This window comes from Sinohyriopsis cumingii, chromosome 5 (assembly GCF_028554795.1).
Source record: "Sinohyriopsis cumingii isolate HCF-2022 chromosome 5, ASM2855479v2, whole genome shotgun sequence".
Taxonomy (NCBI): Eukaryota; Metazoa; Mollusca; class Bivalvia; order Unionida; family Unionidae; genus Sinohyriopsis; species Sinohyriopsis cumingii.
The window spans coordinates 2,617,715-2,689,803 of NC_142965.1; the positions used below are offsets into that span (position 1 = coordinate 2,617,715).

Consider the following 72,089-nt stretch of genomic DNA (forward strand, 5'->3'; position numbering starts at 1 on the left):
CTTTCAGAGTGGGTAGAGCTGTTTCGTCTAAACCTTTCTGGTGAAAGAGTTGCAGTCGTTGCAAGAGTTGACCGTACTTTTGCGATTTTTCTGTTTCGGACAAATCTTGGCGATCCATCAAGGAACTGCAATTCGTGTTGTAACTGGGACATCTCGCTCAAATGGGGATTGGGAGGTAAATGCGGGATGCGTTGTTCTTGCCAACGATGGTATTCCATCCATCGTTTGTAAGGCAGTAAAGCTAGTTTTCGTCCTTCCATGGGGTTGTCAGGGGTCGATTCTGAGATCTTGGGACTTCCGAGGGCCTTTTTATCTTGCTCCCACCAGTCCTCCCAACATGGTTCCCAAGACTCCTTTCAGTAAGGGACCTAACAAGAGGGGTAAAATGCCTCCACGTTGGACCAACATCTTCTTCTATTGACGAATGAGAATTTTCTTTTGAACCATTTGGCGAAGAACGTGACGATGTTTACCTAAGCATTGTTTCTGGTGTTTGGAGAAAGGGATCGTGCCTTTCAAGACGTTCAAACAGCATTCGCACACGGTATCGATGACCTCTTTGGAGGCCGATTGAATGAGTTTTTTTCGTAGGGGTGGAGAAGCTTTGGACAGGACAGATAACATGTCCCCATGTTTAACTAAACGAGGAGGCAGACCTTTTCTTTTCTTTCCTTGGGGCTGTTTAGAAGAGGGATGTTTTCTGGAGGGTGACATCTTTGAGTCTTCAGCATCAAAAACACTGATACCCCTACTTGGTCACATACCTTTTTTATACTGGAACGCGTCGCCACTGATTGTCTTTACGTCGAGGACAGGCATGACACGTCGTGCAGGGGTACGTAACGGACTAAATCGAGCCAGTTCTTGCTTAGACAAATCCAGTAAACTTTGTAACATGCCCGATCTTTCTTGGACTTTGATTTTGGGAGAAGGTACTTTGTGAGCAGCAGCCACTGCCACTAAATTGGAGGGTCCTGCCACTGGGGAAGTTCTTTTTGGGGTCATCAACGGAGATGTTCTTGGTGTGATCAACGTCTCCAAGTACTCTTCAGTTCTTGGTGTCGTCAACGGAGAAGTGGATGAACGTGAGGCTGCCGGAGACGCAGTCACCGCCGTAGCAGGTCGTGGTTTGCGAGTGTAAAGTTGCGTCCTGGCCGAAGAAGTGCCTCTCTTGCGACTAGTTTTCTTCTGTGGACTTTTCTTTTTCTGGGGGCTTCTTTTCTTTTTCCGGGGTGGTGGTGTTTGGTAAGAGGAGGGTCCCGCCACTGGAGAAGTTCTCCTTGGGGACCGTGGTCTTTTTCGTCGTCTTGGAGCTTCGTTTGACTTTTTTCTTGGGGAGAAGTTTGGGGGCATTAGGATCCCATCTTAAGAGAGAGCGAATGATGACCCCTCCTAGAGTACCGCTTCCTCCAGGTTTCAAAATGATTTGTTTTTTGGTTTGAGTGTCGATGCGGGGATCGGCCAGTTGGGTCAAAGCGACTTTGTTTCGATCAAAAAAGCGTTTGGTTTGATGAGGAATCTGAATGATCCCTTGGAGTAATTGACGTGTCGTCACCGTGAACCATCGTAAGACTTCTTTGAGACTAGCTTCTAAGACACGAGCTCGTATTTGTGGATTTTTTTCTCGACTGATGCCATACAAGGCACGAATCAATTTGACGGTAAGATGCGACTAAAGGGACGTCATGTTCAAAATGTGTGTGAGACAGAGGAAAAGGGTCTGAGGTTTTTATAGATTTTTTTTGTGGAGTGAAATTAAGTCGAGGACGGAGACGTGTACAGGACAGGCCCTCCGTCTTGGCCCCAGTGGTGAAACAAGTGGGTACGAAATCGAAAATCCTCGGGGATCGTAGGTTTCAAATCGACGAGTAAATAGGCGTGTGGAGTTTGAGTGGCATTGTCGTACGCCTGAGTCAGCCAAGGCGTACCTAACTGTTTGGCTAAGACTTGCACTTGCGATTTATCTCGAGGGCTTTTAAACAAGACCACGTAATGCGCATTGAGACTGATGGTGCGATGGGCTTTACTTTGTTGAAACAAATTTTGGGTGGTGTAAACGACACTGGCATTACGGTGATGCCCTTTGCGCGTGAACCACAGTTTAATTTCTTCTTGGTCTTCTCCTAACATGTCGTCAAAAATGACCAAATGGGTTTGACGGGAGTCAGAGACGATGCCGTCGTCTTCTTTAGGAATACCTTCCACAAACACGATGGAATCGCCTTGACTTTCTCGCAAGAGGCTGTACGCCTATTGCCACTCTTTGTAACACCACACGATCCGCTGAGGAGGTCGATCGATCAGATGATGTTTATGTTCGATCAAACGTTTGACGAATTCGGTTTTGCCTGAACCGCTAGGTCCAGCAATGAGCATGTTAAAGGGATGGCGAAGATACAAAGCCTCCCAACTGGCACGATCTAAGTGTTCGTCGATGACTTTGACAGTAGAGGAAGAGGGAGCAGAGACAGCAGAGGTAGCCATAGTGTCTGGAATGTCACTTGTGACACGAAAACAAACAAGACGAGAGTTTATATACTTTTTTCATAACACGTTTATTGAATGTTTCAAACATGAATACGAAAGACAAAAAAAATTCATAAAAGCCAAAGGCTTCAGTACAAGGATAAAAGGCACATGATAACCATTAACGTGGAATAAACACAAGTGTCTGTACAACATGTTTTGGGTAATGTTCTGACCAGTTCTATAGTAGGGGGTAAGGTCACACAAGTGTCCTCCCGAAAGAGTCTTTCAGGCCTGTCCACGACAGTCCTGTCCTGGGTGACGGGTTCTTCTGGCACCGTCACTAACACAGGTTGAAAAGTCGCAAGGCTCACAGTCGCATTCCACTTCAGAAGCCCCACACTTGAACTGTGCCGGTCTAAACTTGTTCTGTGTTTCTCTGAAAGTATTCATCTTGTTCGCTCGGTCTTGGTAGTCACAATGAACTATCGATCTTGCCTAGGGTTCCTTTTTATATGCAGACCAATACTGACGTGTCCATACGGTAAGGTGAAATGATTGGGAAGTCGCACTCGCTTCTGGTACACGATTTGATAGACTTTTTCCAACGGTCGACTGACGATGTGGTGAGTGGGTAAACGTACGATTTTGTTCGGTTGATAGGTGGTCACTTTAAAGTTTGCATCCTCTCCCGATTGCAAGGCTTCTTTCAATACCCCAAAGTTCACCACACGACTGGTACGATAATTCAGAGTCAATCCTTTCACTTTACACGTCGTGTGCAATTCTCCTTGTGGGTCCCGGTATTAGTAGCCGTAATTTTTGGGACCACCACTGACGAAACTTAGAATCTTGTCGTCGGGATGTTCGTCTGTCCAGGCTCCTAAACGGTCTCCTTCGATGTTAGGGTGCTGTTGACTCGGGTGATGGATGTAAATGCAACTGTCCATGTCAAAGTACAGGACACGTTCCCCTAACAGTTCTAAAGCTTCGTACAATTTTAAGCAAGCATGAGCTGTCACGTAAGCCGCAATGATGACATTTCCAAAGGGGTCGTCTTGTACAAAGTCCAGATCTTCTTCGTAATTGACCAAGATCAAATCCTCGCGAACGACGTCCACGTGTTTCATGTATTTGGTTTTGTCGTGAATCATCTGAAAGTAGCGGGAAGGTTCTGTCAAATATTCCGTCTTGGGTAAACACGGACGTTGTGCCATTTTACACCACAAGCAATTTAACATCACTTTGGCAAACGATCGCCTGCCTTCGTTTTTCTCGATGTGATCTAAAGTAATGCCTTCTTGTGCCCAGTATTTTTCTTTGAATGTCTTTTGGTCTTCGGGAGTGTGACACCAGGAAGGATAGCCGCTGGCTTCTTGTTTCAGTTTCAAAAAGGCATCCACGTAGTCGGCGAAAATGCCTTTCTGACTGGGGTCACCCTTGTGGTATTGTTGTGTCTTGGGAAAGTGGCAAATTTCGTACACTTCTAACAGATGGTATCCCATGTCCGGAGCTTTGAACAATTCTACGCTGACCCAGGTTCCCGTCAAGGCCCGTTCTTCCTGGGTGTGCTGACAAGGTTGGTCTTGGTTGCACGTTTCGGCACAAGTACGGCACAATGGAAACATCAGTTTGCCTTGGCAATGGTGAGGTAAGACGGGATGGTATAGGTTCGTGGGAGGCAAAACTTTACACTTGATCAAGCCTTCGTATTGTCGAATGTTTTTCAGGTCGATGTCTTCCGTGAACAATTGTGGGTGCCCTGCAGGAAAGGGACAATATTTGCACACGTAATGATACAGCGAACACACGTCTAAGTATTTAATTTCTTCTCCTTTCTCTTCGTCGGCTTGGTACAGCAAACAGGTTGCATTGGTCCTTCCTCCGTACAAACTATCCCTCGGGTTTAGGGGGTCCATCAGCTTGTAACTTTCCATGGCACGTTTAAACTCGGGATCGGTTTTCATACGGTGATCGTACTCGTGTTCCCACATTTCCACCACTTGGTATCCTTGCTGTTCTAACTTTAGACGTCGCTGACAAGTGTCCTGGTACAAGTCTTCCATGGTTCGTTGTAAAAATTGATTTTTAGTGCTACGATCAGGGTAACAGACGGGACATCCGTGAAATAAGCAACCGTTAAACTCGTACACGATCTTGGGGTTTTCTAAGTCCCAGCCATCGACCGAATACGTTCCGATGGTCTTTTCGCCTCCTCCGTTGCGAGCATGCTGAATTCATTTGTCTTCCTTGTCGCACAAGTAATGTAACGAGCGTAGGGCTTTGACCGAGTATTGACGTTTGACATAGTGGGTCGTTTGAGGACTGATGACAGCCATGGTGTTTTCAGGCATGAATCATTGTCGATACACTAAGGAACACGCTTTGGCAATGGTGCAAGCTTCTTTCAAAGGATCGACCCCTCCGTGTTCCATGAACAGTTCTTGAAATTTTCCACAGCAACGTCGTAAAATGTCCACGTCAGAACGACAATACTTTAATATTTCTTCCTGAAAGTCGAAAGGGTCGGAGGCGTGAATCTGGTACCAAGCGTAGAAAGCTTCTCGTTGTTCGGTACGCATGTTGTCGGGGTCGTAATAGTGAGCCTCAGGCAAATGGGGTAGAACGGCGTGTTGATTGGCTTCCGTATTGAAAAAGTGTAGAAAGTGCCCTTTAGCCATTTCTGTCATTCCAAACGTTTTAGGCATTCGACTCAAAGGCATGGCCAAATAGCTCATCGAATCTTTAAACTGCACTTGTCCCACTTGCATGAAAATGATTTTGGCTCGGTTCAAAGTGACTTTAGGACGTTCGGTGCCTTGTTCCGTATAGTATCTGAGAAGAAACTGTCCATCGTATCCGGAGAAATTGTGAGCCATCAGTGTGGCATGACGATGACAATCTCCGTAACGTTCGATGTCCTTTTGGCTCCACGTCTTGTCGATGGGTCTAAGACCCATTGGGCAAAATCGGCTAACGTGTTCGGTCCTCGAAAGATTTTTTCACGCCCTCCGGGAATCTTGCTGCAGTGAGGGCAATGACTGAAGATAGGTTCTTGAATGCACTTCTCGCACGCTCGATGAGCCACGCAGAAATTAGGAATGTGAATGCCAGTCTCTTGCATGCATTCGAAATCGAAAAAGATGAAATTGCCTTTCTTCTTGTGACCGTCCTCTTTCTCTGGTGGGGGTTGGTATTTTTGCACGTAGCATTCGTGTTGCAGGTCCACGATGTGGTGACAAATGTGACATTTTTTTTCCTGAACATACGTGTGTCTTGGTACTGTTGGTACGTAGGCCTTGTCGACACGGAGGGCACAATCTCAGCTGTTGACAAGCACATTTCTGCTGTGAACCTTGCGTCTTCAGATGTTGTTGGTAACAGGCAGGGCTGACAAACGTGCGCAGACAAGCAGGACAATGTACTCTTTCTTGTCCTTCGCTCAGACAGGGTAGAGAGGCCAAACATCCTGGGCATTTCCATCCGCAATGTTTGTGTTGCTCTCGATTGTTATAGCCATAGTCACATTTCTCACAGTAATAACTGTATCCCAGGAATCCAGTTATAGTGTTAATGGTATCAAAATGGTCATCGTGATAATAGACATGAATGTATTTTCCGTCCTTAAAGTCTTCCCTCGAAACAACAGAGGTCCGCGCATTTCTTGAGGGTGCACTTTCAAGGTGTAGAGTGGAGCTAGGACATCTTGCAATTTCTGCATCTCAGGAATGCCACAGGGTGTGTCTTTGGACAGTCCGGCTTGTTGTAACAGGAATTCTGCTTCGTTTCGTTGTTTGGCTCGGTCGGATCGTTGAATACTTTTCCAGGCTCTTTTCCATTCTACCGTGTCGTTCTTGTTGGCATAGGTTCGTCCCACAACGATGGCTCGGGCTAAACACATCTGGTCTTGAGAATTGTGAATTTGGACGAGACTCTTTTTGGTGTTGCGAAGGTCGTTCACCAATAACACCTTATTGCGTTGTCCGGTCTCTTGAGGAGGAGAGACGTGGGCCATTTTCAGTGTGGCTTTTCCATCGGTGATGTCAAACTGGTCATTAGATTGTTGTACGTGTTGAATCTTGTCCATGACTTTGGAAGGGGTTAGTTCTGCGGGTCTGCTAAACTCGATCCAAACAGGGGATTTCAAGCTGTCGTGATCTATGGATAGTGCCAAGCGATCGTCTTCTTTGGGTTGACATTGTCGCTTGAGTGCGGTGAGCAAAGAATCCCACATCTCGGTGATAAACCATTCTGCTTTCTCCAATGGTACGTCGGACTTGAAATCTTTAAACTTCACTGTGTAGGTGTAAGCCGTGGTTCTAAATTTTCTAGAGGAGCGCTTTTCCATCTCTCGAATGGAATAGTACTTTTCAGGGTTGACTAAGGGTGGTGAACTTTGTTTAGAGGGTTCGGATTCTGGTTCACTCATGTCCTCTTCAAAATCACTGGCATGAATTTGTGCCAAGACATCAGCTCTGGTACGAGGCGATAGATCACGTTTCTGCCTCTTACTTTCTTCTTCTTTCTTCTCGAATGAATAGGATCGTTTCATCTTGAGTGCAAAACGTCAAATGACTCAAGTTTAAACACCATAGAGTAATTTATAGTCATGGCAAACCAGCGTATATAAAAAGGGTGTGTGTCTTGTTCTTTCACTATTCATTTCACTTTCAAACAAAGCACAACGATGGAAGAGACTACCCAGATGGAACTTTTCATCAGAACTTTGCGAGGGGTCATTAGAAGATTCTCTTCAGACCAGCCGACGGACTACTCTCCTTCCTTTCGAGATAAAAGTCAAGATACTTGCTATATCTGTCAGAAGAAAGGGCATTGGTCTTCAGAGTGTCCAGACCGTCAAAAAAGAAAAAAAACAGGGGCTAGAAAAGACAAAAGTCAAGATACCTGTTATTATTGTCAAGAAAAAGGACATTGGTCTCCAGATTGCCCAAAAAGGAAACAAGAGGAGTCGGAAGAAAAGACGGATTCTTCAGAAGAAGAGAGAGATTCTTCAGAGGAAGAAAGCAGGCAGGTGAAGAAAAAGAAACAGGAGAAGATAAGAAGAAGGGAAGAAAGTGAGGAGGAAGAGGAGGAAAAGACAGTGACGGTGAAGAAATTGAAAAAAAAGAGAGAGTAAAAAAGAATCAGAAGAAGTGAATGTAATTTATAAAGTGTTCTGTTGTGAATTGTGAATTGGATTGTAACTATGGAGAAAAGAGTACATTAATTATATAAGGTATGTGTCTTTGAGTTTTTATTTTAAATAAGAAGCTACACTCACGCACTCATACACAGACATGTACTATAAGGGTAAAATGTTTTTTTTTGTTGATTTTTGAGTTATTGGCAAATTGAAAGGCTATCTCTTTTCGAGAGAAGTGGGTGGCCCTGAAGAGGGCCTTTTTTGGTGTAGGGGTGAGTTTAAGCAATCAACTTTAACTGCCTTAAGCCTTTGCCACGCCCGAGGCCTACTTCTGATGATGATGATTGGGTTGAAATCACTAAGGGTGGTACGATAGGCTTAGTCACAGGGTTGGCGTGTTTAGCTCGGGAAGGTCGTATTCTCTTCGGTCGTGATAAAGAAGTCTGATACATTTGTTTCAGACTTCTTAACTCCGCTAAAATGCCCAACAGTACCGTGGCCGTTTTATTTTCACCCTCTTGTTTCTTTGCTGCTACTTCTTCTTGTTGTTGTTTTTTTCTTACCTCTTCTTGTTGCTGTTGCTGTTGCTGTAGGAGAAAAGCTTGTTCCGCTTCCTTTTGTTGTTGCATAAATTTCTCCAATTCTTCTTTCTGTCTCTGTCTAAAATTCTCCACTTGCGGTAATGAAGAATGAGACGAAGGTTCCGGAACAAATTCTTGCGAGGTAAGAAAATCCACAAAATCCCAATGTACCTCTTCTGAAAGTAAGTCCGGGTTCCCTTGGGCGGTCTCCACTGCTGGTGCACCCCAATGGATCGTTTTCTGAGTTTCCGTCATGTTGAATCACTGTCGCATAGATTGACAGCACACAGGCGCTAGCGAATCTATATAGACCACATGACGTCACAGACTGCTCTCTTCGGATTGGATGCGGGCTGACTGAATTTTGTAACGCGTGTTCGGATTGGTGAATGAACTCAATCCGTTTCAATCCTTCCTCTACCTATAAATAAGCGCAGTTCACTGCATTGATTCACCTGTTCTCGTCGCCTCACGATGTGGACCACAGTTGAATTATCCACCCTTGTGTCTTCAATGATGTTTAGGACGGACATGCTCATGTATGTCCGGTCCAAGTGGACTGTTGTTGATAGGACAGATACTAGTCTATGGATGAGAAGAGTTTACATAGAAAGACAAGGATGCCTCAAGAGGGTACTTGTGTATGGACCTGCAGTTAGAAGGAGTTTAAGAAGAAGAAGATGTGACAGATGCCGTCTATGTTAATATTAATATTAAGATAAACCCAAAAGCCCTTTTCAGGGCCACCCACATTTCTCGAAAAGAGATAGCCTTTCGATTGCCTACCCCTTTTTTAATTTTTTTTTAAAAAAGAATCCCATGTTCAATTCCCCTTGTCCCTAAAGTAGTTTTTTTTCTAACATGTTCAATTCCCCTTTGTCCCTAGACAAACTCAAACTCTATTCCCATGTTCAATTCCCCTTGTCCCTAGACAGACCCAAACTCTATTCCCCATGTTCAATTGCCTTTGTCCCTAGAATCGATTTTTTTTTTCCATTGTTCGAATGCCTTTGTCGCTAAAATGGATATTTCCTTTTGTTTCCTTTCTCCAATGTTAAATTCCATTGTCGCTAATCTTACCCAGGTTTTTGCCCATGTTAAATTTCCATTGTCGCTAATCTTACCCAGGGTGGTTAATGTTAAATTTCCATTGTCGCTAATCTTACCCAGGGGGTGTTTTTAATGCTAATTACCATTGTCGCTAATCTCACCCCATTCACTACTAATGTCAGTCCCTTTGAAATGCGTTCAAACAGAAATTATTGTCCACCCTCCTTCCCCTACCATATGAATCAAACATTACTATCATCTTTAAATGAATAATTATATGTACGTTCAGTTGAAAAAAGTCAAATCTTTATTCAAAATTGTTTAAGAACTATGCAAATACAATGTTTCCAGCACAGCTAATACTGATATATGGAGGCTTTCAAGGAGATTTTGACAATATCATACGCCGTTATAAATTGCATGAAAAGGAGTATTTTGACAATATCATACGCTGTTGTCAGTTACAAGTCATCGAGTATACTGACAATATCATACGTCGTTGACCGCTCCGGTAGCCTAGTGGTTAGAGCGTCCGCCTCAGATGCGGGAGGTCGTGGGTTCGATCTACGGCCGAGTCATACCAAAAACTTACAAAAATGGTACTAACAGCTACATCACTTAGCGCTCAGCATTAAGCGGTTAGGGTTAGGACTGGTCGGCCTGGTGTCAAAATAATGTGACTGGGTGGGACATCATGTTACATGTCTGCGACATGATGCTCCAGTGCTAGGCATCACTATAAACTGCTACACTGCATACATCGTAGCGATATGACTGCACAATTGTTAAAGCTACGTTAAAAATCTAAATCTCATTCACGCCGTTGTCAGTTACAAGTCAAAGAGTATATGAACAACAACATACGCCATTACCATGACAAGTCAATGAGAGCATTCACAAAATACGCCTGTGTCAGATAAAAGTTCTTTATTAGGACAACATATGGAGTTTAAGAAAATGAGTGTGCTGAAAATATTAAATTAACAACTCGTCAGAAGAAAAAGACTATCACCTCGGATGTATTGAAAGGGAGTTAAAGTACAGAATATGAAAAAGCTCTCTGATTCAGATATTCAAGCGTTGGCCTTCGTAGGACATCACATAATGGTTTTAATTAGTTGACCGCATCACTGGGTGTACAGTGGTAGGTATTCTGAAAATAAAAATAGACATCATTAGCATCAAAATCTTTTGATTCTCCTGTTTTTTTATATTTATTTATTTATTTTGTGGATCTGTGAATATGAAAAATTTACATAATAAGCCCAAGAAAGCCTAAAATCCAACTGCGCATGTGTGTTTCATTAAAATATTTATTCATTTATTTATCTCGCTCTAATAGTACAGTTGTAATGCTTTACAGGAAGTTGAGCATTGAGGAATAAAAGAAAACATTTAGTGAGTGTGTCCAAAATACTTCGAACGTGTAGAAGTATACAGCCTTCACAGCATTGATTTATAAGGTAATGCTTTTGACACAACATAAACAGTTAAAAAAATAATGAATGGCGTTTAACATGATTTATTTAAACGTCATACACTGAGTGAATACACTTTTTTGAGTTCCTTAGCACAATATAAATTTGTTTAAAAATATATATTTTCATCAATAAGGACTTGTTGTCATTACAAAACCGCTGTAATAAGCTTATACATGTACGTCAAGTGATCTTCATCAATTGTGTTCTTTAACGTATATGTCTTATCCATTTCGAACAGTTTTAGGTAGGAAGGCACACGTTTAGCGATCACTTCCTTTCTATCTTGGATTAAATTCACAACTGATGTTAGTCAATATTTTGGCGCTGTTTGGTTAGAAATGACTATGACATTTATTTATCACATCGCTACCTTCCCACGAGAGTCGACTATCGCCATTTTGATCTGCACTCATATAATATCCCATAGCCGTTTGTTCTGCTTCCTGTCGGGGCATGCCCACGTTCATGGCGATTTTGATTAGTTCGTCCTTGCTGACAAAACCATCATTGTTCAAGTCCTCAAGCTGGAACCATTCCATGGCCGTGGCAGTGTCATAGTCTGGAGCACTGATCTCTAGCAGGTAGTCCGGGATGAAATCGACTGAGCCATCGCCTGAAATGGATCGTGAAGTCTTTGTATGCAGTATTCACAGTCTTCGTCATCAGGTAATATTAAAATAAACCCCCAATATAGAAGACCTGCAATTCGCATTCCTAGGTTGAATACGAACTTTTCGTGCACACTGAAGCAGCTTAATAGGTCTGTGTGTTGTATGAATGAATGCACATGCATTGTAAAATCGTGCATGATGCAAGGTTAGGATATATGCTAGCTGAACACCCTCTATCTATGCCAGTTCATATTTTGTGCACATAAAGATTTACCTTTGACCTGAACCAGGATGTGCCATCAAATGTGTATATACATGCGTAGTCCCTTACATTTGTATTCTAAGAATCGATCTCGTGGTACCAGTTTCAGGTTCTAAGTGCAGGCTAATACATGGTCAAAATTTGTATCGGTGTAAATTAAATTCTACAAGACCTTCAGTACGAAACAGACATCATGTCCCCCGCCCCCACTATCCTGCCCTCATTCAATTAAATAACCTTCCTAGAGTTTAACCCCTGCTTCGTATGGAAAGACAAGAGTAACTGTGTGGGAGGAATGCCAGATAAAGGTAATTCGAGTCTCCCCATACAGAGTGCAGCGTAGCAATCAAATTCAGCCAGTAAGCATTATCGCAGTTTTACTCCTTTTTAAATTGCAAATGGGCCCTACTGTATAAATTTTCAAAAAATATATACTTTGCTTTCATTTGTTTCCTGTTTTATTTAAAATGTAAAAAAAAAATGAATTTAAACTGTTGTTCAATATAATAAGGCAGAATATCGCATTTAAAGACTGCCAAACATTTTCGAACTTAAGGCCTTCCTCGTCTAAAAATAGATTTTGTTTACCCTAATACGATCGCATGACAAATTCAAAATGGAAATCTAAGGTCTCTTCTGAGAGTGGATGATTTCATGTTGATTTCTGTGATAATAAAATACTACGAGCTGCTGTTACCGATGGAATGAAATAGGTTTAATACATAGTAATGTAATTTTGAAGTAAAGCAGTTTTTCCAGGCAGTCTTAGAGCAGTGCATACACTATAATGGAATCATGGAATCATCAAAAAGAGTAACTGATTGCAACTTTATGTTAGCATCTCTCTCTTTCTCTCTCTCTCTCTTTCTCTCAGAATAATGCTTATTAATACACACGCTCATCGCAAGTTCATCCACTATGCAGGTTCAGTGTTATCAAGTGAAGCTGTAGAGAAGTTTATTTTAGAATGTAAAGAGAAATGTCTCCACAGACATGGTCAAAGTAAATCACATTTCCCTCCAACTTAAGGGGATGGTATTATAAACGGAAATATTTTGAACAAGTCGTAACTCTTGACTTGTTTCCCCAAAAATGAAGAATTATCAAGTGGTAAGCACAGCATACTTTAAAAGAACCCAATTATGGCGAACTAGGCAAAGTTGAAAATAACAGAAACAAAACAAAAATTTGAAATCTGCATTTTAAACGTTGTTCAGAGATTTGTTATCTCCTGAATGCATTAAGTTCAAATCTTGTCCCTTTAGTTTTTTGTAGTGGTGGTGGATGGGTGCTGGAATATTTAATCCCAAAACTACAAATTTCCAACCTTGAGCCTTTAAAAATATCACGTTATTTGGAGAAAAGAATATATTATATCCAATTTTTTAATTGAAAAAAATTATCAATCTTGATGTAATAGAGAAAAAAAAATATTTGTCGTGTGAAACTAAATCCATGTGTCACCCTAATCTACTGCCAAGATATTTTATATATTTTATTTATACTTTTCATTAATTTAAAATTTTTCATTTAATTTTCATGACTGTAGAGGAAAGGGTTGTGAGGTACATACAAGTAGCGGATGCGGAAAGGCAAACCACAAATAACAACCTACGCAAATATATTATTATTATTATTATTATTATTATTATTATTATTATTATTATTCCAGTTTTATAATAAAAAACATTTTTAAAGTTTGATGTGTTTGGGCGAAATTCTGTAGGTAATTTAATGGTATTTGTGATACACGAGTTCCACGGATTGTGAGATATTTAAAGTCGACAGTCGTTGACAAACAGGAAAATTGTATTTCTTCCCTTCCGGTGATAATTTTATCATACTTAAATTATTATTTATTTTATGACAGTGGGCAGGAACGCTGTTTTACATGCAAATACGCATGCAAAACATCACTTTCCTTTCTCCAAGAACACAAATTTAAATGTATTTTGCAAACAGAATCTCATTTTCGAAAGCAAAGTACGTAAATATAGACCTGATCAGGGTAAAAATATATATGGACTCCTTTAAAGTAACAGTTAACTTATGTCAGTGTAAGCTAAGTTCACAATGAGTTTAAAAGGACAAAGTGGTTTGGGATTCTAATATATGAGAATCGCTGACAGGTCTCTGCAAAGCTAACTTAAATAATTCTGTTAGACAGTGGTTTTAAAGGTTCTTTATGTGATGTGATACCTGAAAAAACGATGATAAGGAATATAAATAAAAACAAATTCCTGAAGAATGAAATCCTGCTGAACGCATGTACTCTCCATATAATGCGAAACAAAAGAAATGTTGGGTGACAGTGCTCTGAATAACATAATATTAATGACATCAGAAACAGTTTTTTTTGTTGTTTTAAGGCATGAACTCATGTAAAGGTCAACATGATAAAAGTATACTTTTATGCCTTCACTCTCCACGTTAATTTTAAATAAGGTTAACTTTATCCGTTATATTGAATGTACGTCATTTCCTCCAGTATTAATATAAAACACCATTGTGATTTAAATTTGTTGCAAGCATCGACTGAAAATTATGGTACCAGTTACATCAAACTAATCCCGTCTGCAGAGGCGAATTTTCCACAAAACATATTTCTACTTCGGAGGGATGCTACTTCGCTGATTTTATGTTTACCTGGAATCATAAGCTTCTACGGTAACAGCCGCAGTTCGAATATGTATACAATGTGCAAAAGGGGGTACCATTTTGGTTTTGTATGTAGCTATACGAATTAATCCATTTCTCATCCGGAGATGTGACACCGGAAAATCTTGTTATCAATAATGTCTGGTATATGCATGTTTTTATTCCAGGCTACTTTCCTATAACTGCTTCTTTAATTTATATTTCCTAATTTTTGCACACTTTAGTTGCTTACATATATTAACTGCAACCAATATGAATATATCAGAATTATACATTTTTATAAGAGGTAAAAATCGATCCTCTGTCACAACTTTTTCTACAAGAAAACTTCCCGTATCGGAAAATAAACTGAGATGTTAGAGGCCGAGTTCTCCTAAACTGCTGGGCGTGCTGTGCTAAACCTTTACGGGTGTACTAAATAAACCGATCTCTATAGATCGCTTACGTATTGTACATTATCCCGAATTATCCCTGTGAAACCCTTGAGCAGCAACAAAGTTTCCCAAGTCCAAATAACCTGAATTTTGGTTAGTGATACACTCTTGACAAACATAGAGGTAAATATCTGCAGACCCTTAACGTAGTGTACCGGAAATTCACATGTAGGCAGTAGTCAAACTTTAAAGCACAGGAAGCAGTGGCGTCACTCGGGTTGGTGTCACCCAGTGCGGTAGCTCATGGTGTCACCCCCATGGTCCTCCTTCCGTAACAGACCATACAGAATCCTTAGTAATGTCATTTTGGTGTCACCCCCTCTGATGGTGTCACCCGGTGCAGTCCGCACCCCCCGCATCCCCCTAGCGACGCCACTGCTGTGCCTGCTAGTTATGTATTTAACTATGATCGGTTATCCGCTTATGAAATCCGACTAGACCGAGCAGTGTGTGCTCTGTAAAATTTGCAATTTTTCATTTTGGTGTCACCCCTCTGAGATGGTGTCACCCGGTGCGGTCCGTACCCCCCGCACCCCCCTAGCGACGCCACTGCCAGGAAGGTATTTACTTGTATACTCTGCAGGGTTGTTATGCGTAGAGCGACATCAACTTCTCTGATTTACTGAACCAAGTTCTGATGAATAAACAAATATCTAAAACGAGCGAATGAATGTATGTTGTTTCTGTCTGTCTGTATGTATGTCCAGTGTATATGCATAAAATGTCTCCGCCATATGACAATATTTCAGATTTTAAAACAAAACAAAAAAAAAAATTTCGCAAGAGATCACAAGGTTCGTATTGTCATACTAGCATAAGAATGTTTGATGTGAACCGGAATTAAGATTTGGTTACTGGGAAAATAGTATGTTTCCATACAATATTAAACAAACTTGAAGGAACAGTTTAGTATTCGTCACTTTTTTAAAGTGATTTGTCTTTTCAATCATTTTTCATTTAAAAATTCTCTTGAAAACCCATTTGTTTGTAAAAGCAACAATACGAGTTCATGTACAGGAAGTACATGCATTTGTCAACGAAAGTGCACAATGTACACTGACCATGAAGAAAAGAATACGACCAAAGATCATAACTCTAGAAGGAGTGTAATAAAAGCGATCCCCCAATAAAGGGAATAAAGGATGCCAAGATTCAGACTGTATTTAAAAGCATATATAACCGAAGAAACGTGTTTGAGAAGTCATGGCACAAATTAAACGGACCCCGAGTCTATTGTTAGTAGCCGATGGAAGTGTTTTAGAATAGCAGTATAACTTTGATTCTTCCAGTAAAACGACCTTTCTGCCAAATCTACCTTATCCCATAAGGTTACACAGGTGCCCTCATTTCTGAAAAGTGATTGTTGTTGTTGTTGTTGTTCTAGGGTTTAACGCCATTTTTCAGCACAAGATAAGCTGTAACTGGTGGAGGAAGAACCCTGGAAAACCCAGGGAAGAACCATCGACCCACGAGAAGCTACTGGCAGGCTTTCCCACGTATCCACGCTGGCCGAGCCTTGGACTGGAACCCACACAGACAGAGGTGAGATGGCAGTGATCCGGAACAGTGAGCGCTTTAGACCACTCGGCCACTCGGGGCCCCTCTGAAAGGTGACTACCAGAACTTTGTAAATGTTTGAATTGATAGATGTCCAATGTAAATTTATTAAAGTCATTTGCAGTTTAAAATGAGGTCTGACCACTCTCATAGATTGAAAATCTTAGAAAGTAGGCTTGAAACAATATTGAATGTTACCATTCAATGCCATGACGTCCTAATTGCTAGAAAAAGTCTCAACTCCTTACTGCAGTTGGACCAACAATTACTTTGGAGGATCCGACTGTTCCCTTAACACCAGGAACGATTCTGACACACATCCTAGTGTAACGCTACCCAACGAGCTGAGTTTGCTCCTTATGGCAAAACTGTGTAAAGTAAGGTTACTCGCAGAGGTCCTCACAGAGATAAAACGGTGGACCAGTCTTCCGTGAAAACTAAAAGTACTGTGATATTTTACCATGTCGCATTAAGGAATCAAATCAATAGGCAAAATCCGATATCTTTATACACTGTTGAAGAAATAAAATGCAAGAAAGTATCTACTATTGAACTGATCAAGGATATGGAAGCCTTCAGGAACAAGACACCTACCCTTGTTATACATGTGGTCAAAAATAGAATGTTGGAGGTTAATTTCATGTGTGATGGTACGTATTTAGACAATTTGTCCATGGTATTCATATAGTTAGTTAACTGTGATCATCTTATCGTGCTATTAGGTACTCCTTGTCAAAGTGGTAAAGACACATTAATGAAGCAGATATGTTCATCATTCAACCAGAAAGTGGGACTGTCCTAAGAATCAACCCTAATGCGACGATAAGTGACACAACTAGCTTTTCATAAAGGGCCAAATTTTTGAAATTTTCTTTCAGGAAGATCAAATCTATGCATCAAATCAGGGGGTACTAAACTCGCATCAAATTTGATCGATTGTTTAAAGGTTCTCTATTGTGTGCCTAACAAGCAATAAAACCCCGTTCTTAATAAATGGGTTCTGTCAATTGTCAGCGTAATAGGCATAGAAAGTAATCCTTCACAAGGCGCATACATGAAAATTTTTAAATTTTAAAGCAAGCAAACTCAATGATGATACATTTTCAAGTATACTCAATATTGATACAACATGCTTTGCTGAAACCCTCGCACGAAGTAACAAGTTAAGTGTCTATTAGGTAGTGAATGTTTATAGTCCAGAGTGTGACCCCATTCATATGGATGTATTGCTGCTCAAAATGAATTATTGACTTAAATTAGAAAATACTGGAAATTCTGGATTTGTTTGGCTTAAAATATATAAAAGAAATTATTTGTTACAACCCAACATATGATATTCATCTTCTCTGAATGCAGATATTTCAAATAAGTATTCCATCCTGACGACTGACTTTACACTTGCAACAGATAAATATCCAAATATTGTTATGATGCAAAAAATATTCTATGATGTTGTAGAACTTTGATAACCAGGTAACGACTGCTAGAATTAAATGTAATATATCCATTCTGTTGTAAACCCCAAAAGCTCAAAAGTCATATTTGACGTTAAACAGAAGGTACCCATTTATTTTATAAAGAAATTAAGTGAAAGCTTTTCGATTCTATCTCTGACCCACACAAGAATTTAGAAGAATGAATAGTAAACTGACACTGAGATACTTAAAGAACATGTTAGCAAGTACTAATTTATAATTAGTATAATTAGGAAAACAAGCACATAAAGTACAGTTAAACCCATTCAAATATAGCTTTAACGAATAAAGGACTCATTCATAGGTAAATAATTCCGCTGAAAATATATCAGCATGCTATTATTATGTACAAATGAAAGTAAACTACATGAAGAAATGGCGATAGGTTGATACTGGTGCAAATTGAACAAGATTATTTTTTTTACACCAAAAATTTATCAAATCCTGATATAACCTCTGGAATTATTTATTTGCATCAAAAAGGCGCAAAAGAATGTAAAATTAATCCTCAGATTTAGGATGAAAATAATAAAATCACAAGGATGACTTTCTTTTTTAGTCGTGTCAATTCATTTCCCAATAATGTAACAGTACGTCTTTTCCCCATGGATACGTACGAGGTTTGACAGTACGTCTTTTCCCCACGGATACGTACGAGGTTTGACAGTACGTCTTTTCCCCATGGATACGTACGAGGTTTGACAGTACGTCTTTTCCCCATGGATACGTACGAGGTTTGAAGTTGGATCTGCTAGAGATTGTAATTACATTTCTTTTTCACTTTATATCCTTAAACCTTAAGGCTATATACATTACACTTCAACGAGCAGCACTACATTAGACCAGAACATATCAGTTTGTGAAAATTAAATTATGGGATGGCTTTCTAACAGATTATTAGGATGAGCCTTATGGGAATTAAATTTGTCTTAAGAAATTAAATTCAGATAGTCTTGTTTATAGAGTTCCTCTCACCACAACATCCGAAATACCTTCGACGTTGATTGTCGTATATTGATTGCGTTCCTTTTGTTTATTTAGTTTCTGAACTGCGTAGACGTAGAAGTTAAGTGAAAACTATTCTATTTTAAGCCTGTGTTTATGTAGAATACCCAGATTGCTGAGTCCAAGAGAACGTATTGAAATGATAAAGAACTAATGCTGCCTTACTAATACGACCGTTGAATCAATACAATAATCGGCATATTTTGCCGAGCAAGCACACGTTGTGCTGTTATATACATAATTGGTTACATAAAAAGATTAAACTTGTATCAAATTTTGCAGGAGACGGTGGGGTCTATAGAAACGTCTAGAATCTTTGTTGGCTAAAGACATTGATTTCAAAACTACCGTTTCTTGATAATGATAAAATCTTCCTGATTATCTTTAAATTAGTTCTAAATAACGTGATAGACACTTGTTCTAGAAATGAATTTTAAGAACTACGGCGCAGAGACTGTGTTGATGTCTTAGGCATAAAAAGGCGTTTACATATCTTTCGGTTGTAATATATTTGGATCAATCTCGAGGATATTCACCCGTCGATACCAATTACTTCTAGTACCAATTCTAGGTCAGTTCTGCTATTGTGTATTTAACACGCAGAAGAAATCAACACCTCGACTGGATTTTGGTACGAAGACAATCGCATGCTTGTAGAATGTTAATTAAACTTTCTTAGTTCTTAAATAATACATACATTACCTCTAGGTTTGTAAGATGGGATCAATATGCACTGAGCATTATATAATAATGAGGAACTTTAAATTGATTACGTATAAATGTTAATGAACTTAAATTTTATTCAAGACTGATTTTTCTATAAATTTACTGAGGTCGCAAGATAAAAATTTGATTATTTTCAAAATGTACTGTTAAGGATAATTCACCCACTTCCCCCAACCGGCGCCCAAAAATAGAATTTTTGAAATACAGTTCTACTTGAAAAGCACGGTACCATTTCTGTAAGACGAACGTGTTCTGTTGGATATACATCCAATGCATAGCTACCAGTATCTTCTGTAAGTGTATCGACATCCATAACTTGTGTCCATGTATGGACTGATCTGTTCCTATCATCGTTACATTTACTGGTTTCTTTACATGTTTTTCATCACGTTAAAAATATGATTTAAAATATATAGAATTTTTGTAATTTAACAATGAGGAAGAGAATAAAATTCAAGATAGCCATCATACCATTACTGATAATAGGGTATCTGTTGCTAACTAGATGGGATACAACTACTCTCTTTCCTATGTTCGTATGACAAATCTAATTAAAGTGAGCGAGACATGTCGTGCCGATGAGGAGAGACTTTTTTTGGATTGGTCCAGTGATATCAACCGACTTAACATGAGAAACCTGATCTCTCGAACAAAATGAATATTCAAGGACTTACGAAAGCCGTATTTATGTTATCGAAAGTTTCTTTATCTTACGTTTAAAGAGCCTATTATGTTATTTTGGAATGAAGAGTATTGGGTTTGAGAAGTGTTGCAGTCTCAGGATGTGTCCGTATGATCTCTGTCACGCGATGCCAAAACATCAAAATGAAATAGAATATGAAAGTTAATGGTAATTTTCACAACTTATGACCCATATAGTCAAGCGAAAGGAAACTGAAGGAATGTAGATACAAAAATAAATTTACAAAATGAGAAATATCACAACAATTAAGGGACTGCTTCGAATGGTCTTTTGTTGAAACTATCAATTAGAAATATATGTATATTAATGTGCAAAAATCTAACTGTCCACTTGCCAATACTTTTTAATATATTTACATCTACTGGCAAAAATCTCCCTGTTTGCTTACCAGTAATTCGTATGGATGGTATATAATGTATCGATTTTCACTGGCCAAAATTACACTGTTGGTTACGAATGATTGGATAATAATGTCTGTTTTAACTGACTAAATTGATTTTGCCAAAATCTGTAACAGGCCATAACCTCACTATCTGCTCACAATCAGTTTGTTAAAGTTATAGACCTACAGTAAAAGGTAATTAACACTAGATCATAGTTAATTAAACAGCTACGACACTGCTAAACAGTATCCTAATTCTGTTAATCTTATTTATCGGTATGACATAAACAGATTTTATGTATATCTATATTTTGGGCATTAATTATTTTCTAATAATAATTTTTGTAAAGGTAATTTGCTTAATGACACTTTTAATACTAATATCCTATGATCGTAGTATTCACTTAAAAGTTATGTCATATATCAATAGCTTTGATTAATTCATACAGTTCTAAGATTGAGTCATACTGTTAGTTCAAGTAAACGTCAAGAGATCCTACAAGAACATAGTTCTACTGAAAGACCAAGTTAGCCTAATTTATAATTAGTCTTTTTTAGAACAGTTGTTCTGTTTACTGATAGAATGATTATTAATTTAAAGCCTCGTATTGCACTGGATCTATTGCATATTATCATTTTATATAAAAAATAATTAAAATAGAGAATCAAGCATTCTTAGTAGCAGTGTGTCAGTCTTGGAACAGACATATTGAGAGGACGGATTTTTGAATTTAATTTAATGTTTCGTTGGAATTACAGTACTCCAAAGTTCATTTAAAGACTGATTGGATACATAACAGCTGTACGAAATTAGCGTGAATTCATTTAAAGACATTTTGTAATGATAATATAGTGAATCTTCTCTATTGTTGATACACCATTACAATGCCGACTATCATTATGAAATCATTTGTAACTCATTGGGATTACTCGAAACGTTTGGAATTGATAGAACATCTAGGAATTTAGGAATTAGTTCACTATACTGTAAGTTAATTTTAATTCTTACACTTTTAATTTTAGGCAAACAAATCATACTTTCAGTTATACAAAACCTTTTGCTTTTGCTTTATTATTATTTGTTTTAAGACCACATTGTCGTAGCAAAGAAATTTGGTTGATTTCAATATTGAGATAAGAACACGTGACATCTAAAGTAGAGGACTTTGTTGCATCCTATCCACGAGGGGTTAAAGTATTTAAGAAAAGGATGAGCTTACGAAACATTATGATCTTTCTGATTCGAATCTGTCTGAAGCGAAGGCTTCTTTAACGAAGTTTGAGGTAAAAAATATTTTGATTCAACTTTTGGTGAAAATGTGTATTCTAGATAGAAGTACACAGGATTTGATAAAGACGTCTCTATCTGGTTCAGACAGGACATTAAGGGAATTTACATTAAACATCCAGATGGAAGTTAAGTTACGCAAGCTCCAGCTTCAGCAAGACGTAATGCAAATGCAAATACAAAGAGATAAGGAAGCAAGAGATATGTAAATGCAAAGAGATAAGGAAGCAAGATATATGTAAATGCAAAGAGACAAGGAAGCAAGAGATATGTAAATGCAGAGAAAGAATGAAGCAATATATATGCAAATACAAAGAGAGAACAAAAAAGGGTAATGGAAGTGCAAAAGGAATGGGGAGAGAGAAAAATGCAAATGTTTTTTTAAATTGAAGGGACTAGAATTTACACGTGGAGCACACACTTTCCCTGTATACACAAGTTCAGGTTTTGTGGAACCAAACATATTAGGTTGGTACGCCATTTTAATGAGGTAGATAAATATTTTCTTCGTTATGAAAAAAAGATGACAATTTTAAGTGGCGGAAAGAGATTGAACCGTTTTATTGCAAAGTGTACTTAATGGCACAGTTAGTGAAGTCTACACTTCACTCTCATCAGAGCAGTGATCATGAGATGTGGTCAAGGAATGTAACTTGAAGAGAATTGGTGCTTGAGTCATTTTGCTAAAGGTTTAGAATTATAGATAAGAACCTACTCAGACTCATGCTGCGTTCCATGGTGAAAAGAACAACTGTTGAGTACATGGTGTACATCTAAGACGGTTGACAATGATTATGATAACCTCAGACCATTTGATAACCTCAGACCGTTTGATAACCTCAGACCGTTTGATAACCTCAGACCATTTGATAACCTCAGACCGTTTGATAACCTCAGACCATTCATGTTTACTGAAGAGCTCAAGAATTGTATCAACAGTGACGTCAGATCCTACCTTGATGAAAAAAGGTTGAAACTGTAGAGGAAACATCAAGTACAGCTGATGATTATTATTTCACTTATACGATTTCATTTTTAAATAAATCTTTCCCTCAGCAGCATTGTTTTTAAAACAAATTCCGTCTCACGCAAGTATTTCCAAATTTCAAACTGATACAACTATTATAAATAAAATGTCTGATAAAACTTCCTACGTGAACTTATTAAAAGAAGAAAGGGCAAGTTATTTCTGATTCTTATAGGCTGAAATTTAGGTATCAAAATAAAGACAAGGCTGTTCCAGACGCTTTTGTTTCTCAGAGGTCAAGGTTACGTCTGTGCTGAAAGAAATACATTTGTTGGGTATAGCAAACTCCAGTCTGATTTTGTTATGGTAACTTATGAAATATTCGTGTCGAAAGGTTCTGTACCATTTGTGACTGACAAGCATTGTTTGAATCAAAGAGTTTCTCCCATTGAAATTGATATCTCTCTTTTATATCCAACGTTTGCAGTTACTGTAGTTCTAGCAAAGAAAACTCTTGAGAATGATGTTGATTAGGATGTTATTCCTTTTGGCTGACACATTTATGTGTCATTCAGTTTTTGAATGAGGTCACATTTACTCCTAGTATGGACCAAACAATAGATACCCCTTTCTACTACTCATTCTCTTAATCAATGTAATGAAGGACAATCACTAGTTGTATCACACGAACAGGATCACGAAATCTCCTGTTTCATTTAGAGGGCTTTTACCGAAACTGAAGCCAAAGAAATACTTGGTTATTTTGTTAAAAATGAGGGTTTTATGACAAAATGGAGGCCACCTGAGGTATTTGCTGGTGACGAGTGGTCATCAAGTATCAAACCATTGTTCCGTAGTCATGTTGGCAAGAAATGTTTAGTCTAATCCACGAAACTCCGTTTTCCGGACATTTAGGAATCAAAACGACTAATAAAAGAGCTTAAATCATTTAAGGGGCCAATATTAAAAGTGATGTTTGTAAATACTGTAGATCTTGTCGCACGTGTCGAATGGCAGGAAAAGCCAATCAGTAGACACAAAAGGCTGATCCGCACATATTCCTGAATTTGCCGAACCATTTAACATAATAATGAGACTGTAGTGAAAGCTTTGGTAAAGTTTTTCACCGTTTTTGGCTTTCCCAAGTCTGTCCAGTCTGATCAAGTGTCAAATGTTATGCTTGGAATTTTTCTGCAAATTATGCATAAACTAGGCATCTAATATAGTTTCTTCTTATCACCCCGAGAGTCAATGGGCTTTGAAAAGATTTCATCAGATTTTGAAGAATATCGTTAATTGTATTGCTTTGACACAGGCAAAGATTATGACAAAATTGATCATTTGGTGTTGTTTGCTGTTAGGGAATCTGTTCATAGTGTCTTTAGGGTTTATTTCATTTGCACTAGATTTTGGACATACTGTTCGTGGACTTTTGAAGTTAGTAAAGAGAAACATTTTGGAACTGAAGTGTATACTGATTACAAAAAAAGTAATTTTTATCGCCAAAGCAGATTAATTTCCAATACGGAAAATTGATGATTGCATTTGCAAAATTGGAAGAGCAAAATATGTCCCCAAGTTTGACCATTTGAACGGATGCTGGAAAGAACTAAGAAAAATTCAGCATTTGTAACTCTCCAGATGGACTTGACCAGTATAAACTGAGACGTTCGGGATTAAGGGTTCCCCATTACTTTCCAACGCTGTATGAACACGATATGATCCAGTATGGGTAATTGTGACGCTTACATCCATGACGTCGTTATCAAATACGACACCTCGAAATACCACTTAGAAATAATTTAAAAGTTCGTCGATTTAGTGATGCAAATTTGACAGTTTATGTAAACGTGACATTTTACCGTTCTTATGTTACATTTTAGGACGTGTTGTAGGACACTGTCAATGAAACCTATAAAGGTTAAGGTTAAGGATATTTCTTAATTCCCTGTGTCTAACAGTTAAAAGCAACTGATTCTATTTTTGGGTATGGCTGGATATTATCGGATTATTTTTCTAAATTTGCCATAATTGCTGAACCCCTGATCAGTTTGTTAAGTATGAAAGCCAAGTTTCACTGTCTCACAAATGTCAGGAGGCCATTGCTAAGTTAAAGGCCATACTAAGAACTCACCAATTCTTTCATCTCCAGATTTAAATAAGTCATTTTAAATGGCTGATGATGAAAGGTATGTATGCTGTTGATACAGGACGACAACCAGTGCGCTATTTTTCTAAAATAAATTAACAAGCACCAGAGAAGTTATTCCGCATTTGAAAAGGATTGTTTGGCTTTACTACTGGCCTTGCAACACTGTGATATATGTATCGGTCATGAATTATATTCCTAAACAATATTAATTATAAGCTAGTTCGACAAATATGCCAACAAACTTTTATTGCAAAACTTGTTCTATTTCCTTTTTAAGGGAGGTGTTTTGTATATCTATATTATGTGCATTATTTTCACAATAATACTTTTGTAGGGGTTATTTAGTTAATGATACTTTAATACTATTGTCATGTTATCGTAGTTTGCATTGTAAAGATGAGTCATTTTTCTAGTGCGTTGATTAATTCATAAAGTTCCTAGGTTGAGTCGTACTGTTAGTACAAATACAAATCACGTGATCAGACAATGACGCGAGTTCTAGTGAAATGCCAAGCTGGCCTCTTTTATGATTTGTCAGTGTTAGAACAGTGATCGTTTTACTAGTCACATGATTTCAAACTATCAAGATGAGATATTCCAAGCCTAGTATTGCCTTCTCTTTCTTTCATATTAGCATTCTATATAAGAGAATTAGTACGGAGAATTGGTAATTTTAGTGGTACTATCAGTCTTGGAAGAGTTATTTTGAGAGAATTTATTAATTTATTTAATTCAGTCATTCGTTGGAACTACATTGCTCTAACGTTCATTTAAGGACTATTTGAATAGATAAAAATTGATACATCATTACATTGCAGACTATTATTAGGAATATCTTTGGAACACAATCGAATTACTAGAAACATTTGACATCGATAGAACATTTAGGACTTTAGAAATTTATTCACGATGCTGTAAATTATTTTTTATTCATTCACTTTGTAATTTGGGAGATAAATTATATTTTAAATTATACAAAACCAGTTGCTATTTGCTCGTTTTTTGTTACTTGTTTTAAGACCATAGAATCGCAAGATAGAAAAGAAACACACACACACGCGCGCACGCACGCGCACGCACGCACGCACACACACACACACACACACACACACACACACACACACACACTGCAGTCACAAAATACCCTGCCTCTCCGTCGTAAAACTTTATTCGACTTAATCTTACTGGTAAATATTCTCAGCAATCATAATGTTCGATTTGTTGCGATTGCCGCGGTTTGGAGAAAGATTTAAAAGTGTTATGACGAAGAGGCTGGGAATTTGCATTATCACATGACAGCTATTAGTTCATGATTATGTATGGTTCTGCTATCTTTCTTTGTAGCCCCGATGTTGTAATGGAGGTGAATGTTTTTTTGAGAAAAATGTGCACCATGCGCTTGTTATATACTTAGAGGGAGAGGGAGAGAGGATAACTTTTTCTTCACAAAGGCCACATTTTAAAATTACCCATCTTGAAACAGCGGCATGCACATATTAGCTATAAGACATTCTTCTGGTTCTACTTTATAAAGTTCATTGATATCCTACCATCTTTATCTCGCTTTGCCAGGAACTCCTCCACTGTTTCCTTTGTTACGCTTGGACTATATTTCAGCAGGTAGGCGTACATTTCGTCAAATGATGCCTTTCCATCGTGATCCTTGTCAATGTAGTTCTGAAACTGCTCCTTCAGTCCTGAATATAAAAAAATTACAGCAATAAATGTACGACAGAAAAAATAGTAACAGATAATACAAGCTGATAACGTAGCACATAAACGAACCCTTAGACCTGGTGAAAAACACATCTTTGTTAGATATGAATAAGAATTGAATAAATTTAAAATAAAAAACAACATATGCCACGAGTATTTTCATTTCAATAATGCAATCTATATTAATACCAGAGGATCTACTCTATAACTGAAATTTAGGACAAGTGTGTGATAACTTAATTATGATTGGAAAGTGAAGTAAAATTAACGTTCATTAAATGTTTGTCAGAGAAACTAACTGCAACTTTTACATTAGGATATAGTTTTGTTCTAATATTTGATTTATAGATGGAATTAATTTTTCTTTCTATTTATAGACTTTAAAAAATAATTTTTAAGTAAGAAGCAGAACTATGGTTTCCAATCATACTGAAGAAAGCCTCGGTATTAAGGATATATATTAAATAGTCAATTTTTTTAAAAGATTTAATTTTTAATGAAAATTCTCTAATTGTTACTGGCATCTCTTTCCACATTACGATATACAGTTTCATAGTTGTCTTGGTAACCGACATTAGAGAAGAGTAGACAAACTATTTAATTTGTCATGCGCAGCATAAGTGAGGCTAAGTTCGTGTTTATTGAAAGCTTAACCTTGATAACAATTGTTACAACGCGCAAAATAACTAGATAAGATTGTACTAAACGTCTGGTATATATGACTGGATAGATCAAAGATAAACGTGTCCTAGATGCAAGACAAGAATGGCCACATCAATGTGTCCCACATGCAAGACAAGAATGGATAGATCAACGTGTCCCACATGAAAGACAAGACTGGACAGATCAAAGATAAGCGTGTCCCAAGTGAAAGACAAGACTGGACAGGACAGATCAAAGATTAACGTGTCCCACATGCAAGACAAGACTGACGCACTGTGGCAATGATTCCAGTACAAAATTAACAGTACATTAATAACAGTAATTCATGTGGCGAAAATTTGTACGCGATACCTGCAGTAGTGAGACAAACACAGATACACTATATATATATATATATATATATATATATATATATATATATATATATATATATATATATATATATATATATATATATATATATATATATATATTACCTTTTAAATGCGACACGGAGAAGCAGGGCTGAAACAGAATAAAATTTGACAATATATGTTTATTCATTATCAGACTTTATCAATAATAGATTTGCAGTATATTTCGGTACCCTTAAAGTTAAACTAGAATCAGTTATTTTACTTATAAAACCGGGAATGCATATTCATATGGAAAATGTTCAATCGGATACCGGTTTTGGCCATGTTTGTGTAGATTTTACCTCTAGATTGTAAAGAAAGGAATGAAGGAATGTTAAATTTATGCATAAAAGCTGTGTTGAATTGTATTTATGAAAAAAATTCAAATATAGCTTAAGCTACCTCGACAAATTCGATATACTGTTTCGTTCGTTCACAGAAAATCGTTAAGGGTGATCAGTGTTTGGGTAGTTAACGTCTTTAGAAAGAGATATTTAAAATACAAAAGTGATAGTGAATCTATCAGTTAGAAATACGCTTTCATTAATATTATAACGATGTCATCTAAACTCATTAACCAGTAGATTATGGTTTGAAATACTTTGCTTTATCTGAATTTACCTATACGTTTCTTAGTGGATTATTTGATAATGTGCGTTATTATGAGGCAAGAATTGGTATTGTATTATATTTAATTATCCAGATTTAAAAAAGTAAAGACTGTTTTAACGATGACTTCATTCATTATCATGTTGCTTCATGCTTTTAGGGGTTTCGTAGCTGTATCATTTATTACTTTAAATACAACATACTTTAAAAACAACACAATAAAAAACACGATACAGTTCCCACCATGACGTGCCATATATTTCCATTGAGAATTATGAATCTTGTTGGCCAGCTATTAAAGAAGTCAGTTTAAATTAACCGAATATCATTTTATACTGTTATCACATATAAGAATATCTATTTTTGCTTTATTTGAATTTCACTTTATACTGTATACTGTGTGACTGACGGTGTTTTTGCCTATCTGTCATTTTAAAAGCATCTTCTTAATCGCTATGGTTATTTTAAATGATTTTGGAGTCTAGCTTTTACTTGATGACTGTCTCTACGTAGTCAGTTGAATGGCAAGAGCAATAGATATGAACAACAAAACGAAATAAATAAATAAGTAAATAAATAAATAAATAAATAAATAAATAAATAAATAAATAAATAAAAACCATTAGTTATGCCAACGAAGCATTGCATGATCAGCATATGTATTTATTAGGGACTTTGATGTGAATAAGTTATACGTTCAGGTTAATGAATTATTCCAACAATTGCAGAAAAGACATTCGCTAATACCCGTTGACTCATAGTGTACACGTGAGTTTCAGACCGGATTAACAAGCCGTATTTAAAATATATGTTTGAAGGATACACAGGTGAACTAGTGGTATGTTTCATTCAATCACTGGCTATATTATTGAGATTACGTCTATTTTACTCACGAATTTGGATTTTGTTCAGATGTTGACTAAGTGACGGAGGAAACCGTTTTAATGTCAATGGTGATTCGTATTATATTTTCAATCCAGTATAAAATTACAACAACGGTTGCGTGTGAATTAAATTGGCGATACTTTACAAGGCTATGTATATTTTGTGTCCTAGGACAAAATTAGAGTGTTATTATTCTGTTTTGCACATTTTGCCTGTAAACTGTTAAATAAATATATGCAGTGTCAGACATAGGCTCTTGCTTTAGCCTGTGTTAATCCACACACCCATAGTCAAAGACTTTACTATAGTTAACAAATTTAACACAAGGACTTTGACATGTTTGTACCGTAGTTGCTATTGTCGTCTGTGACACTTATCTATCTATCTACCTACCCATTCATTCATCCATCCATCCATCCATCTATCTATCTGTATATTAGTCTGCTGTGGCTGTGCAGGCCAATGCGCAAGTGACAGTCCCTACTGCAGTTGGTGCAGACACACTGGGAAGTCTGAGTGACTGGGGCTGCTGCCGGACTCTTCTTTCTCTCACGTTTCTCTGCCTCCAACTGGCCTCTCCTCTCATTAACAACTGCTATGCCCTTGCTTAACGTCAGTCTCCAGGTGCCTCGGTCCTCAGCCAGCACTTCCCAGCCGTCGGGTGAAATGTCGCATGCCTTCATGTCCCTCTTGCACACATCCTTGAAACGGAGTGAGGGGCGGCCGACACCTCTGGTGCCAATGGCCAGCTGTCCATATAGGACGTACTTTGGCAGCCTCCCATCCTCCATGCGTCAGACGTGTCCCAGCCATCGAAGGCGGCGTTTGCTCAGCAGGAAATACATGGTGGGAGTACTTGCACGATGCATGATCTCGCTGTTTGGGACGCGGTCTTGCCAGCTTAATTTCCGGATGCGTTTTAGGCACAGTATATGGAAGGAGTTGAGCCCGCACTCTTGCCTCATGTAGGTTCTCAAAGTCTCACTTCCATATAGAAGGGTGCTTAGAACCATGGCCTGGTAGACTTGGATCTTGGTGTGCTCTGTCAGCGTGTTCTTTTCCCACAACCTTTTCGTTAGTCGTGCCATGATGGTGTTTGTCCTTCCAAGCCTTTTGTCCAGCTCCACATCAAGCGAGAGTGTGTTGCTGATGGGTAAACGTCGGTAAGTAAAGTTGGTGACTGCTTCCAGGGTGACATCGTCAATTTTAATGGAAGAGACAATGTTGGTATCTTGCACGCTGACGTTTGTCTTTTCTAGGCTGATCATGAGCCCAAACTGCATGCAGATATCAGTGCAATGGTCTCCCAGTCTCTGGAAGGCATCCTCGGTGTGGGTCACAAGAGCCGCGTCATCTGCAAAAAGCATCGCCCTGTTGAGCACCGACCTCACTTTGGTCTTCGTGCTTAGTCGTGACAGGTTGAACAGCCTTCCGTCGGACCTCATGTGTAGATATATGCCTTCAGTGGATGAGTCGAAGCCGTAGGACAGGAGCGAGGAGAAGAAAATCCCGAAAAGGGTTGGCGCCAGCACTAAGCCCTGCTTCACGCCGTTGTTTAGTGGGAAGCAGGCTGAGGAGGATCCATTATACAAGAATGTTACCTTCATATTGGCATGGAAAGAGATTATCATGCTGCGGATTCTTTTTGGGGATACCGATCTTTCTGAGAAGTTCATAAAGGCCCTTCCTGCTGACCAGGTCAAAGGCCTTGGTGAGGTCGATGTCCATCATGTAGATTGGTTGAATTTGCTCTCTGCTTTTCTCTTGAACTTGTCGTAGGGAAACGATCATGTCTGTCGTCAACCTGCCTGCTCTGAAGCCGCACTGGGATTCCGGGTACACAGCTATTCCGTTAGTAGCTGCAGCCTGTTGAGTATGATGCGGGCATACACTTTGGCAACGATGCTCAGGAGCGAGATCCCTGAATAATTATTATAGTCACTGCGGTCGCCCTTGTTTTTGTAAAGGGTCACAATCGTGGCGTCGCGCATGTCTTGGGGGACTTCTCCTTCCTCCCAGAAGCGGCAAAGTAACTCATGCAGCGGCTGAAGCATTGTTGGTTTCCCACATTTGATATCTTCAGGGCGGGATGTTGTCACTGCCTGGTGCTTTGTTGTTTGGGAGGGAGTCGATTGCCTTGCTGAGCTCCTCTAAAGTGGGTGCTTTGTCGATCTCCTTTCGTGGTGGGCAGTTTCTTTATGATGTTTCGAGCCGCATCGGTGACTAAGGTTTATCGGGAATATAGCTCTAAGTAGTGCTCCACATATCTGGCCATCTGTTGCTCACGTCAGAGATTTCAGTGGGGCGATCCCTTTCACTGTTAGGCCTAGAGCCTTCTTGATGCCACTGTACATACCTTTAATGTTTCTGGACTCGGCACTGCGCTGGATTCCTTCACACAGTTGCTGCCAGTACTCGTTCGCACACTGTCTAGCGATGCGTTGGGTGTTACTTCGGGCACTTCTGAGAGCAGCAAGCGTCCGTTCATTAGGGCTATAAAGTTTGTTCATTTGTCTTCAATTATTGGTTCCATCTTTGATAGGTGTGCGTTGAACCAGTCCTGGCTGAGCCGTTCCTCCATCCCAAACGTGGACATGGCTGTGCTGTAGATGGCACCCTTCATGGCGTTCCACTTGGCTGTGACATCGTGCTCTGGCAGGTCCTGGAGAGCCTGGTCCAGGCCGAAGGCATACTCCTCCACCATGGAGAGGACCGACATGTGTGCAGTGTTTTTGCGAGGGCGTCCTGTTGGTTTTGAGCGGTGTAGTGTCTGCGTGGCTGTAGGCGCACCCTGCTGCTCACGAGGCGTGGTCGGAGTCACTGTCTGCACTGTAGTATGTTCTGGTGGAGATGATGCTGTTAAGGACAGAGCGAATGGTGATGACCAAGTCGAGCTGGTGCCGCGATGATACCTGGTGTGTTTCGGTGTGTTTCCAAGACACTTTGTGTTGTGACTTACACTTGAAGAAGGTGTTGGCGACGCACAGGTCATGGTAGGTTGACAGCTTCAGCAGTCTCTGATCATTTTCGTTGGTCTTTAGAACTGATCCTTTGTGTCTTCTGGAGACGTAAAGGTTGGGGCGTAGACACTGAGGATGTTGACAGGGCCTGCATCAGTGGTGAGACGGATGGACAAGAGACGCTCAGTGCCCCTTGTGGGAGGCTCAGCCGAGGCCAGGAGGTTGTTTTTGATGGCAAAGCCCATTCCGTGCTGGCGAAAATTCTCAGGTTCTCGGCCTTTCCAGAAGAAGGTGTAGTTTTCCTCTTTGAGGGAGCCGCAAGAGGAGAGCTTGGTTTCGTGGAGGGCAGCTATGCTTGTATTTAGTCTGGAGAGTTCTCTATCGATGATGGCCGTCTTTCTGGTGTTGTCCACTTCCCTGAGGTCGTCGGAGATGCCTGTGCACATGGTGCGCACGTTCCAGCTTGCGAATCGAAGAGCTGGAGTCTTCTTTATTGGTTTCTTGTTTTTTTTGTCTGGTGTGGAATTATCGTCTGCTTGTCATGATGAGCAACACACTGAGCTCCAACACCCACTGTAGCAGGCAGACCATGGCGGATCAACACCTTAATGACTGGTGGCTGCCCGGCTTGAGGCGGGCGGTAGTCGACCAGTGGAACACGATGATCTCTAACCATACCCTAGTTAACAAATTTAACACAACGACTTTGACACATTTGTACCTTAGTTGCTATTGTCGTCTGTGACACTTATCTATCTATCTATCTATCTATCTATCTATCTATCTATCTCTCTCTCTCTCTCTCTCTCTCTCTCTCTCTCTCTCTCTATATATATATATATATATATATATATATATATATATATATATATATATATAAGTTTCCTATTCCAACATCTGTCGTCATTATTCACTAACAATATAACCATTATTACACTGTGGTATTGTCTTTTAGTAAGATAAGAATAATACATTAAGACAAGATGATTGTTCGCTTTTTGTATAAGCTATTTCTATATCATGTTCTAGACTGTTTGTCATTTTTGGATCATTTTTGTATCCTCAGGTGTCAGTGAGCGTTGAAATATTAAATAAAACTATTCAACTATTAAACATGCATCGATAATATACAGAACAAGAAAGTTATTGGAAAAATAAATCTCGATCTTATTGGAGACGTTTTTGTCATTGCATATTTGCTTAGAATTCATATTTTTTGTATGTTGCCCTTTCGCTATGCTTGTTTGATGCTTTGAAAGTCTTCATGTAAAGTTTACCTCGTTGTCGGAATTCGATTCTTCCGTACTCCTCTTAAATTCAGTTTGTCTCAGCGGCATGAACGATTTCTGACTTGCTTTGATGACTTTTTTTAAGATGGAGGCGTCCACTGTGAGCAGAGAGATATTTGCTAGCAGACTCAAGGCCAGCACTGATATTATCCGGTCGAACATGATTCCTCGGGACCTGCAAGAAAATAAACATTCGTTGAGTTGATGAAGGTATTGAGAAGGAATCCAATCACGTACAACACATGCACGGATTAATTTGATACCAAGGTGTATTCAAACGTATCGAACATAGTAATTGTTTATCTCAGATAAAGACACCATTGACAGTCATATTTAATTGGTCACTAATGTTTTAAAAATGATTTCGCATGAACATATATATGAGTAGTCTTTATTTCTTATTGTCTTCGGAATCAGATTTCATCTCAGGAAAACCATCCCGGGAACTCTCAGTTTAAAAAAAAACAAAACACTTTTACTCATTAAATAAGAAAGTAAAATTTAAGCATGGATTTTAAAAATATCCTCTAAGCAACTCTTTCTTTCTGCAAACGGTATAGGTAAAGCGAGATAGAAAATATTTGTCAAATGTGAGTTGGCTTGTTTAATGAAAACGACAAAGATGTACATAAATCATGCACATCTGTATTCATTGTCTATGTGTTTTATGACAAACAATAAGAAAGCACTCTAAACTTTAATTTAATAACGCTGAGTGGATGATATATTTGAAATCTTAACGTACTGGAATACCGATAGATGAATCTACGAAAATTACTTCAAATAAAGATACACAAATGACTGATGACATGTCTAATCTTTATAACATACGATGCAGCTGGTATCTTGACGCGGCTTTTGAAAGAGACTAAATTCCTTGTAGGAAGCAAACAAAATGGAAATGAAGATACAAAAGAGAAAATATAAGCACAGCCGAGGTTGTTATTTTATTATCAATTTGTGTATATTTGATACGATTCATCAAGTGAAAGAAAGGACACAATCTGAGTGTAATGAAAATAAAAATGGGATTTGAAACTAGGACTAAACAAATTCCACATTTGAATTGCCCGAGAAGACAGCGGATCGGAATCGAAAACATCAGTGTAAGGCAAAGATTATAAAGACATAAGGAAGAAATCAGGGCCATGTAAATCCATGGAATACCAAAACCATCAAAACACGTTGAAGCCCAAACCATGTCTTAAATATTTTGTTTCAACATTTCGGTAAAAATAGAAATTTGAAAGTGGAAATATACTAGTTAGAATGTTTATTCATGTGTATGTATTTCAGTTTTTGTAGGCACCGAAATATAACTTTTATCACCAGGAACATATAATTAATGGACTGTTTCATAACCATACATACATTACGAAATAACTTGAATGCTCGTTTCCAAGATATATTGAGAGAACATAGCAATCGTTAAACTAACTGGTCTGCTTGACAGGAAAGATAAGTGCTACAAAAACATGATCAAAGATTGCAAATAACGTATTACCGTTCATTTTTCATCTGTATATTTACAAGAAATATGTTCAAAGAATAAGCAATCTAAAGTATAGCATAAAATATATTTTCTTACCTCACTGAGCCGATAGTGTTCTTGTCCTTGCTCGGAGTAAGAGAGACCGGCAGAGCAAGTAACTATCTTTTTTATAACCGGGCCCAGAATAATTTATTATGTTGATGATAATTAGAGTTCATAAGCTCTGGTGTTTTCCACGTAGGTAAAGCTGAGAACCTAATCTTACCGAATTGCCAGATATGAATGTTCTGCCGGCTGTCACATGCTTGCTTCATTACACCCCCACTCGACAGAAGCAACCCAATCTATATTTGATCAAGATTAATGACTCAGTATAAGGCCTGTTCACTTCTGAGATATCCAGGAAAACCTGGTAGGATTATGTTGCTTTATTGGCTGCGAGAAGCTGCAAAGGCGCTAAATCAAACAAGCTTTCTAAATCGATTAGTCACAGTTAACCGAATTATTAACTTTCTGCAGATATTTGTTGTTTCTTTGTGCGAATGACTGCAATTGGAAAGGGCGAAATTGTGTTATGTGAAATAATTCATCATGACGTAAAAGTTGATAGTGACAATTGCTATGTGTTTGTTTCATAGTCTACAACATAAAATCGTTCAAATATTTAACAAATATAGATTAATAGTTATTTAGGTATTTTATTTTATATGTATATGTGTTACAAAAGCCGGCTTGATTATTCATGACATCAAATGATATTGTTTGAATTTCAATGAATATTGATATTGTGTCTAATATTGTTTGAATTTCAATGAATATTGATATTGTGTCTAATATTGTTTGAATTTCAGTGAATATTGATATTGTGTCTAATATTGTTTGAATTTCAATGAATATTGATATTGTGTCTAATATTGTTTGAATTTCAGTGAATATTGATATTGTGTCTAATACTGTTTGAATTTCAATGAATATTGATATTGTGTCTAATATTGTTTGAATTTCAGTGAATATTGATATTGTGTCTAATATTGTTTGAATTTCAGTGAATATTGATATTGTGTCTAATAGTGTTTGAATTTCAGTGAATATTGATATTGTGTCTAATATTGTTTGAATTTCAATGAATATTGATATTGTGTCTAATATTGTTTGAATTTCAGTGAATATTGATATTGTGTCTAATATTGTTTGAATTTCAGTGAATATTGATATTGTGTCTAATATTGTTTGAATTTCAATGAATATTGATATTGTGTCTAATATTGTTTGAATTTCAGTGAATATTGATATTGTGTCTAATATTGTTTGAATTTCAGTGAATATTGATATTGTGTCTAATAGTGTTTGAATTTCAATGAATATTGATATTGTGTCTAATATTGTTTGAATTTCAGTGAATATTGATATTGTGTCTAATATTGTTTGAATTTCAGTGAATATTGATATTGTGTCTAATACTGTTTGGATTTCAGTGAATATTGATATTGTGTCTAATATTGTTTGAATTTCAGTGAATATTGATATTGTGTCTAATATTGTTTGAATTTCAGTGAATATTGATATTGTGTCTAATATTGTTTGAATTTCAATGAATATTGATATTGTGTCTAATATTGTTTGAATTTCAGTGAATATTGATATTGTGTCTAATATTGTTTGAATTTCAGTGAATATTGATATTGTGTCTAATAGTGTTTGAATTTCAATGAATATTGATATTGTGTCTAATATTGTTTGAATTTCAGTGAATATTGATATTGTGTCTAATATTGTTTGAATTTCAGTGAATATTGATATTGTGTCTAATACTGTTTGGATTTCAGTGAATATTGATATTGTGTCTAATATTGTTTGAATTTCAATGAATATTTATATTGTGTCTAATATTGTTTGAATTTCAATGAATATCGATATTGTGTCTAATATTGTTTGAATTTCAGTGAATATTGATATTGTGTCTAATATTGTTTGAATTTCAATGAATATTGATATTGTGTCTAATATTGTTTGAATTTCAGTGAATATTGATATTGTGTCTAATATTGTTTGAATTTCAGTGAATATTGATATTGTGTCTAATATTGTTTGAATTTCAATGAATATTGATATTGTGTCTAATAGTGTTTGAATTTCAGTGAATATTGATATTGTGTCTAATATTGTTTGAATTTCAATGAATATTGATATTGTGTCTAATACTGTTTGGATTTCAGTGAATATTGATATTGTGTCTAATATTGTTTGAATTTCAATGAATATTTATATTGTGTCTAATATTGTTTGAATTTCAATGAATATTGATATTGTGTCTAATATTTAGTCTAATATTGCTTGAATTTCAATGAATATTTATATTGGGTCTAATATTGTTTGAATTTCATTGAATATTGATATTGTGTCTAATATTGTTTGAATTTCAATGAATATTGATATTGTGTCTAATATTTAGTCTAATATTGTTTGAATTTCAATGAATATTTATATTGTGTCTAATACTGTTTGAATTTCAATGAATATTGATATTGTGTCTAATATTGTTTGAATTTCAGTGAATATTGATATTGTGTCTAATATTGTTTGAATTTCAATGAATATTGATATTGTGTCTAATAGTGTTTGAATTTCAGTGAATATTGATATTGTGTCTAATATTGTTTGAATTTCAATGAATATTGATATTGTGTCTAATACTGTTTGGATTTCAGTGAATATTGATATTGTGTCTAATATTGTTTGAATTTCAATGAATATTTATATTGTGTCTAATATTGTTTGAATTTCAATGAATATTGATATTGTGTCTAATATTTAGTCTAATATTGCTTGAATTTCAATGAATATTTATATTGTGTCTAATATTGTTTGAATTTCATTGAATATTGATATTGTGTCTAATATTGTTTGGATACATATAAGGTGCCTCTATAAAATGTACATGTTTCGATTTGGTAAGGATCAGTCCATTTCGTCATCCTTGGTCAGACATCGTTCTGGTAGAAATGGCTTCGTTGCGGAAAATTAAATGTCCAGTTTTACATTCATTGTGTCTTCAATATAGGTAGATTTGAGGATATTCAGAGTCGTCCATTAAATCAAGCTTGCCCTCCAGTGATAATCCCGCTCTACAAAGTTCAATTGGATTTTCAGACATCACGGCATATATAAGTGAAGACGAAACAAAAATTACTTAAATGACAATATAAAAAGAATCGTTGAACTTTCGAGAATATTTTTTTCGTCTTTGTTTGCAAAAGTCTCAATGATCAAGCCTTCGATGAATTATCTCTGTATTCATAGACTCACAGATTATATACAAATAAAGGTTTTCGTTTGATATGTACATGAAACAATATCAAAACGGTAACCAGTCAACACTTTAGTTTGCTGATCATGCGCATGCTCTGAGTAAGGTTTGCTTTTATTGGGTCAGTGTTAGGTCTAAACGGCATTCAAAGTAATTAGGTTTTGGTTTAATGCGTTAATTTTCTTGTTAATTAAGAGGGAAACGTTCAGGAGAAAAGAAAATTTAATTTCAAATTTATTTCGGTTTCGGTTTACCCAAATTTCCGAGTATAAATAAGTGTTTGTTTAATTAAACTTGCTTACCCTATTTTGGAGTGTTCTGGGTGAGTCATCACTAAGGAACTGTATTAAACAAGTGACATAAATATAATACTAAGTGCATTCGTTTTCTTTGCGACACTCCATTTGTTTATAACAAAGCTGATACATTGTTGCAGTTGAATTCCTGGATAAATATCATCTTTCCTATCCGCCTATAGAAACTAATAGGTAATTCATTTGTACTTCTAAGCTGCGGTTTGATCCAAAAGACAGAAGCATACCTCCGAATGCATTTCCAGTTCTAGAAAAGTATAGTCTGTCGTTGTGTGTATTTGTGTGTTTTTGTTTTTCTGTCCATCATACTAAAGCGTCCCATGGAGGACAACACCCAACACCCTCACAAACTTAATTTTAGAATATCACAGTCCCACTATAGGCCCCAACGTAATGTTAAATTTTCGTATACCCCTATAATGACATGAGGAATGTTTACTTCACATTAGAGTCTCCAGTGGTCCAGACGCAATGCTTGATTCCCTTTCATCCACGGCGTCCAAAACGTAATGGTCAATTCACAAAGACTCCCACAGTGATATCCTTCAGGATGATTTTCCTTAGGCTCAGTATTTTTCATGTCTATGATTTAAACAATGGATAAACCAAACACGAATGAGGGTTCATTGTAAAGTGTGTATAAAAACTCCTTTACCAAACAAGACAATTGGATTGTCGTTGGACAGTATTCAGGCCTGAAGACAGAAACAACAAAATTAATAGGCAAAAGTCTTTCGAACACGCTGCAATACTGTTCAGACAAGGTTCAGAATATAAATAAGTAATAAAGATGCTGCATACTTGTTATTACTTGGACAGTAGGGACCGTCTTAATCATTATATTCAAGAAACAAATTTGTGAAAACGTTAATGCCATAATATAACTTTGAAATTTGAAACCTTATTTTATCGATGTAATTGATAGTTCACGCTAATTAATAGTTTTAATAGCATTGGGATGGACCCGGCGAAAAAGGATGCATAACGATGGTTCCTCATTCCAATATATAATAAAAAGGAAATTAACATTTTTGAGTAGATATAATAAAACAATTTTCTTGTGCAGCGGAAACATTTCATGTAGTCACATTATAGCTTGGGCATTATCCTTACTTTGTAAAAATATGTTGGTGTTAATATGATGTCTCACGATGAAAATAATGAATTTGATAAGAAAAGTATCCTAGTTGTTGTTGTAGGTTTAACGTCACTTTCAACACGTGATGGGTTACACCTCGTGACCAGTATAACTGGTGGAGGAAGAACCGGGGTAAGACTTGGTAAGAAACATCGACCTACTGGCAAACTTTCTCTAATACATACGCTGTCAGAGCCCGAGACTCGAACCCACGTGGACAGAGGTGAGATGGCAGTGATAGGTCTGGCAAGTCCTTTAGGCCACTCGGCCTCCAGGGTTAGCCCCAAAGTTATCCGAGTCTTTCTAAATATATCTACAGACATTACCTAGTAATACGCATCATTCCTGGTTTTGTCGTTTGTTTCCACTGTCATGTAAGAACTTGCAGTATATTTTCTCAGCAAAAATATTCGTTTAACTATTACCACGATTATGACAATTAAGTATTGCCTATCTATATAATGCTGTTGATCTCCATTCACAGCAGTGTCCTTCATTGTGTGGTTCTACAACTGTCTTGACAGAATACATTCCATTGTCTATGCTTTCCATGCCTAGACTGCTATGCTGACTTTAACGCCTTCTGTATCTAGACCGCGATGCTGGTTTCTACGCTCTCCATATTTCGACTGCGATGCTGATATCTATGCTTTCATGACTACGATGGTGATTGCTATGCTTTCCATATCTAGACGGCGATGCTGATTTGTACACTTTCCACACATAAACTGCGATGCGGATTTCTACGCTTTCTACACCTAGATTGCGGTGCTGATATATATATTCTTCCCGTAACTGCGACGCTGATATATATTTTTCCCGTAACTGCGATGCTGATATATATTCTTTCCGTAACTGCGATGCTGATATATATATATATATATATATATATATATATATATATATATATATATATATATATATATATATATATATTCTTCCCGTCTTTGCAATGCTGATTAACCTTAAAGATCTTGAAAATTGTCTGCTCGAGTCAAGCAAGCGTCGCAAATTCCTGTTATGGTCTCAAACTTTCGATGATGAATGCTTTCACCTAAATATTGCCTCTCTGAATGCCAGAATGCTATACAAGTCAATATCTAGAGACTGAATGAATGCGGTGACAAAGGGCAAGATGCATAACATGTATTTCAGCAAGAAACTGTTGCACTTATCTACCATGAAACTGTGTTGAATTTCTTGAATTATTGTACTGCGGTGTTGAATTTCTTGTTACGGTTTGCGTCTGTGTGATGATGGTACATTGATGTTGATTTGCATATCACGGTTCGCGTACTGGTGATGATCGAATGCTAGTATTGATTTATATGTCACGGTTCACGTACTGGTGATGATCGAATGCTAGTATTGATTTATAGGTCACGGTTCGCGTACTGGTGATGATCGAATGCTAGTATTGATTTATAGGTCACGGTTCACGTACTGGTGATGATCGAATGCTAGTATTTATTTATATGTCACGGTTCACGTACTTGTGATCACAATGAGTTGATGTCTTTGATTATATGTGAAGAAATATTCAGTCTTATTGTATTATTCAATGAATTTATGTTCGTTTGTTTTATTTACAATTCTTATCTTAAATCTTTTCCAAAAACTTAGGCATGTACCTTGAGAATTGTGTAAATTAGTTTTATAAAGAAACTTTTAAATTTTGAAGGATTAATTACTTTCCATAGTAAAATATATCCTTGATGAGGTATCTTTGAGTGTTTTCTGCCGAATATATAATTCCGTAATTATTTTTATACTCGTCATAATGGAATATAGTATTACTGTCCTGGTATCGTTGACTTACAACAACAAGCTAAAATCAGTCATTTGTATCATACTGGAAGAATTGCAATGAAAATTTGTTCGTTAATATTTTTAACGTGGGAAGCACCATATTTAACCTGCTTTCATTTTTATAAAGGCACATTCTATTAGCACGATTTCGTCAAAGGGGTGAATGGTGTCCTTCATAGCATGATGGCAGGCATATTAGGGCAAGGCGGCACTTGTTTAGGCCTACTTCCGTCAAACGTAATAGCTAATATGTGAACCCCCCCCCCCCCATAATTTTGCTTCATACTAATGAACACAAACCGGCACTTAATAGTTGTTACACTAATGCTTTATCTTGATCATTGTGGTACTCATACACTGAAAATACGGCAAGCAGTTCTTTATATCTGATTCGTCCACGGTATTTCTTTTCAAACTTACATTATTAAAGTTAAACATAGTCTGTCTTGGGTAGAATTGTTAACTTCGACATTTCTTGATAATTTTCCATGAAAGAGGTTGATCTGTCTTTTCAAGATCTAAACGACTACCACGAAACGTTAAACACTGAGATTCCTGGACCGGTCAGACGTGAGATATATATTTGTTTTGGACTGGTCAGACGTGACATATATTTGTTTTGAACTGGTCAGACGCGAGGTATATGTTTGTTTTGGGGTTACTGAAGGCACTAAAATCTAAAAGTTACTATTCAGAACAGTGTAAATATCTTTTTGACGATCAGAAATTGAAATGCAAATGAATTTATGACATTCAGTTTGATTTCAATATATGCAAGCCAATGTTAGGGCAAATGAATTTATGAGGTTCAGTTTGATTCCACTTTATGCATGACAATGTTAGGGCAAGTTAATTTATAACATTCATTTTGAATTAAATGTATGCATGCCAATGTTAGCGAACCGTAATTTATGACGTTCAGTTTGATTCCAATTTATGCATGCCAATGTCTGGGGAATTATTATCGATGCAATGTGGTATTTATGGCTTTGAATCGTGCATCTCAAAGTTTTGCATCTGTTATTTTATGTGTACCCAAGTGGTAAACTTTATCCAGATCAGTGATTTGATAGAAAGTCACAAATTTAGACTTGTTGCGGGAATTTTATTTTAAATCCAAAAAACTGGGTAAATATATTGCCCCAAAAATAGTAATTTGTTTAAATTTTAAAAGTTAAATATTGAAAATTATATCCAAATAACAAATTTGCATCTTTACAAACAGAATTAGTCATGTATTTAAAGACATTATTTGCTAGTAATTAATGAAGTTAGAGAAAAAAAGTTTGGGTGAGATTTGCAAGCTCGTTTTAACTTTACCTATGCCATCATGTTATCTCACGTCACTTCACTTTCACCTCTTACTGTGTTAAGAGAAAAACACTAGAAGGAATGGAACCAAACTTCATGGTAATGCTTCAATGTTGCTACAGATAAAGCACAAGCAACATCATTAAATAGGTGCTACTTGTTTCATCTCTTCCTTGTATCGCAAGAAACTAATTGAGCCCATCATCTAATATTGCATAATTTTATTGTCCTTTAGAAAAATATTAATATTCCTTTCTCTTACAGTACATGTATATCTGCTGACTATTGAGGAATGTTACCTGTATTCAATAAAAATCCGTTTTAAAGTCTAAGCAGAAGAATTATTATCTACTTCTAGACTCGCACTAGCTGTAAAAGCAAGCAGGTTTGAAAGTTCGGTTCCGAAAAGGGTACTTGCACTAAACATTACAGTCTTTCACTCAAATGGAACTTTATTTCCAAGAGCATGTCACACAACATGTGTGTGTGTGTGTGTGTGTGTGTGTGTGTGTGTGTCCAAATTAGAAATTGCCAAAAGTATGACATCTTTGTTGAAGTTACAGCCAAAACAGTAGGTTTCATTAAAATGTAGAAAATTGAAGAAATATATTAGGAACTGAATTAGGGTAGAGATGCTTACAAGGCGCCCTAATTAATGCAACAAATTATCCCAACAAAGACTGGCAGAGCTTGAAATATCAGTTAAAATTGGTTACAAAAGCATAAAATATACAAAATGTAATTTGTATAAGTTAGAAAACAATGCGATTAGAGAAATAAAATACTGACTAGCCATCACATAGACGCAAAATACTGACTGGCCATCACATAGATACCAAAAATGACTGGCCATCACATAGACACCAAAAATGACTGGCCATCACATAGACACAAAATACTGACTAGCCATCACATAGACACAAAATACTGAATGATCATCATATAGACACAATAAATGACTGGCCATCATATAGACACAAAATACTGACTAGCCATCACATAGACACAAAATGCTGAATGACCATCAGATAGACACAAAATACTGACTAGCCATTACATATACAAAAAATACTCAATGGCCATCAGACAGACACAAACTACTCAATATCCATCACATAGACACAACATAGTGACTGACCATCAGAAAGACACAAAATACTGACTGGCCATCCGATAGACAAAAAATACTGACTGGCTATCAGATAGACACAAAATACTGACTGGCTATCAGATAGATACAAAATACTGACTAGCCATCAGATTGACACAAAATACTGAATGACCATCAGATTGACACAAAATACTGACTGGCCATCACATATACACAAAATACTGACTAGCCATCAGACTGACACAAAATACTGACTGGCCATCACATAGACACAAAATACTGACTAGCGATCACATGGACACAAAATACTGACTGGCCATCAGATAGAAACAAAATACTGACTGGCCATCAGATTGACACAAAATACTGACTGGCCATCACATAGACACAAAATACTGACTAGCCATCAGACTGACACAAAATACTGACTGGCTATCACATAGACACAAAATAGTGACTGGTCATCAGATAGACACAAAATAGCGATCGACGATCTGATAGACACAAAATGCTCAATATCCATCAGATATACAAAAAATACTGAATGGCCATCAGATAGACAAAAAAGACTGACTGGCCATCGGATAGACACAAAATAGTGGTTGAAGATCTGACAGATATAAAATACTGACTGACCTTCAGATAGACAAAAAAGACTTACTGGCCATCAGATAGACACAAAATAGTGACTGGCCATCATATAGACACAAAATGTTGACTGCCCATCAGCATATAGAGACAAAATAGTGATTTATGATCTGACAGACACAAAATGCTGACTGGCCATCATGGAAACAAAAAGTCATCATATAGACACAACATACTGAATGGCTATCTGACAGACACAAATTACTGAGTGGCGAACAGAAATACACAACATAGTGACTGACCATCAGAAAGACACATAATAGCGATCGACGATCTGACAGACACATAATACTGACTGGCCATCATACAAACACAAAACACTGACTGACCATCAGATAGTCAGAAAAGACTGACTCGCCGTCCGATAGACACAAAATTGTGACTGGCCATCATATAGACACAAATAGTGATTGACGATCTGACAGACACAAAATACTGACTGACCATCAGATAGACACAAAATACTTACTGACCATCAGATAAACAAAAATATTGACTGGCCATCAGATAGACACAAAATAGTGACTGACAATCGGACAGACACAAAATAGTGACTGGCCATGATACAGGTACAAGATACTGGCTATCAGACTGTTCATATGATATACACAAAATACTGACTTGCTATCAGACACACACACAATATTGACTGACCATCAGACACACACAAAATACTGACTGGCCATGAGAGAGACACAAAATATTGACTGGACGTCAGATAGGCACAACATATTTGTGTGGGCATCAAATAGACACAAAATATAGACAGGTCATCAGATGGACACAATCTTGACTGGCCATCAGGTAAACACAAACGGACTCTTAGCCATACATCACATCTTTCACGCAATATTTATGTTTAAAATTAATTTGCTTTACTTGTAAAAGCATTAGTATAATGGTAAAAAGTCAAAGTAATAATATTTAATTTATGAAGTAAACCGTCATGAAAACGAAATGGAGTGACATGGAAACCAAGCTACAATGCTTAATGTAATGGTTACCTTACTTCTAATGTTTCAACACATAAACTCAGTATTGGTATATTATTTACTTTAGTATTCAAATGATCATGGTTGGGTTATTACATATTCACTCGCAAACTAAATAAGTCAATGGGATTGTATGTTAACTTTCTGATCAATTAGGTAACATTTTACACATCGCTAAATAACCAGCCATGATCATTTTATCCTTATAAGTTCAATTTCATCCATGCTGTCATCAGAAATTCATATTTCATTAACAAAGCAATCACTTTTAGGTAACTAGTTTTCTTTCATTAGCTTCATCACTGCACCGGAATTCATAGCCCCATCTTTAACGTATTTTAGGGTAATGTTTTAGAGGGGGTCATGTCAGTTATCAATGGAAATTGGTATGGTCATTTATATAAAGAAAAATAGATTGTTGATATTTAAACCAGGTTATTCCTTTTTATGACCATTACGCTAGCGTATGACACGTGTTGTATAAGCATATGTTGTTCTTGCTTTGATCGCATGTCGATCTTTCAAAAGCAAAATCGTGCCCATTTTTAGTGATATCCCCTGCTGGTTACATGACCCTGATCTTTAATAATAGCTGGTGTAACATACTGTCAAAGCAAATGCAAGAATTTATGAAGATAGGTATATGCTTTCTTTGGCAAAAATGTGTGAGTGTTGTGCTATTGCATTGTTTTCATTTTTAATGGCAGATTTTAATTAGGGTTGCAAAGTTTGATCCGAGAACACGAGGTTGGGGTGGGGGATGGTTGTTATTGTATGTATTGTATAATGCATTGGTACAGCTAGAGCTTCACATAATATGACTGGAAAACTGAAACGCAGTCTGAAGAATTTACCTGCGTGTATATAACAGTATCACGTGACCCTTTATATCCAATCAATTTGAATAAAACACTCATGACAGTTAGAGTTATAATGATGTAGCAAATGTTACCAAGGACGTTTTTCAGCTGTGCCTTCGAAATTTACTAAAATGTATTAATATATATATGTTTGGCCTTGAGGAAATATCAATTACCTGACACTTTTGAGATATGTTGCCTCCGATGCATTAATTTACAGCGCATTACGATAAGCTTTATGTATACAGATGAATCCAGAAAACGATATTAGATGATGGATTTTCTGCTGCAGTGGTATTAATTCCATGTATGTGTCTCGACTGCAGATCGAAAAAAGTGAAATGATATGGCACGACTGGAAGATCTGATGTTATAACTCCAACAAATGCGAGATAGAGTGTTCTGAAAATCTCCTGCGTCAAAACCTTATCTACTTACAAATAAGGCTGAGAGAAAGACTGAGACATGAATCATGCAAATGCAGCATTTTCCTGTGTGCCTTTTATGCTTCAAATATTACATATATTTTCAAAACCTTTAAAGTAAATGCTGTTCCCATTCCGTGCTAAACAAACATATATCAACGATGAAGAAACCTTCTTGTGCGCTGAAGGCATGTACATTATCAAAGACACAAATTTACTTGTTAGCATGTGGTAGCAGTATTTTTAAAATACATAAATTATAGAAATATTTGATGTATAATACGAATACCCACATGATATACTGAAGGCAATTAACGTCAGTATCATTATAATGCGGTCCCTCTATATAACGCTGCTCATGGGAGCCATGAATGTAATCTGCTTTATAAGTGAGTGAGTGTTACAAGGCCGTTTTATGATAGTGCTGTAAAGCACAATACACGAATATTTAATTATCTGAGAAAAAAAAAATTTGTTTCACTTTTTTTTTAGCCCAAAAATTAAAAGAAATGGAAATATATTACGGAGAGAGAGAGAGAGAGAGATCTATAGCATGGGACCAAGATAACAGATTCATAAAATCGCCATTATATTCAAAAGCTGCTAACATATTCCTATCAACTCAATCGTGACAATTTAACGGAGAATACATTACAATGAAAGGTAAATTTGGCAAAGTATGCAAACGTAATCAACATTGAATTTTTTAACATTAGAGCTAGCTTTGTTTTTCCAGTGTTTGCTTTCTTTAATAAACTACTTTATTATTTATGCTCATTTTCGTATTACTTATGGTTTTGCCGTTCTTATTGGATGCATATTAATTGTTCAGAAATCGTTCCTGATACAAAACAAGAGGAATAAAGTCCCTCAAATTTGTACTGTTATCTGCCACATCTGTGTATTGATCGAAATGAGGATCTGTGTATTCATTAAAATGATTATTTGTGTATTGATCGAAATGATGAACTGTATATTGATTGAAATGATGAGCTGTGTATAGATTGGAATGATGATCTGTGTCTTGATCGAAATGATGAGCTGTGTATTGATTAAAATGATGAACTGTGTATTCACTGAAATGATGAACTGTGTATTGAACGAAATGACGAGCTGTGTTTTGATCGAAGTTATGATCTGTGTATTGTTTGAAATGAAGAGCTGTGTATTCATTGAAATTATGATCTATATATTTGTTGAAAAGATTAACATTTTTTTTGTAAAGATCACTAACATTTGTATCTACATTAAATATATCTCATAAAACTCTTTGCACACTTTGGATCTGTGTGCGTTTAAGCAGGTTAGACAATCTATATGTACGCAAACTTACTACAAACTTTTCAGTCTCATTCATCAACATATATGTTACATGCTTCTTGTAAATAATATATAATATTATCACTATATATTGGTAGAGTAAAGGGATTGTATCCAAATTTATATGAAAATACTTATATTTTTTGCATGCTTTTATTGTACATTTAAAGGACGAAGGAAGAAACCAAGAAAGAAAATAACACTATAATGAAGTACTTGTTCTTGTGAGGACACGCTACATTTTGTACGTTCTTCTATATCCTGTGTTGAAACAGTAATGATTATTGCATTAGAGAGGTACTCAAAATCGAGTCGGTTTTTAGAATCTATTAAAGTGCTGAGAAATTAGCAGGCTACCTTTTCATAGATGAGTTAAATCATTATAAAATATAAAGTAAATTTTAAAAAAAATTGCCAAAGAATGAAACATATGGTCCACTAGCGACGTATTGGGTAGACGGAAGGTAATATACTGTAGTAAATTTAGAGTATGTGCACTTGGTTGTAGTGCCCCGTTTTAAGCAATTCTTAGATTTGTGTGATTACTTGTTTGATTATTGGAATTCGGCGCCATGGAAATATTCCTGGCCCGAACTAATGAGCTAATGAATAGGAGCAAACGTCACGGAGTGAAGTGTTAGTGTGTTTCCATGATGTCCCGGTTCACTAGTAGTGAATTCCGACCAAAACCGAATGAATGTCCTTGTCGTAAAATAGTACATATTAAAATCTAGTGGTATACATTGGTAGCGTGACTGCAAGGACAGTACTTACGGTATTAAACCGGTAAATTACACAAGGGAATAAATAAAAAGGGACTTGACAGACACCGTTTATGTCGCCATGTGGGCGAATATGGTGCAGTTATATCGGCGGAATGTGCCTGGAAAGCATACATTGACTGGCCTAAGGTGGCGGAGTTAAAATACTTCCCATTGTTAAGGAGTACTCATATATGTTCCAAGGCGTGAACGGAAACATAATGAAGCAAAAACACGCAGATGTACGGTTGATAGATAGTTGGCAGTTTGGTTTATCTGTGATCTTGCATTAATTAGAGGAAAATTTAGGTATAGAATGGACACGTCGGGCTTTCTGATTTACAACTGAGGTTGTATGGAAGTCTTTGGAAAGTCGGGGAAACTTATGACTTCTAGCGAGAATCGCGCCAGGGTTTGACAACCGCTCGGTCAAGTAAATACCCGTGTGCGTGTAATAATACTAACGTTAAATAGACCTCAAAAGTAACTCTGTCGGTGGTCTGCCTTGGAGAGATTCTATATTAGATTGACGAATGTTATTTTAAATTAATGACGTTATACATACCACAATGCTAGCACTATGGGTAGTCAGTGTTGGTGAGAATCTACATTGGATTGACGCACAATAATAATAATGTTTTACAGTGTCCAATGCTAGCACTATCGGTAATCAAACTTGGTGAGATTCTATACTGAATCGACGGAAGATGCGACATAATAATGACGTTATAAAGACCCCAATGCTAGCACTATACTAAGTCTGTGTTGGTGAGATTATCTGTTGGATTGACTACAATATCACATTCTGATGACGTTGTATAAACCCCAGTGCTTTCACTTCAAGAAGTCTGTGTTGGTAACGTTCTCTTTTGGATTGATGTACATTATCACATAGTCGCTACACTTTGCCTATAGTATGTGCAGTTTTATATTTTGATATTATAACATATGAACATATCACTTTATGTGTTTCTGATTGGTCCAAATACGTCCATAAAATTATTGAGTAGTATTCTCTTTACTGATTGGCTGCGATGGTGGGAAAACTTTTCTTAACCCCGCCTTCTAGAATGTTTTGTTGTCAAGGAACATTTTTGCCGCCATTTTTTTTAGTCGATTCAAGAAAGGAATTGGGGGAAAAAATGGTCTCGTCTGAATATGGCCAATTTACCACCGCAGCGTCTTGTTATGTCATGTATAACATATCATAACAAATGAAAAATGTATATCACCCACACCCACATACTAAAAGATGAAGACCCACCAGAGTGGGTTTCTTGCAATGAACCATTCACTGTCAAGCACTTTATGATAGAGTGCTTTGACCTACAACCTACGCGCGATCGTTATTACATTGTGCATGACATGAAAGAACTTTTTGATACTATAAACATCACTCGAATTATAAAGTTCCTCAAAGCCGTAAATATTTACTCCAAACTCTGACTTTTATGCTATCACCTTGTGCAGTTTTATGCAATATATATATACCGTCCCATTTTAATACCTATTCATCTTTTTACATCTCCCGTTGATCGGGAAACTTTATTTTGCACCGTTACCATCTTACCGTTTTTAATTTCAACCATTTGTTCTTTTATATCGCTGGTCGATATAGGACCTTTTATAAGTTTTAAAAGATTATACAAATAACACTTTGTTTGGCGCTAAATAGCCTAACAGTGCTGATGCGCCGTTAAAAATCAATCAATCAATCAATCAATCAATCAATGAAAAATGGATAAAACCCAAAGAAAAGAACAACAACAAGTAAAACTATGGGTATTGCTCAGTTCATAGCGAATGTGTAAGTTGGGGTTGGAGGGGGTTGGTAAACCTGAAGCAAGGAACCAACCCTATATATAAGTGTGGTTTAGAAGTTAACTTACAGAAGTAAATAAACTCACCTCTGTTCACAGAAGAACGTGGACATAAACCGGTCTCCAAACTGACAGAAGTTTATCCAACCACTGCATATTACACGGTAAATATGAGATGCAATTCCGACTCAAAATGAAATTTGTTTAGATAATCTGCTGTCTTTTGTTCCAAGTCAAATACTGCAAATATCAGGTCACAAATACATTACAGTAAATATGGGAGTTTCTGCATACAGGAATCCTTCGTTCAAACGAATATTGAAACAATATAATGATTAGTTGTGAAAGTGACATGTTAGGTTACGTAAACATGGACCGTCTACTCTACTGCATTCTTATCGGTACTGCACCAAACAATGTGACATTCTGTGTTTAAAAGTAATTTTGTCTGTGTAAAATGTTCTATTGATTCAGAAGGACGCCTGATCTTTGACTTATAGATTGTAAGGAAAGTATAATCTACTTTTAAACGTTAATACTAGTTCAACTTTGACTTATAGATTGTAAGGAAAGTATAATCTACTTTTAAACGTTAATACTAGTTTAACTTTGCTTGGAACTTATTTTACGCGCAACACATGAACGGTGCAACGTCTGTCAGAATGAACAAAAATATTCGTTCTTCTTTCTATTTAAATAATTTCCACTGAAATAGAAACTATGTGATAAAACGAATCTCAAATGGGTAATGATTTAATACTGAATTTATGAAGCGAATTCAATAATTTCCAGCTTTTGCGAACCTTGGCGAGCAAAAACATGACATTATTCAACTCGTTTCATAAATTCAATATTAAATGAATATCCATTTGAGATCCTCTATATTTTACATGCTAATGACGTTGTATAGACCCCCAGTGCTGGCACTTGAAGAGGTCTGTGTCGGTAAGGTTCCCTAATTAAGATCTTGCTGCATAAAAAATATTTCTGCAAGCGCATCACTGGCATGGCAATAAATACTCCCATGAAATAATTGGTATATGAAGATACCGAAGGATACATAATCAAAAATCGAAATTGAATATTGAAAACTAAATCAAATAATAATTGCTGATATTTGTGAAAATAACAACAAGGGTATTTTATAATGTATAGTTTTATGCACGACTAATCGTACATGGTAGATATGGAGTTCTGTACGGCATCCAATTATGTCCACTGATACGGCACGTTCAGGCTGACCATATTTAGGTTAGGTGGTTTCAATGACGTCCGTTTGTCGATATTAGATGTATCAAATCAAACTTTTCTCAGAACCAGTTTATTTTGAATTTCATTCGCACTTCATGGCTGAAACAATTTTGATAGCTAGGAAACGGCTGGAGTATGTAATAAATACAAGACCGCAACGTCTTTTGTTCCAAGACAAAGAAACGAACTCGTTTGATACTGCGTATGAATACATTTGGCCTGATAACCTCAAGCAAGAAACATTCTTTTGCATTTAATCTTTTAGGACGGAAAATCCATTCGTTGTTATGTTTTCTGAGGAATATAAATATAAAAGAAGACAAAAACATTAATGCAGCGAAATAAAATCTCTGGAGAAAAAGATGTTTATCCTGATATTTAACAGTTAAGTACAGTCGTTTTTGCGGATAAACTCACGGCCAAGCTCATTATTTGTCTGTTGCAAACCTGTCGGTCGCGTATATAATGCACTATTTTCGAACTTATTGGCTGCTAAAACAAATCTTGTTTTGGGGAGCGAAAACAACCCTCCTATTTGTATATTGCACTCCATTTCATGAAATACTTTTCATTAAACTTGAAGTTTTGTGTATATACCATTCATAATAGTGGCATAAATATTTTGTGTCATTTCGTGGATTGGCAAAAAATTAAAATACCAAAGGGTGCATTTACACCCTTCCACAATATCGAAAATATAGTCCTTTTGTTCATGTGGAATGTTGAGCATTTTGAGACTGATAATGTAAGTATCGGTGTATATGCATATAAGTTATATTTCTGTCAAATGTCTGCACCAGATGTACATACTATAAACAGTGTTATTTATCTTCCGTGTAAACACTAGTATTTCTGTTGAAGCCTGATATACATAAAACCCAGCCATATGTAAACTCACGTTAACAGCGATCCACATAAATAAAATTTAGCCCTCACCGAGAGCATTCAACGGCGAAAGGTTATTCTGTCCACTGAAGTAGTTTACCAAATGACAATATTTAGTGATTATTCTACAGTTTAATCAACAATGGCATGGTTTGAGGAGTTAGACAACAGTTTTTAGCACATGACATTTACACATGGCGATCAGTATATTTAGTAACGGAAGAACCTGAGGAGCCCCTTAGAGAAATTACCGACCCATGGGAAGCTACTATCAAGCTCTCTCACATACCCGGGTTGGTCAAGAGAGACTCAAACTTAAGCGTACAGAGTGGAGCCACGCGGTGCCCTTTTAATCAACGAATACTTGGTGCATGTGATACAACTCTGCATTGTGTTGCAATGCATCAAAGTCATGAGTACAGAATTTAGAAGAAAAAGAACTTGAAACTGTAAATTTTATTTGTAAATACTACGTACAGTATGCATAAGCCAGCCGGAGAGACGGAACATTGACACAAATGTAACAAACTGCATATTAACACGAAGCTATGAGGAGAGTTATTTATTACAAAATATTATTTTCATTTTGTAGCAGAAACGTTAATATGATATGTACTATCTATGTCAAAACTAATTGTCCTGAGCACATTTCAGAATACGACTGTTGTCATCAAGGTCAACGAAATGCATATAACTGTTTTACATTTCAAACAAATGGACTTATAGTCAGTGTTAGATTCCTGCACTTAAAGTTTTCATATGATAATTTGCACTCCAAGTTTTCACATGACAATTTGCACTCCAAGTTTACACATGGCAAATTGCACTCCAAGGTTACACATGACAATTTGCACTCCAAGTTTACACATGACAATTTGCACTCCAAGGATACACATGAAAATTTGCACTCCATGTTCACACATGACAATTTGCATTCCAAATTTACACATGATAATTGCACTCCAAGTTTTCACATGAAAATTTGCACTCCAAGGTTACACATGACAATTTGCACTCCATGTTTTCACATGACAATTTGCACTCAAAGTTTACACATGACAATTTGCACTCCAAGTTTTCACATGATAATTTCACTCCAAGTTTACGCATGACAATTTGCACTCCATGTTTTCACATGACAATTTTCACTCAAGTTTACACATGAAAATTTGCACTCCAAGGTTACACATGAAAATTTGCACTCCATGTTCACACATGACAATTTGCATTCCAAATTTACACATGATAATTGCACTCCAAGTTTTCACATGACAATTTGCACTCCATGTTTTCACAAGACAATTTGCACTCCAAGTTTTCACATGATAATTGCACTCCAAGTTTACACATGACAATTTGCACTCCATGTTTTCACATGACAATTTGCACTCCAAGTTTTCACATGACAATTTGCACTCCAAGTTTACACATGACAATTTGCACTCCAAGTTTACACATGACAATTTGCACTCCAAGTTTACACATGACAATTTGCACTCCATGTTCACACATGACAATTTGCACTCCAAGTTTTCACATGATAATTGCACTCCAAATTTACACATGACAATTTGCACTCCATGTTTTCACATGACAATTTGCACTCCAAGTTTACACATGACAATGTGCACTCCAAGTTTACACATGACAATTTGCACTCTAAGTTTTCACATGGCAATTTGCACTCCAAGTTTACACATGACAATTTGCAGTCCAAACTTGAATATGATAAATTGCACTCCATGTTTTCACATGACAATTTGCACTCCAAGGTTACACATGACAATTTGCACTCCATGTTTTCACATGACAATTTGCACTCCAAGTTTACACATGACAATTTGCACTCCATGTTTTCACATGACAATTTGCACTCCAAGTTTACACATGACAATTTGCACTCCAAGTTTACACATGACAATTTGCACTCCATGTTCACACATGACAATTTGCACTCCAAGTTTTCACATGATAATTGCACTCCAAATTTACACATGACAATTTGCACTCCATGTTTTCACATGACAATTTGCACTCCAAGTTTACACATGACAATGTGCACTCCAAGTTTACACATGACAATTTGCACTCTAAGTTTTCACATGGCAATTTGCACTCCAAGTTTACACATGACAATTTGCAGTCCAAACTTGAATATGATAAATTGCACTCCATGTTTTCACATGACAATTTGCACTCCAAGGTTACACATGACAATTTGCACTCCATGTTTTCACATGAAAATTTGCACTCCAACTTTTCATATGATAATTTGCACTCCACATTCCATATGATAATTGCACCCCAAGTTTTCACATGACAATTTTCACTCCAAGTTTACACATGACAATTTGCAGTCCATGTTTTCACATGACAATGTTTTCACAAGATCTTTTTTCTGATATTTCTCTGTTTCAGTCCTAAATTTAGGTGATCAATTCATACCGCTGATTAATGGACATACAACCTGGCTTCAGGGAAATCTTATTGTCTCATTTCAAAATTCAGCCTTTCTCAAAGTTTTAAATTTCGCTATTCAATCCTGTCAAAATAGATATTGACGTGTTTGCTTACCGTTTTCCTTCAGTTAAGTAATAATTCTGGAGCTAATAGGTCGTTGGTAAATGTTCAATGTCACATGAAGGTCATTACAGTATCATGAAAGGAGAACACCGAAAAGCACTAACAATATGTTATCAGGTCTTTTTAAAGAAAAGCTAAAACTATTATAAGGAATCAAACATGAACATATATGACCAAATATCAGCTTTCATTCATGAACAAAACCTGACTTTGAGACATAAGTATGTGTCTACAGATGTATGAGATAATAACGTTAAGTACCTACCTCAATGCAATCAGCTGACTTGACAAAACAGTGGTGTACAGTTCAAATTGTCAAAAAATACAACGGTAAGGTTCCGTCTTCTCGGCTAATGTTGTAATTGCGGAACAAACATAATTCTCTATAAGAGGTTAGTGACTGCGTTTCTGTGTAAGAGGCCTGTGAAGCTATACACAGCTTGGCCTTGCAACAATCAATTTGAATCGAATAATTTACCGGCGAAAAGCATTTGTGAATTTCGATGCACATTTCTGGAACAGATGACGTTGCCGACGTATGATGAATAGAAAAATAAAACCAGCAAGTTAATTTGAGTTAATTCTTTTGTAATTCTTAAACTGCTGAATAATATCTAAATAGTCAATAATATTCTCAATATTTTGGGCTGTATCTTACAAAGAAAATAATTTCTTTTTCTTCCAGCAGTATCAGTAAATGAATGCAAATCTATCAACGCTAAACAATACATACATAAGTGTGTATCAGTTTTGATGTGGTATTATTTACCAACATGTTTACGTTAAAAATGTACTGCTGCAAATAAAGGCTGGTAACATGTTTAGAAAATCATTTACTTTACCACAAATTTAATCAACATATCAAACAGAAATGATTTTGCTCTGTTTATTCAAGAATAATAATTATGTTTTGTTTTATTTTATAATTATTAATTCGCTAATGAATTCTGTGTTTTTAAATATTTAACTTGATGTGATTTAGCGACACGCCGACTAATAGATGTACTATTTAAACCCACATGCAAAATTGTGAAAATGTTAATCACTGAACGACAGAATGAAAGATAAAAGTAACGATCTATAATAAAAAGTCCCGAGAAACTCAGAACTTCGACAAAATCATAAAGAAGAATAACAGAATAAGATTATCAGTGACATATAGCGTTCCGGATAATTTGAAATACTATTGTATATTCAGTATGTTTTGAGGTTGAAGAAGAAAAACTGAATCACTACCATACTGTCATGTATACCTATATTTCTTGTAACCCCTGGTACATGATTTTATCTAAGTTTTATCATTTTTATCCATAGCAGTAAACTGTATAGAATATCAGCAGTTAGTTTTGTCTACTGTATGAAACATAATATTACATCGGATCTATAAATATAAGCTTACGTATGTGTAACGTCGCCCTCTTAGTAAGATGTGTGGTTAATTGGATTAGGCTAGCGTTATCTTAAGGATAACCTACCTCGATTTTATAGTCCGGTGGGAGTGGACAGATAAAATATTAACAGAGAACTGAGCAAGACTATTGGGAAAAAATAATGAAATACAAGCTCCCCTAGACAAGGTAATAGCAAAATTTAATCAATAATAATTAATAGCAGCATCTCAAATTCAATCTAAGTTATGTCAACAAAATTTAATAGCAGTGTCTAATTTGGACTTATTTCATCACAATAACCAGTGGTGAAAAGAGCACAATGTTCACGACTGATCGCATCACCTTCCTCTCGTTACCCGTGTATCAAGTTTTCATATTCTCTAGTCTTTCTATTCTGAACGCTTTATCTATTCCTGGATTTCCTAGTCCTTTGTTCTGAACACTTCAGCTATTTCCAGACTTCCGACTTCCGTCTTCGGAATGTCCCGTCTCTCTCATACAGCTATTTCCTTAAAGGATAAAATTACCCCTTAATCTCTATAGGTATCACTTTCTATACGTACATAAAATTCTGTCACTTAGGTTACTCAGAAGCATACGTAACTAGATATTCAAACACTGCATAAATTCTGTCCTAATTCGAAAGATTATCACTCTCGCTTCACAGTGGCCAACCGTAAATTAACAAGTGAGCGGTGTATCTAATATTGCCGTATCTCTTTACTACATGATCGATTATTATAGCATGTAATTCACAAAATTCTAGATCACAGGAATCCCTAACCTACAAGATTATTTAAACATTGCAAAATCAAATATAACATGCGATTATCGTTAGCTCACGGTGATCAGTATCATCCTCACAGACAAAGGAAATTATTTCATGTAATCCTATGAAACCCTACACATATAAAAATTTGGATCGCATGCAATCGTCAATTCTATAAATGAACTAGTAATTGTAAAATTAAAGAGATAAATTGCATAACAACTCCACCATAAACAGATTACCATGAAAGTGAATAAACGATGCATAATGTGGATCCTAGTCATGTCAAACACATTTGCACAAAACAAACAATCAAAATTAGAACATTAAGTGTAAAATTAAAATAGCGTACCTTAATGTTGTTCTCTTTCAGAAAGTGTGCGTCTGTGCACGAAAACCTCTATTTTCTTGCAAGACAGCCGCCTGGTTGCTTTTTCTTGTTTAGCGAGGAAAGTACTGTTCTTTTTAGGCTTCCTTGGAGCCAAACCTCTCCTCTCTCAGGACTTCAGACTAAAGACTTTCGACCAAGGTCGTCACTTTAATTTCACATTACTTCCAAAGTGTATGCCTTACTTTACTTTGACCAATCGTAAGCACCAGTTCTTAAATTATTCCGAAAATCCAGTTAAGGGTATAATCTTCCCTTAAGTCTCCTTAATTCACCAGGTAGCAAATTATCTATGGGCGAAGTCGAGGTGTTAAGCGGCTTTGACCCTGACCTTCGCTTCATAGACCTCGTCTCTACGGACCGCACGTGTATAGGTGTACACGTCATAGGATTATGTTGTAGCAACACATACCTACATACTAAAATTACGTCCTTCGACAATTTTGAAAAGCTCTCTGCTTGAATTCGTCCTTTCACTTACGGAGAAGCAAGGTCATTGTAAACAACCGGGAGAGAACCTTTAGTCCTGTAAGCAAATTGGACGTCCACTGTCTCGCCAGTATAAATAATACTTTGACATTAGCTCCTATCGAGCGGTTATGGCTGGTATCTCAAATGTTTACATTCTCAGGACAGCGTTGCAATGCCACGGGCAAATCTCAATGAGTCGTAGATGCTAGCCTTTCTTGTTTAACGCTGACATGGGAGGATGGGGGAGAGAAAAGAAGAAAGGTAGAAGTGACCTTTCACAAGGACTTTTCTGACTTAAATGTGATACAATTTTAATGCTCAATGCATTCAACTTTAAGATTCAATACTATTTAAAATTGAACACTTGACATTAGGTGTTGACAGTTATTATTGTTACTCTTAATAATAAGACTTACGGTAATAGCGCCTTTGGATTAATTTCTCATTGGTTTCAATGTTTCTAGAAGAATTCAGTAACTTCCCATTGGTTGGGCTAGGTTAAATGAATAGACATGTTCGATGCAAAATGAGCAGTATGATTTGTCACGTGGGGTATATTTTGTGTGTGTGTGTGTGTGTGTTTTGGATTGTTAACTTAGCCTAACAATTATTCAATCATATCACTAAGATACCTGTAATGTGACAGTTCATATTGATGTCTAACAATGGGGTATCATGCCGTAGACATGTAATATGATGTTCCACCCAGCTACATTATTCTGACTACAGGCCCACCAGTCCTAACACTAACCTTTTATGGCTGAGCGCCAAGCGAGGCAGCTGCAAGTATCATTTTTACAAGTCTTTGGTATGACTCAGCCGGGGTTCGAACCTGTAAATTTGTCGTAATGCTGCTTGTATATACGGTGAAAACTGTGCAATCAGATGCAAGAAATTGCTCATTCGTTGGACTATATTATTTTAGAATTGTTGTGAATTATTTGAAGAAGTTCCTGACGACGCCATCTTGACAACGTCACAGTTCTTGGTGAACCAGTACATTATACGGTTTTGAATTTTATGCAGAATTTTTTTTCATTGAGGATTTTTATAGAACTTTATCGGGATTATTGGGGATTTACTTTATAACACTGTAAGTTCCTCTCACATTTTAATTTTGTAACTTTGGTAACTAAAGCCATTGTTAAGTTTTACAAATATTAAAACAATAGATTCAAAACATTTGCTAATTTGTTTTTCTGATGAATATATATTCTTGATACGGTAATGCCATAAAATTGTTCCATTTTCAGTCAATGAAAAACTATTTACTTCAAAACCATGCTACTATACATTCTCCTTATAATAGCGGACGCAAATATCTCAGTCCTAATTTGATAAAATATAATGCCATAATTTATCGATATAATTCATTTCTAATATAGTCATTCGTTGCGGAATAAGAGGGCGCAGATATGGAACGAGAAAGTTTGAGACCTAATTAATGCTAATTATAGCTCGCAGTGGGAATAGAAATTCACATACATTTAATTTGTTGCTATGTTTCCCGCTGGCTCTACATTTTACCAGATCTGTATATTAGACAGCGATAAAATCATGCCTTGATGTTCTGTAAAAATTGAATTATATTAAATTCATACCCGAATATTAGCTTTTTGGTCGCAGAACGGAATAATCAGCTTATTTTAAGAGTATATTAGATGACGATAAATTCATTCCTTAATTTTCTGCAAGAAATTAAATCATGTGACCTTCGTACTTTAATTATGGTTTTTTGATTGCCTATAGAAATAATCAACATATTTTAAGAGCTTTATACACAATCGAACAGTTATTTCTGTATAGCCAGTTAACAACACACAATGCTATCAGTCTTTCTATCTATCTGCTCACTAACCCATCCAAACATCATATATATATATATATATATATATATATATATATATATATATATATATATATGCGTGTGTGTGTGTGTGTGTGTGTGTGTGTGTCTTTATCAGTTACCATTTAGTTGCGCTGGAAGTTCTTAAGTGGCGGCCTAAGAGGATAGAACATCTGCTTCGGATGCGGGAGGTGGCGGGTTCGAAAACCGGCTGAGTTATATCAAAGACCTATAAAAGTAGTAGTAACAGCTTCCGCGCTCGGCGCTCAGCATTAAGAAGTTAGTTTTAGGACTGATCAACATGATGTCAGATCAATGTGATTTGGTGGAACATGGTACAACACGTCTGCAGCATGATGCCCCAGTACTAGATATCACTATCAACTGACACTGCAGACATCCAAGCGAAATGACCGAATCTGATAAAGCTACGTTACAAATCATCCCCCCCCCCCCGCGAGTTCTATAGTGGCAAGTTAATGTCCTTTGTCTAGCCCTGGCAACCGATATCCAGATAGATAGAGATTATAATCAACAACAAAGAATAACCAGTTATGTTAAACTACTACTTGTGGTTCTTTATATGACACATAACGTCCCTAATGGTTTTCCGACAGCAAAATATACTTTATAGTAATGTACTCTCTATTCAATACGTATTGCAGAACAATCTAAATTAATTTTTCAATCTTTAAATTTCATCGCTTTCAGGTTGTAAAGGATGCTTAAGATGTACAAATTCATATACCTGGAACTTTCAATGTTAACTATATCTGATAACTCTTAAATTAGCAAGGAATAGATTTAACTCATTGGAATTGTATGGATATATAATGCTTGTACGAAACCGGGATTGGGTGTTTGAAAGTCGTGCAATGTCTACCATTGACACTTTTTCGACTTTCAGAAACACAACTTGCATTGCTACTAGTAATGATCAAATAAATATCGTTTTGTACCAGAAATAACATATGTATTTACCTTAAATAATTGCGAGAAAAATACATTACACTGTAACATTGAACCTAGAAGAAAATTAAAACAGACGTCCAAAGTGACAATTGATTTATAGATTGTAACGTCACGTATAACATATTTTCTTGTAAGTCGTTAGGAAATCAAAGTAACAACGTCTTGCTATAGATAGTGGAGAGCCCCTTAAATACCGGTTTACGTTTCCGCTAAATCTTAACACTAGTATCCTCAAACTTCTTTTGCTTTTCAAGAGGACATGGAAGCAATGTCCTGAAAGTGGTTATTCCTTTTAATTATGTGTAAAGTGTCTGGTCCTTAGCAAACCTAATTGACACCAAATTGCACGAAAACATTTCTCACAAACATGAGCTGTTATCTTTCAGTCAACCTTATGATGGATCGTTTCAATTAGCGGATACAAAATTGGGACCGAAAAACAGTGAAGATATATGTAATTTCTAAACATCACATCCTTGTATATTGTGTTTTTCCCCATTGAATTTGTATTTGATTCAAATTACAAATGAGGAAAGACGACTTAATGGAATACCCAACATAAAGGTGGTTAATGACTTTATTCCACCAGAGAAAATATAAAGTTATTAAAAAAATATTGTTCACGATGCAGATGAATCCAGTGTGATATTTCAAGAAATGGTTTAACTTTCTAATACCAATATCTCTACCAATTGTTCTCCACATCAAATAAGATGCCCCAATCAAATAATAACAACCGGTACCGTTTCCTTATTGGAAACGTTTTTATTATTAAGCTATCAGAGTTCCATGCCTTAGTCCACCAAACCATCGTATAATTTCAGATAAGTAGACATCGACGTAATAAATAAGTTAATACACTGTTTTGTAATTGATAAAAATGTGTGCGCTCGTTTCAAAAATCGATAGTTAGAAGGTATGAACGAATGTTTGACTATTACAAAACATCCATTGCTATGAAAAATAGTTCTAACCATTATGTCATACACACACACACACACACACACACACACACACACACACTCACATACACACACACATATATTGTTATGACATAATGGCTAGAGTGATATTTACACATGGGAATGGCTAATGCAAAATTGTTATTAATTATAAAGCAGAATTGCCTTGTATTCACTATATTGACGTTTAGATAAATCTTGTTTTTCTTGACATATTTTTGTTTGACCAATATAAGAGTTGAAGTTACTATTAAATTTGAAATCAATAGGTGCATGTAAATGTGTGCGAGATCTAGAATAGGTTTATAGGATCAGGCTACATTCATATAAGCTTAAATATGTAAACTATACTGAAAAGTGTCACATTTCTAACGCTACTTCTTCTAACACTGTTCTTATGGGAACGGTATCACGTGTCATTGTTTTGCTTACATGCATCATGCACCAATTCGTCTCTAAAAATATTGCTTATGCCACGGAAAATAATTGCCTATAAGAAAGTATGTATGTATGTATCTATGTATCTATGTATGTATGTTTGTATCTATGTATGTATGACATTTTCGTTATAGGTATGTACTACTACTGTCATGTTTACCCCGACCCAGAGTAGCCCAGTTTGAAACATGTATAATCAAGGTAATTCTGACGGGTCATTGTTTGATGTCGAACATTGCCGAAGGCTAGCACTAATCCGTTACGTAAGACTGTTGTGGCTAGAATCGAAAAACCGGACATCGGAGTTGCGAGGCGCCCGATAGCCAGTTATCACATAGGTGTCGAAATGTTTCCAAGATCAAAAGAAATTGCATGAAGAAGTGGGAGTGTCCTAACTTCTTTCCCCTGCAAACAGACAGACAGGTTGAACTGGCCGCTAAGACGATTGGACAGGGGCACAGCGCCACCCAATCAGAATCGAGATAGGGGGAGACCTTGATTTGGGTAGAATGATATCCCTGCGTTTTCCGGCAAAAGTTAGTTCGCTGAGAGAAATTACCCAGAGAAGAGGTTAGCGTAACTCCGAATAGCCATTCGTTATTGGCGGGAAAATCTTAGAGCGGGAAGGTCTAAGTACAGAAAGCTTCAAACGGTCAGTAAATATTTGTTCGGTCTTTGTGGAATGCGACTGCATTTTAATTGTAGATTGTATGTATACTTTATTAGTACTAGAATCGTAGTACGAAGAATTACTTTGTTTTGTTAATATGTTTGCATATTTTGAAGGAATGAGTTGATATTTTGTAAAGAACTATATAGCTTGCTAGCCGTCGTAAGAGTTAATATTGTAATTTACTATGTGGGTATTTTATAGTAGACTAACACATATGTTCATATGATTATAGATTTTGCCATTGTTGAATATTTGTAATGTACAGACATGCGTCTGATTTTGTCAGATTGTAGTACGATGAGATTATATATATATATATATATATATATATATATGTGTGTGTCTGTGTGTGTGTGTGTGTGTGTGTGTGTGTGTGTGTATATATATACCGACGTGACGCAATGTATTGCTGTCTGTATAACAATTCGCTGATACTGTGTTATTCTAACCTAACGAGCCAGGGTGGAACTTTCAATTTAATTTAATTAAATTATATTGGGAGAACCCCACCCCAATACGACAGAACGCCACAACTACTAAATAAATTCGAAAACTGCCAATTCGATCATTTATAAAACAACTTATAACCTCTGCCGAGTGCCATTTTCAGGAAATAAAAATCATCAAGTGGTCAACGTGACAAACGGACAGACACATTGAATCTCAAAACTTCTTATGATATCCAAACTAAGTATGATAAAAATTCTAGGAATCCATGAATTTACAGAACGTGAAAGCTATCAATGTCAAGTTATATTTACAGTAAGTTAGATATACTAGACATCAGCTACATGTATTCGACATTGCAAAAGGATCATCAGGTACATTAAATAGACACGTTGTAAAGCATTTAAAAATCATGCAAAATTAATTTTTAAAAAATCCTAATTTCTTCTGTTTCTGAAAATCAAAGAACTTCTATTAAATTTACTTAGACCATAATATCACCACTGATGTTGTAATGGTAACAGAAAAAGACAGTTCTATCCCCTGAAGAATGTCCTTAAATTGTCAAAAGCGTGATCATCTGGGATTGCATGTATAGTTTTCCAGAATGTAAAATTTTATGTCTTCAGTATATCGCTACATAAAAATGAAAACCATCGCTCTTTCAAAATCGAAACTTTCGTAGTTTGTGCTTTGAATTAAAACGCAAATAATAAAATAAATATATTTGTCATTTTTGATAATCTTTCTTGTGTATCTGGCGAATAAATTTCGATATTCATTTGATAATAACTACCTCCCACCCCCCAAAGTCTTAGTTTCAACAGTTTGATGTTTGGCGGCACAGTAACAACCACAGGCTATTTTGTGCCGAGATGCATGGAGTAAAGTAGATACTCCATGATAACCAATCCATACTGATTTGACGTTAGTATTCAAAAATTTTCCTCATATGAGCGAATTTGACGCTGTAAACCCCCCACCCCCACCACCACCACCACCACCAACATTAAAACTATACACACCAATCATAAAGTGTGGCAAATATCCAACTTTGAACAATTTAAAATCAATAATGACCATGAAATATTCGTCGTCAGTTAGACAAGACCCTTTACGTCAGCATTTACCGCCTGTAACAATTAAACTGGATACAGCGAAGTACTGAGCAAAATTGCTAGGTTAACAAATCTTCAGAGTAATAAACAGATGCTGAAACGGTTTCTGGGTTTACGGAACATTCACATATACACATTTTTCTCCACCAATTCAGCAACACCAAGAACTGCTCTAACGGATCTTTTTTGCCCTTACTATGGTCTCTACCTGTTAACAATGTTTATCATTGTGCAGTTTGTTACGTGCAATGTAATAGTTACTTCGAGCAACTGGATGGCGGTAACATAACATGATTAAATAACAATAGAAATGTTGAAGCTGGAAAAGTGATAGACACACATTACATGCATGGAACATATATCGTTCAATATGGTCGAAAGTTTAAACTCTTTATGTGGTCCTCGTGAGTTGGTTTTACAGACTTCTAGGTTTGAAATATAACGTTTATCGCGTATAACACGACGGATGTAAGCTTCCAAACATTAAAAGGTATTTCAGTATTAGCAGACTAGATACATTTATATAGTAATCTCTATAAATATTCGATTTAGTTATACGATTTTGTTTAGCTGACCAGTATTGCTTATTTTCAAAACATCAATTGTAATATCTATTCTAGTAAATTTTCAATCTTTGCCGCAAGATATTTTTTTTAACCCATTATGTTAACATTATAATTATCATATTTTAATATTCTCTACTAATGCAAAAGTATATTGCTTGCAACTACATAAGAATGTCCAACAATTGCACAGAATTGTAACAGTTATGACCAGAACCTATAGCAAAATATATATTTCACAGAAATTAATATTGTGCAATGCATCTGCAATTTCATTATAGGAGTAATCTTAAAAAATGTTACATTACGGTACTTGTTCTTCTAGAGTAAAATGTTTAGCGACAAAATTCACTATTGTTGCATCCGGAAGTAATTAATCTGTCAATCATAAATGACATTCAAGCTGTCTTAGCGAGGAAGATATTTATATACCTAAAAAATCGTAGCAGACAAAATCGAATTTCCTAGTACAATGATCCATGATTTAAACTTTGGCAAAGCACCCCAAGAATTGCTTGCAGTAACTTCGAATTGTATTTTCGAATTTTTCCCGAAAAAGCACAGAGCATGTGATCTTCAGTTTTGATTTTTAATATTGTCGAGAACATTAGAAGTATTGACACGTGATCAGGCGTTTGCTAACTACTGGTTGGAAGCACAACAATAATTAGAAATTTTATGAAATAATTTAATAAAGGTAAAAAGCTTGAAGTCGTGCCTTTTGGTATTTTGATTAATATAGTTTCATCTTTATTTAAAAAAAATAAAATTAAGCACTGGAACTAAATCTGAACTATTGTATTTATATCCCACAAGCAGCAGTTTAACATAAATTTCAGCTGACTTCCAATACATAACTAATGTTTCTGGTAAGAAAGAACTGATTTGTTAAAAATGTTATCTGACATAAACCGTTCTATGTAAATCCCGTCTTTTTCGGGAGTGCTCCAATAGTAGTGATGTGATACATTCGAATTTTACGCTATGACTAATAGCAACAGCATTCGCACGTGGCGAAAACAAATTATTCAAGACGGAATGAAGAGAGGCAAGCATGCTTTTTATGCGGAACTGGGAAGAAAAGGCCTGTATTATATAAAAACGAGACACTGGTGAATATTGGCGTTCAGCTGGAGCGCTGGAATACGTTGAAGAGCAAACCTAGGCCGAAGATGCACCCAGCAGTTGAGTATTTCCACATTAATTGGTAAACACAAGAAAAAATAACAATGGCAAATTCTAGGACGAATACTGCATCATATCAAACGCAAAATGAGAATAGCCTCTCACATATGCATTTCGTACCGTATCCGATAGAGCGTTGTGTTGACTTTGTATGTTTATAACTGTGATGTCATCGAAGCTTGGTTTCCAGCATTCAACTGAAAACGGTTGACCCACGGAAGTCGCCAAACAACATCGGATTATTTTATAAACATATTCTCAGTTCAAGGGAGAAACTACATGGCTCATAATGTGATGAAACGTTGATATTATCTGGTTTTTATGGAAACCAAGGATGTTCGGGACCAATATCTTTCAAGACTCAGTATTATTCAGATGATTTGGCATATACGACCTTTTGCACGTAACGGCGGTATTGGAGCCTTAAGCAACATAGTGCAGAACGCGGAACAAATGCATTCCCCGTTTTATCTGATTAATTGCTGTACATTGGTTAAGAGGCACGTAACATCTATTAATTAGTCATAAAACAAGCATATCCCCTCTGACTCGTGGGATTTTCCCGGATGAGCAAAGAAATTTATCTTGCTTGAAGCATTTTAGTTCTGTCATTAGAACTGTATGGTAATGTAGGGTTAAAGTTGAGTTATATTGTAATTCGTAAAACATTCAATTGAAATTATGAATCATCGCAATTTTGAAGAATTTTCTATTTTTATTTAGTACAAGTTCTTCTGTAAAACCTTTGAACGGTTTTGTTCCAAGTTTTAAATGTATGATTAGAATACATACAGAACAATTCAGCTAGTTCATAATTATGAAGATATTAAGCAACGGCTTACAATTCAAACAATTCCGTTACTTACTGAACTAGAAAAGTATTAAGAAAATTAATATCAGGCTTAGATTTCGCCCAATGATTTTAAGACTTAACATTCCGATTGTCCAAAATTAATTTTTGTCATTAAATAATTTAAACATAGACTTTTATTTCAAGACAATTGTGATTAAGTCGGAGTCTGGTCATTATTAATGTAGGAATTTAATAAATGTTTTATTATTAAACCGACTTACTAGTATTGCTTCTGTATATTGAAATGGCTTTAAGTTTGAGTTAATTCATCCAGAAAGCTACATAATGTCTTATGGTACCATGTCTTAATATGACCCGTATGGTACCATGTCTTAATATGACCCGTATGGTACCATGTCTTAATATGACCCGTATGGTACCATGTCTTAATATGACCCGTATGGTACCATGTCTTAATATGACCCGTATGGTACCATGTCTTAATATGACCCGTATGGTACCATGTCTTAATATGACCCGTATGGTACCATGTCTTAATATGACCCGTGTGAGCAACAAACATGATTGTAAAGGGTTTCTGCGTTGATGATGTTGTTTTCAACGTGAGAGGTTTGTTGAGCGACTGTGACAAAAACAATGGTTGCGTAAGAAGAATGGGTAATTGCAATTAACATGTGGTACTTTATGACAATAAGTCAATATACCTTCAGACATCCAATGTAAAGAGGATGTCTGTGTTGACAAAAATATAATTCCTCTCAGCATTTGTCTAAAATCAGCATCATCAATATGATAACTGGTATCATTCAAATAAAAAATATTTTTGCTTAACCTAAGTTCAAATGTTTCTAGAAACTTCGGTTGGCTTCATCAGAGCTGCATAGAGTGTAATTATTTCAAGAAGTTTGTAACACTGAAGATGGTGACACTTCGAACCATAATAGCATACTTTAATTCATTCAATGAATAGGAAATGATATTCAAAATCAAGCAATACCTGGTGCAATAAATAATTTGTTTAACAAAGTACTACAAACTATCTTTGTTCTCCATTTAAAAGAATATTCTTGCATTATGCAATATCATGCTGTTACTACAGATATCTTATATAAGGATCAGAACAGAGATCCTAATAATTAGGAGACACAAAGCTGATGCTACAACAAGTCACGATCTAGCAATAATTAATATGTTAACGATATATATACCTATGGTTTTCAGATACATGAATAAAATCATAAAATATAACAGAAAATTCCATATTAGATCATAATCAGAATCTCATTGTTTGAAGCAGCTGATATACGCATGAATATCAATTTTAACTACCAAGTGTGTGCAACAACAGTTAGTCATATTTACTACTGTTAGCATAAGGGTAGCGGACCCATATATCTGATTTACGGTTAATGTTCAGTTACCAAAGTTTGCATCACAGATGATATTAACAGCTGAATAACAAGGACAATTTCTATTCAATGCCCGGCTGATAGCATTAGATTTATTTCTGGCTGGACATGGAGATTTGGCACTGTAATAATATCACTATTAAAACCTTAATTTACTAAGGGTTTGAACAAATCGCTAAAATACTATTTATTTCATTTTGTACGTCAAGTGAAGCCAAGGAATAATTATTTACACGTGCTCATTTGTAACCAGGAAACATCCAGGAAAAAGTAGTTCGAGCATCTTTTGAAAGCTTGGTAATATGGAATCAAGAAAAGATAGTATCGTTTTCCTAGCTTGGGATTTAACGGTAATTCTGGTTTATTGTTGTATAGAACATTAATATAATAAAGTACAGTATTTGTCATAATACATTATTTGCCCTTCAAAAGCAAATTTTGAGTAATGAATGATAGTTTAGATTCATAACTTTCGCACAAAGAAAAGCAATGCATTCAACAGGTTTGTAGGTATACTTTTTATTGTCACTTTAGCAAGTACAGGAGAGCACTATTCTCTCTTTTCTACACCGGCATTGCCTAGTTGCACAGGCTATCACCAAGAATGTTGCAGGAGCTGGGTGTTTCTCATTAGCACAGAAGTTCTTTCTCTATCATCATCAACTTTTCATTCAACTGCTGATGAAGAATTATAAAACTGCTATATAACATACAACCATACGAAACCTTGATAACTTACGCTCTGTACATTCTCTGTGAAGGCATCCATTGTGGGTGGCAGCTTTTCACTTGTAGCACTTTTTTTCTAGAAAAGCTTATTTCTCAGGATGTACACGGATCAACTTTTCTATCTTCATATACGAGTGATCTTAGATGTACAGATGATGACATGGCATCATAGTGATGGATGCATAATATGGAAAAGGTTGCTAGAGGCTATATTGTAGGTCACAATTTGTAATCATAGTCTTCATCCACTTTCTTTTCCCTATCACAAAGAATGCACTCGTGGAATCACAGCCGCTCAAGGCATATATCGAGGGCAACACAAAGGAAATGTTGTGACCAAGAACCTTGGCAACAGTGGGCATTGCGATGTATCGCGTCTTCTGGGCCACTCAGTTCCTGCAGACAACTCTTGAATATATATCAGTAATGTATGTATTTTGGGCACGTGGCAGTGATATCCGAGTTTATGAACATAACACAAACAGCACAAAGCGTTTTACATTCAGCATTTTAAGTGCATACCTGATGTGTAGAAACCTTCTTGATACAGTCTTTGTCACTGTTTGTTCAGCTCCTGAAGACTTTCGGATGTTCTCCACTTTAACTGACTAGTTTTGCTGAGAAATCAATCCAAATTGAACAATGACGAATGCACGTTTTAAAGTGCTTGCTATAAGAGCTACATACATCAAAATATATTAATTGTCCTACCAATGTCTGTTTGGTGAATATGTGCATGTCATTATTGACTGTTTCCTGAACTTGTTTGCCTCTGTTTGGAACAAAATGTCTTTTCTAGGATAGAAATGTGCTCAGATTCGACCGTTGTATCGGTATGCAGATGTCCACTACACTGGCAGAGATTCACATCGTAATATTCTTTGCAAGCGGCATATGTTCCTATTTAAAAATTCCGTATTTTAACGCCGTATGACGGCGCTACTGTGGATATAGCAATTTTAAATAAAGGTGTCTTGTTGTCTGAAGACAAACCAGCTTCGATCTATAAGGAATTGCATATCCTCTCACTTACAATCTTGACAATACTTTCCACGTCGTATTTATCTTTGAATCCATTGATAACCTAGCTTACTTGTTGATTCATGTTAGTGAATTTTGCATGCCACACATACATTTTGAAGACAGTCTGGTAACGATCTGGTACACAAATGGTGATATTTTCCAGTCTTTATTGATTGGCTGCTCAAATTTAAATCATGACATACTCCACTCAAAGATCTCGTTATGTGACGATAAGACAAGTTTCCTTCAGAGTGCTTTATAAATCTCAGGCTGGTCCTTTTATATTAGTCTCTCCCCCACCCCCAATGACGTTGTTTGTACCCCGCTGGGCAAGTCAAGTGGGATCATTTCAACACAAGTTTCAAGCTATACTGTGTGTCTATCATCCCGCTTTTCTGTAACGTCATTTAAGAGCAACCGAGGCAAGTGTGTCACATATTTATCTCACATAATAAACGTTTCAGAGCCTTGATGTCCCTGCTTCGTAAAGTTCTTCATGACAACATATATTGGTTTAAAAATATGGATGAACTTTCTGATTTGATTTTGGATGTCTTTTTGTCAGCTAAATACACTATGTTGCATGTTTTGAATTCTCAGCTAGCTCTTCATCATTTACTTGTGTATCTGCGTTTACAAGCTCTTTAACGAGAGCCTACCTATTTGGTCTCTACATGGGCTTCATTAATTATATTGCGTGTGCAAGTACGATGTTGTATGCTTTGTCTTCCTTGAATGAGTCAAAGATGTCACTCGCAAAAGGTATGTGCTCAAAGTCACTTTCCTCTATAATAAAATCAATGTCAACCACAAAGTTCATCACTCTGCGCATGCCATCCATTTCCAGCTCATCCCTCATGAAGTTTCCATGATCATAATTCTGCGCTTCATGATATGTGCTTTGCTGTATATTATTACATCATGGTAGGTCTCGAGAGTCAAATCTTAGCCCAACGTATAGAACATTTTTTAAAATCTACCACCAATACTGGCACCATTGGACAGTACCCATTATTTATTCTGCTGATCGCAGTTTTCATTTGGGCTTAGGATCACATGATACAATTCTGGTACACTGTACTTGGAACATTGCGATATGTCAAGTTAGACATCTGCATGGGCATAAATCTGAGTATATTGATGGCTTTAATACTTCATGATGAGACTTAAAATAGCATTTTATCTTCACTCATCCTAGCACATGTTGTAGAGCAATGTTTGTGCCACCCATGTTAGAATAAAAACATATGTTTGCTGAATCAAAAATTGTTGTTTTCACTGTTCGTAATGATTATTTGGGCTATGGATCCCACTGACCATGTGCTCCTGATGTCTCAACATGTTCCTTTTTGGTTTGATATACACCATGTTCACAACAGCATGTTGTTTACCTTGTACAGACTCTG

At 36.4% G+C, this 72,089-nt stretch overlaps 1 protein-coding gene across 2 annotated transcripts; it reads right to left on the reverse strand.

The window, feature by feature from the left end:
- Positions 1-10,152: 10,152 nt before the first annotated feature.
- On the reverse strand, positions 10,153-55,869 carry LOC149798529 (uncharacterized). Of its 2 annotated transcripts, none has more exons than XM_089957340.1 (6): positions 55,751-55,869; positions 33,447-33,633; positions 27,797-27,824; positions 26,492-26,638; positions 11,092-11,334; positions 10,153-10,393 (listed from the first exon to the last, which is right to left on the reverse strand). In XM_089957340.1, the coding sequence occupies exons 2-6, from the start codon at positions 33,618-33,620 to the stop codon at positions 10,368-10,370; spliced, it is 618 nt and encodes a 205-aa protein (XP_089813466.1). In that variant the 5' UTR covers positions 33,621-33,633; positions 55,751-55,869; the 3' UTR covers positions 10,153-10,367. The 2 variants fall into 2 exon arrangements, with proteins under 2 accessions (XP_089813466.1, XP_089813465.1); XM_089957339.1 differs by lacking the exon at positions 55,751-55,869 and adding an exon at positions 35,047-35,204.
- Between the last annotated feature and the right edge of the window lie 16,220 nt (positions 55,870-72,089).

Excerpts from the sequence above, each read along its gene's own strand:
- LOC149798529 (XM_089957340.1), bottom strand. The coding sequence starts at position 33,620 with ATGTTCGACCGGATAATATCAGTGCTGGCCTTGAGTCTGCTAGCAAAT. Across the intron at positions 27,825-33,446 it reads AATCGAATTCCGACAACGAG|CCCTGCTTCTCCGTGTCGCA; the intron begins GTAAACTTTACA and ends ATTCTGTTTCAG. Across the intron at positions 26,639-27,796 it reads CTCCGTGTCGCATTTAAAAG|GACTGAAGGAGCAGTTTCAG; the intron begins GTAATATATATA and ends TTTTATATTCAG.